We start from the raw sequence: 68,821 nt of genomic DNA on the forward strand, positions 1-68,821 counted from the left end.
TAAAGTGTTGTGTTGCTCGTCCTCACAGCTAAGCAGGAGGATAAAGTGTTGTGTTGCTCGTCCTCACAGCTAAGCAGGAGGATAAAGTGTTGTGTTGCTCGTCCTCACAGCTAAGCAGGAGGATAAAGTGTTGTGTTGCTCGTCCTCACAGCTAAGCAGGAGGATAAAGTGTTGTGTTGCTCGTCCTCAGCTAAGCAGGAGGATAAAGTGTTGTGTTGCCCGTCCTCACAGCTAAGCAGGAGGATAAAGTGTTGTGTTGCTCGTCCTCACAGCTAAGCAGGAGGATAAAGTGTTGCTTGTCCTCAGCTAAGCAGGAGGATAAAGTGTTGTGTTGCTCGTCCTCACAGCTAAGCAGGAGGATAAAGTGTTGTGTTGCTTGTCCTCACAGCTAAGCAGGAGGATAAAGTGTTGTGTTGCTCGTCCTCACAGCTAAGCAGGAGGATAAAGTGTTGTGTTGCTCGTCCTCACAGCTAAGCAGGAGGATAAAGTGTTGTGTTGCTCGTCCTCAGCTAAGCAGGAGGATAAAGTGTTGTGTTGCTCGTCCTCAGCTAAGCAGGAGGATAAAGTGTTGTGTTGCTTGTCCTCACAGCTAAGCAGGAGGATAAAGTGTTGTGTTGCTCGTCCTCACAGCTAAGCAGGAGGATAAAGTGTTGTGTTGCTCGTCCTCACAGCTAAGCAGGAGGATAAAGTGTTGTGTTGCTCGTCCTCAGCTAAGCAGGAGGATAAAGTGTTGTGTTGCTCGTCCTCACAGCTAAGCAGGAGGATAAAGTGTTGTGTTGCTCGTCCTCACAGCTAAGCAGGAGGATAAAGTGTTGTGTTGCTCGTCCTCAGCTAAGCAGGAGGATAAAGTGTTGTGTTGCCCGTCCTCACAGCTAAGCAGGAGGATAAAGTGTTGTGTTGCTCGTCCTCACAGCTAAGCAGGAGGATAAAGTGTTGCTTGTCCTCAGCTAAGCAGGAGGATAAAGTGTTGTGTTGCTCGTCCTCACAGCTAAGCAGGAGGATAAAGTGTTGTGTTGCTCGTCCTCACAGCTAAGCAGGAGGATAAAGTGTTGTGTTGCTCGTCCTCACAGCTAAGCAGGAGGATAAAGTGTTGTGTTGCTCGTCCTCAGCTAAGCAGGAGGATAAAGTGTTGTGTTGCTCGTCCTCACAGCTAAGCAGGAGGATAAAGTGTTGTGTTGCTCGTCCTCACAGCTAAACAGGAGGATAAAGTGTTGTGTTGCTCGTCCTCACAGCTAAGCAGGAGGATAAAGTGTTGTGTTGCTCGTCCTCACAGCTAAGCAGGAGGATAAAGTGTTGTGTTGCTCGTCCTCACAGCTAAGGAGGAGGATAAAGTGTTGTGTTGCTCGTCCTCACAGCTAAGCAGGAGGATAAAGTGTTGTGTTGCTCGTCCTCACAGCTAAGCAGGAGGATAAAGTGTTGTGTTGCTCGTCCTCACAGCTAAGCAGGAGGATAAAGTGTTGTGTTGCTCGTCCTCACAGCTAAGCAGGAGGATAAAGTGTTGTGTTGCTCGTCCTCACAGCTAAGCAGGAGGATAAAGTGTTGTGTTGCTCGTCCTCAGCTAAGCAGGAGGATAAAGTGTTGTGTTGCCCGTCCTCACAGCTAAGCAGGAGGATAAAGTGTTGTGTTGCTCGTCCTCACAGCTAAGCAGGAGGATAAAGTGTTGCTTGTCCTCAGCTAAGCAGGAGGATAAAGTGTTGTGTTGCTCGTCCTCACAGCTAAGCAGGAGGATAAAGTGTTGTGTTGCTTGTCCTCACAGCTAAGCAGGAGGATAAAGTGTTGTGTTGCTCGTCCTCACAGCTAAGCAGGAGGATAAAGTGTTGTGTTGCTCGTCCTCACAGCTAAGCAGGAGGATAAAGTGTTGTGTTGCTCGTCCTCAGCTAAGCAGGAGGATAAAGTGTTGTGTTGCTCGTCCTCAGCTAAGCAGGAGGATAAAGTGTTGTGTTGTTTGTCCTCACAGCTAAGCAGGAGGATAAAGTGTTGTGTTGCTCGTCCTCACAGCTAAGCAGGAGGATAAAGTGTTGTGTTGCTCGTCCTCACAGCTAAGCAGGAGGATAAAGTGTTGTGTTGCTCGTCCTCAGCTAAGCAGGAGGATAAAGTGTTGTGTTGCTCGTCCTCAGCTAAGCAGGAGGATAAAGTGTTGTGTTGCTCGTCCTCAGCTAAGCAGGAGGATAAAGTGTTGTGTTGCTCGTCCTCAGCTAAGCAGGAGGATAAAGTGTTGTGTTGCTCGTCCTCAGCTAAGCAGGAGGATAAAGTGTTGTGTTGCTCGTCCTCAGCTAAGCAGGAGGATAAAGTGTTGTGTTGCTCGTCCTCACAGCTAAGCAGGAGGATAAAGTGTTGTGTTGCTCGTCCTCAGCTAAGCAGGAGGATAAAGTGTTGTGTTGCTCGTCCTCACAGCTAAGCAGGAGGATAAAGTGTTGTGTTGCTCGTCCTCAGCTAAGCAGGAGGATAAAGTGTTGTGTTGCTTGTCCTCACAGCTAAGCAGGAGGATAAAGTGTTGTGTTGCTCGTCCTCAGCTAAGCAGGAGGATAAAGTGTTGTGTTGCTCGTCCTCACAGCTAAGCAGGAGGATAAAGTGTTGTGTTGCTCGTCCTCAGCTAAGCAGGAGGATAAAGTGTTGTGTTGCTCGTCCTCACAGCTAAGCAGGAGGATAAAGTGTTGTGTTGCTCGTCCTCACAGCTAAGCAGGAGGATAAAGTGTTGTGTTGCTCGTCCTCAGCTAAGCAGGAGGATAAAGTGTTGTGTTGCCCGTCCTCACAGCTAAGCAGGAGGATAAAGTGTTGTGTTGCTCGTCCTCACAGCTAAGCAGGAGGATAAAGTGTTGCTTGTCCTCAGCTAAGCAGGAGGATAAAGTGTTGTGTTGCTCGTCCTCACAGCTAAGCAGGAGGATAAAGTGTTGTGTTGCTCGTCCTCAGCTAAGCAGGAGGATAAAGTGTTGTGTTGCTCGTCCTCACAGCTAAGCAGGAGGATAAAGTGTTGTGTTGCTCGTCCTCAGCTAAGCAGGAGGATAAAGTGTTGTGTTGCTTGTCCTCACAGCTAAGCAGGAGGATAAAGTGTTGTGTTGCTCGTCCTCAGCTAAGCAGGAGGATAAAGTGTTGTGTTGCTCGTCCTCACAGCTAAGCAGGAGGATAAAGTGTTGTGTTGCTCGTCCTCAGCTAAGCAGGAGGATAAAGTGTTGTGTTGCTCGTCCTCACAGCTAAGCAGGAGGATAAAGTGTTGTGTTGCTCGTCCTCACAGCTAAGCAGGAGGATAAAGTGTTGTGTTGCTCGTCCTCAGCTAAGCAGGAGGATAAAGTGTTGTGTTGCCCGTCCTCACAGCTAAGCAGGAGGATAAAGTGTTGTGTTGCTCGTCCTCAGCTAAGCAGGAGGATAAAGTGTTGTGTTGCTCGTCCTCACAGCTAAGGAGGAGGAGAAGCAGAAGCTGCTGAAGTGGAGTGCAGAGCTGAAGCTGGAGAGAGAGCAGCTGGAACTGAGAGTCAAGACACTCAGCAGCTCCATCACGGTGAGACACCTCGTCACGTAGTAACCCCTGACAACACTAGTAACCCCTGACAACACTAGTAACCCCTGACAACTCCTGGACAGTGAGTCATCTCTCTAACCCTAAACACACAGGTTACGTCTACTAGGGCTGGGCGACATATCAAATATTAGCGATAATATCGCAATAATTTTGACGACGATGTAAAATTTGAAAATATCGTGAATATCGAATATTTCAAATTCAGCATACTTTTCCAAAGAATGTGCCGAACGTCCAATATTATGTCCCCTTTTCGTCTTGTCGCATATTCCCGTGCAAGAGACGTGAGGTGGGGGAGGGTCTTTTTTTTTGTGCTTAAATTTGCATCACACATTTTGTACTTTTTAACAATAGCTGTTCTATCTAAATAGTTTTTGTTTTTTTAATGGGAACAAAAGAAAATCATGTTTTTTTATTATTTAAAAGCAAATGCAAACATAGAGATATATCATAAATATTTTGACAATATCGAGATTTCAATTATTTATATATCGCCTAGGGCTGTCCCCGACTAACATTTTATTTGGTCGACCAAGACTCGACTGAACAGTTCTGAAAAATCGACTAATCTAAAAAAAAAAATCTCTATAAATGTCTCAATGTTTTTCATCAAACCATTTTGTGTGATGTTTTACCTCACTTTTTTAAAGAGATAATCTGAAAGAAATACATACGTAAGAAGGGAGACAACTAGACAAACAAATGTACAAGCATTTTCCCGATCTAACTCAATGTAGCTGCTGGACATTCCAGATTCATCTGCTATAAAATTAGCCATTACGAATAATAAGCCTCGTCTCACCAGTCCTGTTGTTACCGAATGCCGATATAATACAAAATAACTGATGCTGGGTTATTATTTATTATCTCTTACAATGTACTACAAATTAAATATATTGTTTGTTTAACATGCAAATCATCAGAGTGCGCTGATCACTGTCTGGAAGTGCAGCATGCGAACTTACGTAGAAGACAAGTGGGGAACGGTGCAACAGAAATCGAAAACTAAGCTGTTGTCCAAAATAAAATGCAGATTGTTAGACCTACAGTAGCACAGCATAAGCAGACATAGCCTAACACTTTCTGAAACATAAAAATCCTAGTCTATATGCTACACACTGTAAAATAATGATCCGATGGCCAACTTACGGTTTACAAGTGGTCGGCTACATCATAGTTGACGTTGAACTATGGAATATAAACCGTTGTTGGCAGAGTGTGCATTCAACATGTTTTGAGTCACCCGGTACTTTGATAAAATGCTTCCATACCACAGATTTCTTTGCCATTTTGCCTAAAGGATTAATAACACCAACTGTAGACAAAGTATAGTAGAGTTTAGGCTAACAGCTACAATTTTGTGCTTATGTGCCGTGTGCAAAAAACTAAACAAACAAAACGCAGATTAACGAAAGGGGAAACGGTAACACCTTTTTTTTTATTATATATTTTTAGAGTTGCTTTATTTGTCTTAAATAATATAATCTACAATTTCTGTAGAACATTTCTTTAATTCAGCAATGGTGACACAAGCGGGAATCAGATCTCACACTGCCATACGGCAGCTCGACTAAAATCTTAGTCGACCAAGAGCATATCGACCAAACAATCGACTAGTCGACTGAGTGGGGACAGCCCTAATATCGCCCAGCCCTAACGTCTACTGGTGTGCTTGTGGAATACGTAATAAGTATGTTTCTCAATAGACAACCTTCACAAGATACTCGGTCGATCTTGTGTTCTATTTCTCAATAGACAGCCTTCACAAGGTACTTGGTAGAACATGTGTTCTCTGCTCTGGTAAAACATTCTCATCAACCCTGTTCTTTTATTCCTAACAGAAATGCATGGAGACCAAAAACACCATCCTGGCTCGGCAGAAGGACATGCACGGCTCGCTGGAGAAAGTCAGACACCTGCTCCGACTCATCCAGGCCTTCAGCTTCTCTCAAACCCTGGAGGAAGAAAGCAGCCATGCCAGCACAGAAGGCCTGGCCAGGGCCAAACTGCTGCCCTCCCAACAAACTTCAGAAGGGATCCCCTCTGGGGCTCTGGTAGAGGCCACCAGCAGCTCTGTGGACGAGCCACAGGATGACATCAAAGAGGCATCCCCACAGAACGGCTGTGAGGTTGAAGCGACAGTGAGGGAGGATACGGAACCAGTGGAGGTGGAACAAGTGGAGGTGGAACCAGAGCAGGCAGAACCAGGAAAGATGGAACCAGGGAAGGCAGAACCAGGGAAGGCAGAACCAGGGAAGGCAGAACCAGGGAAGGCAGAACCAGGGGAGGCAGAACCAGGGGAGGCAGAATCAGGGAAGGCAGAACCAGGGGAGGCAGAGACTGTAGCCGCAGCAGGTAGCACCCAGGCTGGTGTTCACACCAGTGCCCAGCAGGGGGCGCCCCCAGCAGGGGGCAGCGTTCCACCAGACTCTGCAGCAGCAGACGGAGGTGGTGTTGAGCCAGACGCGCGGGTCGCCACCACAGAGGAGGTCCTGGAGGCCCTGTCTGACGCTCCGGGCCTGGCCAGTCTCCAGGACCCCTCCCTGGCTACCACCAATGGCCACGCCAGCACCACCCCTCACCTGGCCAGCACCACCCCTCACCTGGCCAGCACCACCCCTCACCTGGCCAGCACCACCCCTCACCTGGCCAACACCACCCCTCACCTGGCCAACACCACCCCTCACCTGGCCAACACCACCCCTCACCTGGCCAGCACCACCCCTCACCTGGCCAGCACCACCCCTCACCTGGCCAGCACCACCCCTCACCTGGCCAGCACCACCCCTCACCTGGCCAACACCACCCCTCACCTGGCCAACACCACCCCTCACCTGGCCAGCACCACCCCTCACCTGGCCAGCACCACCCCTCACCTGGCCAACACCACCCCTCACCTGGCCAGCACCACCCCTCACCTGGCCAGCACCACCCTTCACCTGGCCAGCACCCACGCCAGCAACAGGGACCACGGTCTGAACACCACCGACACCACCTCAGAGAACAACAGTCCCGACAGCATGGAGCAGAACACTGCAGAGGACAGCACGGAGCAGGCCACTGCAGAGGACAGCACGGAGCAGGCCACTGTAGAGGACAGCACAGAGCAGGCCACTGCAGAGGACAGCACAGAGCAGGCCACTGCAGAGGACAGCATAGAGCAGGCCACTGCAGAGGACAGCATGGAGCAGAACACTGCAGAGGACAGCACAGAGCAGGCCACTGCAGAGGACAGCATGGAGCAGAACACTGCAGAGGACAGCACAGAGCAGGCCACTGCAGAGGACAGCATAGAGCAGGCCACTGCAGAGGACAGCATGGAGCAGAACACTGCAGAGGACAGCACAGAGCAGGCCACTGCAGAGGACAGCATGGAGCAGGCCACTGCAGAGGACAGCATAGAGCAGGCCACTGCAGAGGACAGCACGGAGCAGAACACTGCAGAGGACAGCACGAAGCAGAACACTGCAGAGGACAGCATGGAGCAGAACACTGCAGAGGACAGCACGAAGCAGAACACTGCAGAGGACAGCACAGAGCAAAACATTAACCACAGCCTCAGCAACAACAACACCACCAAACCCTCAGAACCATCCCAGCGTTCGTTGCCAGCGATTCTCAACAGTTTGGACCATAAAGAGTGATGCTCAGAGTCTCCTGAACAGAACATGACTCTGCTTGCACCGTGAACAGGTGTCGCTGAAGTTGCCAACATATATACATGTTAATTGTTTGCGATGTATTGTCAGACTCTGGCCAGCCCTGTCGGATGTTTCTGGATGTTGTGAGATGTTTCTCCGTCACCGTGGTGATGGGACGGCGTGTGCACCGGTGTCATGCCACTTTAGAAAAGTTTAGTTTAAATATATAACATCACACCAGTGTGTGCCTGCATCAGTTCCCCTCAACTCTCCAGGGTCACTTGGGTTATCTCCTGTTCCCGGGGAAGCAGGGCAGAGATTTCCAAAGATCACACGCTGAACCCATGACGCTTTTCTCCAGCATTCCACGGGAGGAAACTGAAACCAAAAGCTTAGCAGAATTGCAGGAGACAGATGTTGACCTCTAACAGCATCAGTATTTGTCCAGTGGGAAACATCCAAGGTGTTCAACTGTCTCCGAGCTGGGAAACGAAGGAGCCTTCAATCCCGTTCCACCTTCCTCCCCACCAACCGGCTCATCCAGTAAATATGACATAACTATCGGACCCACTAACACAACACCTCAGGCAAACAGGGAAAGCAGAGTGGCTGTGTGACATGATAGGTGAACCTCTGACAGTGCTGACTGATGGGGGGGGGGGCTAAGATAAACAAAGGGTTTGGAGACGATCGTCATCATCCAAGAGAGGAGAGGAGGTGAATCAGGCCTCCCCTGGCAGCCTAAACATGTTCAGGTGCTGTTGGTCCAGTGAAGTGATCCAGTTTCATTTGTCAGTCAGTGTGTCAACTGTGAGCACTAAATGTGAAATTGCAATATTGCAATGTCAAAACACACAAAAAGATGTATATATGAGTGTGTGTTTCTTTTTTATAGGAAAAGATATTCAGGTCTTCCTAGTCTTCAAAATAAGTGCTTTCTGTTTCATAAAACAGTTGTTTGTTACATGTGTTGAACTGGCATTGTTTGTGCAAGTGATCCTTTAATTAAGGTGACCTTCGTCTGGGAAATGTACATTTGTGTTGAATTCTGAACTGCCAAATGCTATTGTATCCAAATACAGCAGGAACATGCCCACTTACTGTATGGAAAGATCAATTAAATAACAGAATATATCTATGTATATATATAAACCAGTTTAAAATTGGAAATACCCAGAAAGTAAGAATGTAGGCTTATTAAACAATAAAATATTTTATTTTCTAGAAGCTAGAGGTTTTTCTGTCAGCCCATTGTGCAGGATGTTGAGAAGGCTGGATAGATGCTTCTGTATGAGGCATGTGGGATGCATCTCTTTACCTTGTTTATCCTCAACTTGCCAATATTTTTGTATGACTCAACTTGTCTCTTGTGTTCGGGCCGCAGTCTTGAAATGCGTACTTCAGGAGAAATGCCCCAACTCAGATTCTTCCCCTCAGAGCCTGTTTAACCTGGTCAACGAACCTTTTCCAACCCAGCCAATAGATATTTGTCTCCCCTGGAAATAATTATTTGACTGATTAACATCCGCTTCTCTTATTACAACGTTGTATTGAATTATCTATGAGTTATTGGTACGTTTGGGAGCCTGTCAGACAGTGTTGTTTTTTAACTAAGTAGATCATGAAATCCCAAGGCAGTTTCTACACCCTTGTGTTCAGGACTATTTACAAGGCAGTTTCTAAACCCTTGGTCTTCAAACTGTCCAACTTTATTGCCATGTTGCATTTTACACTGTATACAGCTGACTGCACACATCATGTTTACTTCAAACCATGACCAATTCACTACATATCTGTGGAGACTGTTGGCTGGTGACACCCGATACATAGATCTGTGGAGACGGTGCTTAGCAGACAACAGGAACTTCTAATTCCAAATAATATATATATTCATAACATTTAACATTTTCACAACATTCCCTTTTTTTACTATTCACCTATGACAAAGAAAATCATATCAACATGCTGAGCAGTTATGTTTGTGTTGTGGGAAACGAGCCGTTTGACCAAGAATTGCAGTCCACACAAATGGCAAATTATTTAGGTGTCAACTTTAACCAATTAATTTATGCTGGACATTATCTTATAGAAGAGTCAATAACGCTCGTTCTGCTGTAGGTGTAGCACTCAGTCATATATGACCTTCATCTGATGTCTTTACAAACGCCTGATATTTTGTTACAGAGAAACTGGATCTTTCCCCTTTTTTAGGTACCTAGAGTGCCTGTCTTCCAAACAGCATGTTGTGTCTCGTGACTTGCACTGTGACTTGTCTCTTGACTTGCACCGTGACTTGTCTCTTGATTTGACACTTGACTCTTGACTTGACTCGCACTGTGACTTGTCTCTTGACTTGACACTTGACTCTTGACTTGCACTGTGACTTGTATTACCAACCCTGCTGAAGCCCTCGGCTGCTCATGCTGTTCTGTGGTTTCCCACAAACTATCTGCACAGCACAGAAAACATCCAATCAAAACATTTGGTCTAAAAGATTATTCATTTGACCTGACTGTGTAATCTGATCATTTTAGTATTTTTGTTATCCGCCTTAATTATATTTAGTCTTCAGTAGATTTCAGTGTAACTTTAAGTAGTCTGAGACGTCTAAAGATGTGGACATATCACAGGCTTGTTCATAGAAATATGATCCTGTTGTGGGAGTGTTGTTGGGATTGGTCAATGTGAAGTTAAGGATTGTTCACAGGAAGTGGACAAGGAAATGGAACAGATGTGACCAATGTTTTTGTGATGCACTTTTGGTTGGATTCACCATAGTATTTATTTTTTATACTGCCCGAACCCCCACCAATATGATCTTTAGTTTAGATTCTACAGAGGCATCATGTCTTACACCTGGTGTTACACCAGTCACCTGTCTGTATTGTAACTCAGTATCTTTTTCTTTTGTTGTGCACCTTTAAAAAAAAAAAAGAAAAAAAACATTTTCTGCCTTTCATTTTTGTCCATCTTTGTGTAGGAATAAGTTACAGAACATCAGGTCATGTGACTTCTGCCTGAGCTTGAGTCTGTTTGGAAGAACAAACCAATCCTGCACCCTGATTGGACAGACTTCTTAAACCTTTGGCACCATCTGTCCAATCAGTACAATAGAAAGCATGCCTTCTTATGCAAGTTTTTATACAATGTTTGTCAAACCTTTTTTAATATGCATTTATTTAAGATTTATTTCCAAATTTTTGTACGTGAAATCAGTCACTTTGCTTTTTACATTCTGGCAACAATGCCGAAACTCTAGTTACGCTACATACAATAGATACAAATCTATATATACAATAGAAAATTCAAGATTTTGTTACCAACTCCATTTTGATGTGGCATTTTGGCAATAGTGTGTAATTCTCTTATGGCAGTGAGTTGTAATGCCATGAACTGTGAAGTTTGTGTAACTGAGAAAAAAAACGATACAAGGTATAAGTGTGTCTTGGCTCATTCTACTCAAGGACCATTCTTTATATTCAAATTTGCCTTTGCTAGCACCATGCTGAATGTTACTGTAGGACATGGGAGGGGTTGTGGAAAGTGATCTATAAAGGGTCTTGTGTCTACAATTGTTGAGTGCATTGTCCTGTTTAAAAAAGAAAAAAGTTTTACAAAAAATATAATGAAAAACATATTCCATTTCTATACTCAAACCAGTATACCCAAAGAATATCGCAAATGTGCATTTCTATGTATCTGGAAGCCTTTATGCATTTATACATATCAGTTCAGTATTATTATTATTTTGGGCTGTTCATTCTTGCTTCAGCATAGTGTACGTTCTCAAGCATACTGTACTTTATCAAGCATAGTGTACGTTCTCAAGAGTAGTGTACGTTCTCAAGCCTAAAGGATTTGGTCTGGCAGCTGAGACGGCCTCAGATTGTATGTTATTGGGCAGATGGGTACTGTGGGTGGAAATAATTTCTTTTTATGCATAAAACTTGTTTCCAGTTCATTCCAATGAATCCTCATCCTGTTCACTTCCCTACCCTCTTTTCATTGGCATCTCTATATAGTTCAGGTTTTTTGTTCTGATGATATACCCAAGTCATGATTGTGGCCTTCTAGTATTGTTAATACATTTCAATATCCCAAAATACTCATTCACATGTTGTAACTACCCTGATGCAGATCTGTGGGTTCTTACCTCTAGACAGTTCATTCAGTTGGAGGAGTTCTGAGTGCAAAAAGTCCTTTTTAAAAATAATCTTCCATTTGATGAAAGATGCATTGTAGCGATATTAATAAAGAAAAGTTCACCTGGTGTGCTGAATAATGTGTAAATTGTTAATTACACGATCTGAATATTTGTACAATTGTTTGTATTTTTCATAATAATTTTAAAAAGGAGTGTGTATTTTTTTGACTTCTCTTCTGTTACAGATCTCTCGTTTGTTGGCCTGACATTGTGACTGGTCTCTTACCGCTCTCCTGTATTGAGCCTCTTCTGTGATTTAATTATTTGTATGCAGTGTTTAGAAAATACTGTAGGGAACATGGGAAGAAGTTGATATTAGGAGCATTTTGATCAATTTGTATTTATTTATTTTATCATTTTGTTAATAAATTGTGAAAAGCAAATTCGCGTCATGGTCTCAATTCAGTATCATGTTAGTATTTAACTTACTGATAACATCTGTATACCATATTGCAGTTTAACCAGATACTAAACTGATATTAACGGTGTGTGTTTTATCACCTTACAATTCATCATTAGTTTACTTTGTAGAGGTGTGGAAGATTGATAAATGCTAATAATGCGAAGGATATGTATGCGCTTTTCTATTATGATTGCTCATTACAATAGTCCTAAAAGCTTTGAGAAAAGATAACAGCTTTTAACTCTCTTTTCAGGATACAAACAAGTAAACATAACGTTCCCGCAGCCGGTAAACATCTACGTCTTCTGTGTTGATTACTGAATGGTGTTTCTCGCGCGTTCACGGCGGTACGGGCCACGCGCATCACGCTTAAACGTACGTGCATTTAAACAGAATTTGGACCTGGGATTTTAATATTTTTGTACTGCGTCTCTCATCTCTGCAGTCAGTTTGCTTTCTTCCGTTTTCCATGTCATTTCCTGTAATAAAAAGATGGTGGTCAAAGCCTGCAGAAGCGGCTGACTCGCAGCAATAATTTTCATCAGAAAAAACTTTGCATCGCCCTGGACTAGTGAAACTGCTGAGTGGTGGTGAGTAATCAGTTGAGATCACCGCGGCTCAAGAGGGGGTCGGGAGATTACGAGGTCGGTGCAGACCCTCCAGTACACTCTGTGGAAGGTGAATCTTTCTTACTAGCCAATGTGGCCAATGAAAATGGCTTCCGAAAGCGTTAGGCAAATTGCCAACTGCCTGCAGAGGAAAGTCGAGGAAATATTTGACTATACTGCACCCTGCGACATACATTATGTCACTCCAATCCAATTGCGGTGGCTTCGTGCTTTTCTTCTTATAAGCGGAACGTCAAACTTTGGCTAGGAACGCAAGTTTGCGTTTCAGTATGATTGTAGCCAACCGTGAGTCCTGTTGTTCCGTCTCCTCGCAAAGCTGTTAGACCCCCTTTGAGAGGCACACTCGCGGACCAATCAGCACGCTACATTTCATCCCAAATAATATCGGATGAACGTTTTTTTTCTGAAGCGTCTGCGTATGACATGTTTGCAGTTATCTTTGAGATTCACCTGTTATGTTGGAGTTAATGATCCGCAGAGTTCAGGTCACTCATTTTAATGCATATAGGCTACTATATGTCGGACTCAAACATAAAGCCTGTTGTAATACACTCAACATTTGAATTTGTATGATCATTTTTCTCTGCGCAAAACGAACGTAAACCATTGTGTATTCTCCTGGAATGTGTAGATTTGAAAGATGCAGTACTGAAGTCAGTGATCCCTGTCTCCTGCTCTACAATGGCAGAACTGACAGCCTTTCAAACTGAGCCATCGTCAGACCCTGAGCACAACAGCAGCACTAGGTAGGCTAGTACTCTTCAACCAGATGTTGTGGATTAGGCATCGCACAACAGACAGCAACAGGCAATGTGTCGATCAGCCTTTGGTGTTTATGTCAAATGTGTGCTTTCCGGCACAGTCTCAAAGATGAGCAGACAGAGCAGAACAAGAGACAGCAGGTGAAGCGAGACCTCGAGCGCGACTTCGAGCGCAACCTCGAGCCCTCTGACAGCACCAAACACAGAGACCTCTGGTGTGAGTAGCTTCAGCATTTCAGTTGTTATGGATGAGTTGGAACTAGTGCAACAACAAAGTTGTTGAAACAGTAACTACGTTGTATTTACGGTATCTCAAGACGGTTCTTGTGTTGTTTTTTTGTTTGTCCTCTAACACAGTCTGTGAGGAGTGCAAAGAGTACTTTTTGCAAGAATGTCCCACGTGTCACGAGCCGCCGGTGTTTGTGCCAGACACCCCGGTTGCTCTGGGCGCGTCCAGCAGGGCGGCGCTGACTGCTCCGTCAGGGCTGGAGGTAGTGTTGGAGGGGGATGAGGTGGATGTGCGCTGTGTGGATGTAAACATCCGGAACGGATCCATCTTTGGTCCATTTCAAGGGGAGCTAGTGGCCAAGGACCCGTCTTCTGGGCAGTTCTCCTGGATAGTGAGTTGAGCTTCGTGTGCTTTTCCCAGACAGGTTCAGTGTGGCACAAGCCAACACGTTAAGTAGAGGGACCTGTGTTTTACTGACCTCAAAGGTTAAGAACCTATATGTCTCAAATGTCATCTATTATAATTTTTTTCTTCTTTAAACCATAACACCATTCTGCTACAGCTGGTGTTTTCTTCCTAAACTCTTGGTTTTCTTAGATCGTTGATGAGAACAACACGTACAAATCCATTGATGGCAGTGATGCGACTAAAGCCAACTGGATGAGGTCTGTATCTTTAACAGGAAGTTGCCTCTCAGTTTTAACAATTGAGCCGATAAGCGCACCTTTGTCTTGATGAGCTTTAACTTCATTCATTTAACTTAATGCTTGGGCAGCATGAAGAACACATCTGAAAGACATACAACTGATATGTTTTGTATGTGCACTGACTTAAATAAAATAAAAAAAATCTTATGGTAAAAAAAATCTTAAAAATCGTACTCTCAAGAAACGTTTTGAACTTGTTGCCTCCAGATATGTGAGGACCTCCGCAGACGAGGACGAGAGGAACCTGACTGCTTTCCAACACGGAGAAGAGATATATTTCCGTGTGTGCCGACAGTTCTTGGTGGGAGAGAAGCTCAGAGTGTGGTACGGCACTGACTACATCAGTCGTCTGCACAGTGTCTCACAGGACAGCATCGCCCGCAGTCTGGACACAGGTGAGACGCCTCTGTTTTCTCTACCAAATTTAAAATGTTTTACTTTGACCTTGCGAGAGAAATGTCAAGTACTTCTCAGTTTTTTAATGGGATTTTTTTAGGGATATTTCTATTTTTAAATCTATTGTGAGGATTAATACTTTCAATGATTTTTGTTGGCACATCTGATACAAATGTCTCTGAAACTCTGTGACATAATCAAAGGGACACACAGTTGTCCATGTGAGGGTGCTGTTGTGTCAGTTGTCCATGTGAGGGTGCTGTTGTGTCAGTTGTCCACGTGAGGGTGCTGTTGTGTCAGTTGTCCACGTGAGGGTGCTGTTGTGTCAGTTGTCCATGTGGGGGTGCTGTTGTGTCAGTTGTCCATGTGAGGGTGTTGTTGTGTCAGTTGTCCATGTGAGGGTGATGTTGTGTCAGTTGTCCATGTGAGGGTGTTGTTGTGTCAGTTGTCCATTTGAGGGTGCTGTTGTGCCAGTTGTCCATGTGAGGGTGCTGTTGTGTCAGTTGTCCACGTGAGGTGCTGTTGTGTCAGTTGTCCATGTGAGGGTGCTGTTGTGTCAGTTGTCCATGTGGAGGTGCTGTTGTGTCAGTTGTCCATGTGGAGGTGCTGTTGTGTCAGTTGTCCACGTGGGGGTGCTGTTGTGTCAGTTGGAGGTGTTTAGGTCACTGTGTCGTTCAGCGGCGGTTCAGTGCTGAGCGGTCAGTCTTGGTCATTATTTGAGTTATTTGTGTCTCCATGAATTAAAACAGTTTCATATGAAGCACAGTATTTATTTTAATGAACTTTAGCTTATTCTAAAGATATATATTCATAGATTTGGTTGGATATCATAAATAAAATGTCCATGACTGTATAAGTGGTATTTGATGGTGATTTCAAATGCACACTGTGATATATGACATATAAAATAAAAATATATATAAATGTCATAGTGCAGCAGGCACAGATTCCATTATCTCTGGAACTTTTTAGAGGAACACTACCACTGTAGACCTACATTTATTAGTCAGACAACAGACATTGTTGTCAGCTGAAATTAACAAGAACAAATCCAGAAGAAACAAAACATTCCGGATCATTGACCTGTTCTGGTTCTGCAGGTAAGAAAACCAGGTCTATTGTTCTGCTTTCTGTTGTATATTCCTTTGCTATCTACTTGAATGTTAGGATGGAAGACTACATTCATCAATACTGGACACTTCCTTCCTTCTGCTGTCACAGTTGCAACAAAACAAACTGTTTTAGTCTCTGTTGTCTTACAGGTTCTCCTTCTGCTGTGAAGTCGGATGCCTTGTCCAGTCCCCAGGAGGACAGCAAAGGTCCGGTGCTCAGGTCGTCTCTGCAGGGCAGGAAGGGCTTAGGGAAGCTCAGCGGTGAGGAGGGGGAGGGCCAACCCCAAGCTAAGAAGAAGAAGATCGACCTCATCTTCAAGGATGTTGTAGAAGCTTCTCTGGAGGCCTGTAAAGGTGCGAACACCCCCATGAACAGCTCGCTGTCTCTGAAGAGGACCAGGTCCCTGCACACCCCGCACTACTACAGCCTTGCCGGCACGCTCGCAGCCCCCAGCGGGAAGTCGTGCCTTGCCCAGGAGGACTGTAAAGCGCAGTGTCTGGGCGGGAGCCTCAACATTGACTTTAATCTGCACACGCTGAAGGCAGAAGAGAACCACAGCCAGGTCTACGAGGGGCCCTCCACTTCGTTCTGTCCCAACTGTGTGAGGCTGAAGAGGAGGATCCGGGAGCTGGAGGCGGAGGTGTTGCGCCTGCGGGGCGGCGAGCACATGGACGACCTGGCCCCTCCCCTTCCGGAGCATGCGCCACTGGAAGATTTTCAAGGTAGGACCGGGGAACGACCACCATCTGGCCTGAAACGTTTTCTGTCTTGTGTTGTAAAAAGGAATTTGCTCTGTTGCTGTGTTATGATTTACAAGTCTAATATTGTTCTTCTTTTTTTTCTTTTGGGGTATAACACATTTTTGGGTGTTGTTTCAGAAACATGTATTTAAAACATAAAAGGTTCATGATGCAGCCTGATCTCAGTGCCTATGAATGTGTATTTCTGTTGTTCTGTTTGCTGAGAGGTAGTAGAAGCATTGGCACATTGCTATTTATCTTTGTACCATGTGACCTTACGTGACATCATTACTTTATTAAAACAATTTTAAACTGACCCGTCCCTTTCAGTGAATTATTATAATTAACAGCCAAGATCATGGTGTACAGAATTTGTGTACAATAGTGTACAAAATTAGTTTTTTTATAGCTTGTAGCTACGCAGATTTAGCATACCCTACTTATGCACAAACGCATTCAGTTGGCTCCTGGTTCTATGGAATTCAGCTGAATTTGATTAAACGATGATGCCAAAATGCCTTAAATCCTCCAGGTTTAGCACTGCAGTTCGTCAACACAATTCACAAGTTCTTTCTCATGCTCTGTCCTTGCAGAGATGGAGGCCATGACCCCGATACCGGTGGCGCTGGATGAAGATGATCAGGACGCAGACTCGGCGGATGAGTCTATCTCCGCTGACCTCATGGTCTCCGTGGACGACCCCTCCAAGATGTCTGCTGGGCCCGGCCGACGGATACGCCGTTTCAAGCAGGAGTGGCTGAAGAAGTTCTGGTTCCTGCGCTACTCTCCCACGCTGAACGAGATGTGGTGCCACGTGTGTCGCCAGTACACCGTCCAGTCCTCACGCACCTCCGCATTCATCATCGGGTCCAAGCAGTTCAAGATCCACACCATCAAGCTGCACAGCCAAAGCAATCTGCACAAGAAGTGCCTGCAGCTCTACAAGCTACGCATGCACCCGGAGAAGACCGAGGAGATGTGTAAGAACATGGTTCTGCTGTTCAACGCAGCCTACCACCTGGCCCTGGAGGGCCGGCCCTCCTCGGAGCTCAGGGCTCTGGCTGAGCTTCTCAAGAGGTGCGATCTGAAGGTGGTGGACCAGTACATGAACGAGGGAGACTGCCAGATCCTCATACACCACATTGCCAGGGCGCTGAAGGAAGACCTGGCTGAGAAGATCCGCTTGTCTCCCTTCCTCAGCGTTATCATGGACGGGCAGAACGACGACCTGCTCTCGGACACGGTTGGTGTCTACGTGCAGTTCCTCACCAACGAAGGCCCGCCTGCCACTGAGTTCCTCTCCCTTCAAAGGCTGAGTGTGGGCAGCGTGGATGGCTACCTCCAGGCCATAGAGCGGGCCTTTGGCGTCCTGGGCCTGAGGTTCCAAGACATGCTGGTGGTTGGTTTGGGAGTAGACGGAGCCAACATCTCCTCTGGCCTGAGAGCGAGCCTGTACATCGCTCTTCAGAAGATCCTGCCCTGGATCCTCTGCCTCCCTGTGATGATCCACCGGCCTCACCTAGAGGTGCTGGACGCCATCAGTGGGAAAGAGCTGTCCTGTCTGGAAGACCTGGAGAACAACCTGAAACAGCTGCTCAGCTTCTACCGGTACTCTCCTCGCATGATGGCCGAGCTGCGGTCCACAGCGCCCACCCTCTCTGAGGAGACTGAGTTCCTGGGAGACATCAGAGCCGTTCGCTGGATCATAGGCGAGCCAAACGTCCTGAACGCGCTGATCAAGGATTATCTGGAGGTGGTGACGCACCTCAAGGACATCAGCAGCCAAACGCAGAGGGCGGACGCGGCGGCCATTGCTCTGACCCTGCTACAGTTCCTCATGGACTACCAGTCGGTGAAGCTCATCTATTTTCTTCTGGACATCATTGCTGTTCTTTCACGCCTGGCCTACATATTTCAGGGTGACTACCTGTTGGTGTCTCAGGTAGATTCCAAGATCGAGGAGGCCATCTTTGAGATCGGTCAGTTAGTGGACTGCCCTGGGGAGTACCTGCAAGAGTTCGAAGAGAACTTCCGTGAAAGCTTCAATGGTGTTGACCTGAAGAACTTGCGTGTTGCGGAATCCAAATTTCAATCCATCCGGGAGAAGATTTGCCAGAGGAGCCAGAGCATCCTGTCTCAGCGGCTGGACATGCACAGCCGAGCCGTGGCCAGAGCGTGTCGGGTTCTGGACCTCAACACCTGGCCTCACAACAGGGACGACCTCAGAGCCTACGGAGAGGAGGAGATCCTTCTCATGTTTGACCACCTGGACACGATCCCTGCAGCTGGACGGGAGACACCTCAGGACAAGACCAAGGCCAGGAGCAACCTGATGGTAGAGTGGAGGGATCTCAAAGCAGACTACTACAGCATGAACGGCTTTAAGGAGGTGGTCGGTCACATCTGCAGGTACAGACAGAGATTCCCTGTTCTTAATCGTGTCTTGCAGCTTGTCCGGGTCCTTCCGACCTCCACTGCCTGCTGCGACAAGGGCAGAGTGTCTTTGCAGAAAGTACGCAAGAACAACCGCTCCCGTCTCACCATGGACCACACCAACGACCTACTGACTCTCGCGGTGAACGGGCCACCCATCGCTCACTTCGACGGCAAGCGACCATTGGACAGCTGGTTTGAAGAGAAGTCCGGGAACAGTTACTCTCTCTCTGCAGAAATGTTGAACCGAATGTCCACCGCTGATCAGAAGTCTGTGCTGCACAGTGTGGACGTGAACACCAACTTTTACCCTGACATCTGACGGACGCGCCCCAAGTGGCACATACCTCCTCGTCTCTCTACGTCAGAAAGCCGTAAAGTTGTTGGGAGCGACGATCTCGGCTGTGACCAACCTCAGAGATGTGCCATGTTCATGCTGCCCAGATGGTTCAGTCTGTGATCTTCAAATAACAGCACTGTGTGAGAGGGTACATGCGATAGCGTCAAGCTCTCAGGTGCCAGGTTGGTCTTTAAAGGGAAGACCGGGAACACAGCAAATCAAGGAGACATACAGAACAGGTCAAAACTGCTATCTTTGCTTGAGTATGTTAAATATAGAATCAAAGCACAGTATGACATGTTACCACTTAGCACTTAAGACGTGCAGAAAACAGATGGTTTCAACAGCCTAGTTCTCACCTGGACGTGTCGTCCTGCAGTGGTGACCAGCAGGCAGGAACTGACACGTGCCAAACACGTCATGGCACTAAAGCACGTTTCACTGAAATATGAAACCACTTAATAATTAACAGTTAAATGACAACAGCATTTACTACACTATAAATCTAGGTGTATACTATTTTAAAAGTATTGTAATTCTCTATGTCATTAGAGATTGTGCCATTGTTCACAATGCAAGTCATAAGAGAGAAAGTCAAAGGTGCTATTGTGCTAGGCCATGCAAAGAAGTGAATTGTTTTGCACATTGTGGTGATTGATATTGTTATTGTGAGTTTTATGTCTTAATATTACAGAGGGGATGTGGTCAATATTTGGTTTTGCACCCAACAATGTATATTATTAGTATTGATGATACCATTTACTATTTACAGATTACTGAAGGTGTTCCCTATAACCACACCTGGTTTGATTATAATTATCTTCAATAGTTGCTTCATTGCCTGCCTATTATATTTGGTTATCATCATTTATATTTGCTGCCTTTAGAATTGGTCATTTTTTACGTGTGTTCTGTTTTTCAAACAATACAAGATGGCTTTAGGTTTAGGTTTCTGTAAAAAAATATGCTTTAGGTTTGGAGGTATACATGTTTCAATTTTGTAACATAGCAAGTTTTCTTTCTTTGAAATATTTCAACCTCACAAGAAGAACAAGGTTCAGTTTAGTCAAATGTGAAAATAAAACAACCAAGGTTTTGCACTAGCAGGTTAAACTGTGTGAAATGTAACTGCTATGTTTGAATAGATGACTGGGATCTTAATGGCTGAGACTGTTTCACTATATTTTTAGATGTATGTTTTAGTTTTATCAGAGCCTGGTATCACCGTAGTAGTGTCAGTTAGGTTCAGTAGCCTGTATTGGCATACGCACATACGATCTAGGTTAAATTACCTTGAGATGGTGCATTGTTTTATTCCCGTTTAGGATAGATTATTTTCTGAATTTCAGTCACAGACTTCAGAGTTCATAAGTGTTCATGCTAAACTGTCATAACTGATATAGTTTCACGTTAGTTTTGTTGGCATGTGGTTGGTTGGCATGTGGTTTGTATCGATGCATGTGATTGGATGTGAATACGTACACAGTTTGTGTTTTTTTGATACTGTAGATTTATAACCTCAGTGAGGTATATTAAGAGATTAGAAAAACGCTTTTTACAGTGCAAACTGTCCTTGTGAATTGTGAGCAGCTGTATGGCTCGTGTTAATGCTATTTGGTCAGGGATTTAGGAGGAAACATTGTTTTCTATCGCTTTACTATTTGACATCAGAATGCCAATATTCAGCAGAATGCTTTTCTTTGCAGGTTATCTTTTGACATTCAAGAATCGTAACCAAATGTTGGATCTGGATTTAAAGTACAATTTGGTTGAGTTTTGTGGGCTAAATGTTACCATGAAGAAATTTTGTTTTTATTTCTGTATTGTTTGTTTTGTGAACTTTGTTTGAAAAAAGAAATTGTGAGCACAGTTATTTTGCTTGTTATTTCCAGTTATATGAGCCAAAACTAGCAAAAACAGCATATCGCATATGTATCACACCAAAGTTGAATCTCAAAATCTCCATTTATTGTTTTGTATGCATATATTTTACTATATGTTGATATATTATTCATGATCATTTTTACTACAATGTATATGTGATATGTATAAATAATTCTGCTGAATTTGAAATTAATATGTACTATGTTCTTGTAACCAAAACCTGTTTTGTTTATTGGGATGTACAGTCATTATCATGTATGTGTATCTTTAAGTGATGCCTTTGAATGGCTGTTATACATAAACACAATTTTTGTTTGCACTCAAAAGGTATAAAAAATATATACAATTCTTCAGTGCTACTTGTTTTGAGGCATTTAACACTGGCAATATACCTGTAAATTACCATGAGTTTGAAATGTGTATATATTCATATATATTCATAAGATATGTATCACCCAATGTATTTTACATTGTAAAAAATATCTACATAGATCATATAACTGTTTAATAAAATATTTTCAATTACCAAATTTTACTGCATCAGTTATTTGAGCAATTTACAGTAAAAAAAAGTAAGCCTATTCTAATAATATACTTAATTTCTTGTTAAGTGCTGTAACCATCCCATTGGTACTACAATTACCCACCAAATAGAACATCCACACTGGTCTGAGTGGAATCAAATGGTCTTTGTTGAAGCCTGAATCTGTTCAGTCATCGTAAAACAGATCAACTCCTCCTGGCTCACAGGCATCACATGGCCCAAGGCCAGCTCATCTGTCATCATGACGTCCCTGCCTGGCTCAAAGGTTCGCAGGTGGCCAAGTCACTCATCCCAATGAAGAAACTTTGTACAAAGAAAATTCCATGAAGTGACTGTTGTCATTCAAGTTCCCCAGAACGAATAACAGAACTTCAAGTGCCAAACTGTCACATATTAAAATGATAGCTATGAGGATAACCATTCCAAGCAAACGTTTGCACAAGAGCCCAATAGAGGTTATTTACTGGATTCTTAGATATCAGTGTACGCAGACAGATACAGACACACAGTACGCCTTTTGTCCCCCTCAGCTGGTGCCGCTGAAAAGATGTCTGAATGATCAGTGTGTCATCCTTGGTGCCTGGTACACCCCCAGAAACTGCAACACTGAGACAGTATTAAAAAGGATGTGATTTGAATTGTATTACATTACTTTCTGTGAATTAGATGTAAACGTATTGCCATCCAGACCATTATGTAATATGTATAAATGTACATTTTCAGGATTCGATTAGCGTTTTAATCATTTTTTTTCTCTGACCAACAGAACCAAAGGTCTAACATGGTTCTATTGATGATGCATTTGAGAATTACCACATGAAGAAAAGAGACATTTGGCCCCCAAATATCCCAACATCCCATCCTATACCAACAAGCTTCAATACCATGCACAGCCAGGACCACATGATGTTGGTGTGCTATGCATGTTAAACTATGTCGACATGTTTCTAGAATACAAGTCATATGCAAAAGGAATGCCTCTGAAAGTGGAGGCCAACAATTGTTCTAAACTGACAAGAGGCCAGAGGGGGGTGGAGTTCGGTTCGACAGGGAATCATTGTAGACCAACTACAAAGAGGTTTTTACATCTGAAAGTTCAGTCAGGCTGATGTCTGTCCCTGCATGTTGGGCTGACAGAAGGCAAAACGCTTGTTAATAGAAAAGGTGAGAGGACGTCCTGGGGTGTTTGTGTTGGTTTGTGTGATTGTTTTGTTCCTCGGGAACATTTGCTGGTTGTTCGTATCTCCTGCTTGACATTTCCATCAAATCTTTCAGAAGAAAAAGGAAAATGACGATCTTTCGACAGCTGTGTCTGGTGATCTTGCTTGGGATATTCAGTTTGGGTGAGTGACCTTGCAGGACAACACCCTTTTATAATGTGTTGTTTGAAACTAATACTTGTATGCAACATGATTTCTGGATTTACATAATTTAAAATGTTACATTGTATAAAGATAGTGACAACCGTCTTGATTATGAATACATCACTAAATAAATTAGTAATCTTCCAATAATTAATGGGTCCTGTTGAAATTACGACATTGTACAAATTACATTATTTGTGAGATGTTTTATTTATTTGATCTACGTTCAACAGATGCCATATAAACATCTTTAATTTAGGAAATGGTATTAATCCCAAATATAAGTGTGACTGCTGGAGGTGCTGCATGTTGTGTTCCAGGCTCTTCCCTACGGTGTTTCAAGTGTTCCGACTACACTGGCCAGTGTGAAAATGTGAAAGAATGCACTTATGAAGACTCATGTATATCTCTAAGTGAAAGAGGTGTGTTATTTTATCGCATACAGACCAAAATAAAAATATATTGATGATATTGATATAAAAAAAAGCAGATTTTTTATTCACATAACCCAGTACCGTGGCATTTGATTGCTAATGACAGTATTCTGGACTCTGGTCTACACAGGTGGGAAAACTATTCGCCAGTGCATCCGATACACAGATTGCGACAATTCTCGGCTCATGCAAATGTTCCCTGCCATCTCGGAGTTCACCTACAGGTGCTGCAGCAGCGACATGTGTAACAGTGGCACCCCTCTCATGGCACGAGGGTCTGCTTCAGCTCTGATGGGCTCTCTGCTGGCGCTATGGTGGTGCCTACTCTAGGACTCACACAACAGACAGTAGGGGCACTGACAGTCGGCATGCTACAGGAGCTGTGGATATGGTTGGAGTCCGTTTTCATTGTGTTATTAACTATGACAGAATTGTTATTTTGTGAAACGTGTACGTAATTGATGTAGTCTATAACCTGATGTTTAAATGTGCCTTCCGAGTATAATTGTGCAGATGCTGTAATATAATTGCTCCTTGTTTATTGGTTCATTTATTAGTTAGGGTTAGTATTGGTTTGTATTTTACTAACATGAACCAGACTCATAAACAGCCTTGTTATCTAATTGCGATATCATTGGTGCATGTTTCATTAAAGTCATACATGTCTGGTTTTTGAAGAATACTTTTTCCTTTCTCACGCATTGTGAAGACTTTAAACATCGCTACACTGTGTCTCACTCCAATTCCTAATATGTACGATCATAAATCAATAATGTGCATAAAATAACAACAATCCCAACAATGATCATCAGGGCTGCTGGTGCCTTGTTCCTCCTCACTGCCCTCTTCAGATACGACAAACTAAACCAAAACAAAGATTTATTCAACGATCATTTCACACATTTGATGTTAATATATACATACAGTACACAGAAAAATCAGAATCAATAATCAAAAATGTCTGTTTTCCTCTGAGTAGCTTCACATACCTGATAGGCTTGAAATGAACGAGCAGTACAGCATCAGAAACAGACTGCACAGCGTCAGGTTTACAGTACCTGCAGGAATAACAGGGACTGTCTTCTCTTCGAGGTTACTACTTTGCAGTGCTTTCAGTATAACGCAATACTGTATGAATATAGAGGGTTACATAGTGGATAGTTCTGCTCTTTGAAAGACAAAACACACAGTGTGCTTGTTCTAAACCAATTAACCAAAATTGAAATGTCAACAAAAGTCGAATTACATTTGCAAGGAACTGTTTAAATTAATTAAACTTGAATAAGTTAATAAACTCCACATCAAAAGATGATATCAACCTTAACAGTTCAAGATAGTTTTTATGGATCACTTAATCCCTCGACTCCCTCCCCCTCCTCCTCCGTCGCCCAGCCAATCACTTCATCACTCCTCCCCCTCCTCCTCCGTCGCCCGGCCAATCACTTCATCACTCCTCCCCCTCCTCCTCTGTCGCCCGGCCAATCACTGCATCACTTCTCCCCCTCCTCCTCTGTCGCCCGGCCAATCACTGCATCACTCTTCACTCTTCCCCCTCCTCCTCTGTCGCCCGGCCAATCACTGCATCAATCACTGCATCACTCCTCCCCCTCCTCCTCTGTCGCCCGGCCGATCACTTCATCACTCCTCCCCCTCCTCCTCCGTCGCCCGGCCGATCACTTCCAGCTGCACCCTTTTCTTCTGACCGTTTCTCTCTTTCGGCTTCTCCTCCTCCTTCTCCTGCTCTCTTTCTGCCTGCGTGTACCAGGGCTGTGCTGTGGAGCTCTCCCCCACCCTGCCCCCTCTCCGGAAGCCTCCCCTGCCAGCTCTCACCAGCCCCCAGCCTTGTAGCTTCCCGTCGGAGGCCCCCCCGTCCTGGCCCCCCCGGATCTGGTCCAGCTCTTTGGCGCTGAGGGCCGGCATGCGCACCGAGACCGTGTTTCCAAACTTGGAATAGTCGACCGAGTAGCGTCCGTCCTCCTCCGTCATGATGGAGACGAAACGCCGGCCCCAGAGGATCTCGTCTGGTGTGTATGAGGTACGTGCCTGCATGGTGATGCCTGTGGTCTCCACAACACCTGGCAATCCACAGGACAAATCCGGTGTAGGTTTCACAGACACAAAAAACATCCCTAGTTACTTTTGACAAACAACAAACACTCTGTGGCTACTTTTGAGACCACAGCATTATGACACGGGGGCTGCGTGAGAACAGTTTGGAAGCAGTGTCATAACCATAACTAGTCTAAACATCTGTTCAGTTGACGACATGCCAACAACCTGTACCTTCCAGGATAACGATGATCTCCAGGTCCTCTGTGTTGAGGGAGTTAGCAGAGAGCTCGTACAGGGGGCTGCCCCTCTCAATGGTGTGGCTGATGATGAGAGGTGACACCAGGAAGATGCCGTTGCTGCGGAGAGGGTTCTCCACCTGGATGTCCAGCTGGCACACAGGGACCACCTCTCCTTCAGCCGTGACCGTCCTGCGGATCACCTGCAGGAGACACACACACCATCTCTCTGCTTCAAGCCTCTCAGAGTTCTTCATCCTGCACACCACGTCCCAGGTCTACATTACAACACTCTCAATTACTGGTTCTATAACTGGGAAATAACTCCTAAGCCTTACTCTTAGTGTAGCACATTATGGTAGCAACTTCTAGCATAAGGGCTAAGTACTTGTTACCTAACCCAGGCCCGTAGACAGGGGGGGGGTTCGGGTAGTTAGAACGACGATTTAATTTTTTAAATCTCATAATTAAATACAAAATGGGGGAAAAACTGCAAAAAAAAGTCCACTAAAAGAACCGCCCCTTCCTCTAGGCTGGCTACGGGCCTGTGACCTTCCTCTAGGCTGGCTACGTGCCTGTCACCTTCCTCTAGGCTAGCTACGGGCCTGTCACCTTCCTCTAGGCTGGCTACGGGCCTGTCACCTTCCTCTAGGCTAGCTACGGGCCTGTGACCTTCCTCTAGGCTGGCTACGGGCCTGTGACCTTCCTCTAGGCTAGCTACAGGCCTGTCAGCTTCCTCTAGGCTGGCTACGGGCCTGTCACCTTCCTCTAGGCTGGCTACGGGCCTGTGACCTTCCTCTAGGCTAGCTACAGGCCTGTGACCTTCCTCTAGGCTGGCTACGGGCCTGTGACCTTCCTCTAGGCTGGCTACGGGCCTGTCACCTTCCTCTAGGCTGGCTACGGGCCTGTCACCTTCCTCTAGGCTAGCTACGTGCCTGTCACCTTCCACTAAGCTGGCTACAGGCCTGTAACCAGACTTTTTGAAGTGATAGAACGTGTCTTTGACACATCTCCACTGTAAACGTCTTACCTGCAGCTGGATGGTGGCTGATATGATCATGCTCTTCCTCAGGTCTCCCACGCGGAACATGAAGGTGGGCCGGCCGTTGCGCGGAGCGATAACGGCGTTCTTGGAGAAGATGAGGGTCTCTGCTCGCCGGTTGGCCTGCGCCGTCTTCATGAAGACGCACCCCAGCATCACCGCGTTGATGATCAGCCCCAGAATGTTCTGGATGATGAGGACGGTGATCGCTAGCGGGCACTCCTCTGTCACCATGCGCCCTCCAAAACCAATGGTCACCTGGGGGAGTATGTCAAAACGTTGACTTAGTGTACGCTAGGTGTCTGAGTACCTAACAGGATTCAAAGTGATGTGAGGAGCAAAGTAAATATGATTAAAGATGGTGTTGAGAAGCACTTTTTGTCATATTTGCCCAAATAAACTTGACATCTTGATATCAACCAATTCATCTAAAGGTTTGAGATGGGGAGTAACGAATTACTAATATTCCGTTAAGTACTTAACCCTCGTGCTGCCTTCGGGTCACATGACCCAAAGGTTCATAACGAACCATCGTTGTGTTTACCCAATTTTACCCAATACAAAAACAAATAAAAATAATTTTCTTTTAACCTTCGCAATGTGGGGGGTCTGAGACAGCCCAACGGTTAAAAGAAAATGCTTCACTTTGTTTTTGTATGCGGTAAAGTTGTCGCAATACGACGGTGGGTCACAATGACTGATGGGTCAGAATGACCCGAAGATAACACAAGGGTTAAGTAAATTTGTTTGGTATCAGTACTTTACTTCACCATTTATTTTTCGGACAACTTTTTACTTTCACTCCTTACATTTTTTACAGAAATATCTATACTTTTCTTACATTTTCAAGCCAGGCTTCTTAAGTTTTAATCAGGTTGTGTAGGAGGTAAGTGGGCCTCACCTGCACTTCAATGGAGAAGAGAAACGCGGAGGTGAACGACTGGATGGCAGTGACACAGGGCACTGGCCCGGGCTCACCGCTGGGGTCGCGGGGCTCCAGGTCTCCGTGCGCGAAGGCGATGAGCCACCACGCCATGGCGAAGAGCATCCACGAGCAGAGAAAAGCTGAGGTGAAGATCAGGAGAGAATGCTGCCACTTCAGATCCACCATGGTGGTGAAAACATCCTGCAGGAATCTGCCCTGCGAGAGACGAGATACGCATTTAATATTTAATTAATTTAGTAGACGCTTCTATCCAAAGCGACATCGGCCTAGGCCTACATAGGCTACAATTTGACCGGGTAAAGTTTCACATAATGTAGCTGATTACTACTAACCTGCTTTAACTTCCAAAGTCACACTACCGTGATTTATCTGACTTGAAGATGAAAGATAAACAAAGATACCTGTTCCCGGATATTCTTGTGGGCGACATTGCAAGATCCACTCTTGGTGATAAAACGAGCACGCTGGGACTTCGCCCTGAACCTATTGGGCTGGTTCGCATTCTCTGCTAGTCGGGTCAGTAGGAACCCGTCCGGTAGTAATCCCTTTCGGGCCAGCATTTTGCTGTTGAGACATAATCCGGTATTAAAACAATGTCATACAACAAATCTGGCGGTGTTCCAGAGTGGACAATGGATGGCATGAGATGCCAGATTGATGTTACACAATACACTGCATTTTATGTGGGCATTCAAGATTTTAAATAATAGTTAAATACATTCAACAAAGAAAAATGGTGTCATGTTAAATGTCGGCCTAGATGTTGAAAGAAAATTAAATCTAACAATATGTTTACAGTTTAGCATTATCACACCATCCCACAATAATATTAGTTTACTCAGTTGGCTCAGATGGGATTTTATATTTTTATTTTTGGAAATAAAACAAAACTAACATAAAGCAACTGTTTAAGCCTGCAGTCTACATCTCACAGGTGCTCAAGGAAATTATTTTAAAAGGCGCTCGCGGATGTAAACATTTCGACAGCTGGCAAAAGATGAGCAAGGTTATCTGCTTTCTAAAACCATAAACCTGTATGAAATGTATCACCTGCATCGTCATACGTGCATTACTTACCTTCAGTAAATTGGTTGTTATTTGGTGAGCAATAACACATATGTCGAAATCACTCAAAATCCATATTTAGCTTTTTCTATCCTGCTCTTTTCCTCGACACGATAATTTAGCGTTAGAATTTAGCTGTTGTATCGCTTTGGTCTGGACGACTTTCCGTAGTTTTGCAAACGTCATCAATATCAACAACCAAGATGGCCGATTGGAATCGAGGTAAGAAAGTGACACGTATTCAAGTATGTTTATTTTGATGGTTGCCTACTACAAACCATATTTCACATAGAAAATATATATCACAATGAGTAACATATCAGTAGACACGTTTTGGGAACAATATGACCGACGTGAAGCTGGTAGTCGAGTACTATTCCAACAGGCTCTGGTTAGGTAGCAAGTAGCAAGATAACCAATTAACTAGCTAGTGTAGTTAACTAAGTGATAAGCCCATAGCTTCTGAGTTAATTGTGGAGCTTGGCGACACTTTTATCTCAAATATTTATTTACAGGACATGGGGCTGTCGACGATATGCTGGACGCTGAAAACAAACTTCTTGCGGACAATTTGGCGAGCAAGGTCTCAAGATTGAAATCGGTATGTGATCGTTACTACAACCCCCTCGTTAAATTACAATTTAAGATGTTTTCTACAAAAGCATGTTGTGAATAATCTTCTCAAATCGGTGCGGTTTCTTGTCCTCTCTGACAGCTTGCCTATGACATCGACAAAGAAGCAGAGGATCAAAATTCATATTTGGATGGCATGGTACGTTTTAAATAACACTGCTAGACAAATCTAATTTGAAGGGAGCGTAAAGTTGATGCCAAATAGATGATTTTTCTTTGCACTGGATCATTCACGTTATTTATCGTTTATCCCGTCTGAAGGATTCCAATTTTCTAAGCGCAACAGGGCTGTTGACTGGCAGTGTGAAGCGGTTCTCTACCATGGTCCGGTCTGGCAGAGACAACCGCAAGATCCTGTGCTACGTGTCAGTGGGGCTGGTGGTGGTGTTCTTTCTTCTGTACTACCTTGTCTCCAGGATCCAGTCCTGAGGAGATCCAGGAAGAAGGAAGTGACACTACTTAACATGCAGCAACGTGACTTTACATTTGTCGTCCATCCTTCATCATGAAGACTGAATAGGGAGATGACTCAGCTGTCAAAATTTTGACAGCTATGACCCTCTCAATTTCTCTCATCCCCTGCCCATCGAGAAGTATAAATGGTTTATAAGCATTTATTTATTTTTACTCTCAGTTGTATGAGAATTATAGCCCTTGTACATACCTTATTTGAGATATTACAGATAATTTATAATGGTGAACATGTGGATGGTGTCAGTGTCGACTTGTAGGCACTTTGGAAGGGTTAAGTCTGTGGGATGACGTCCCAGTAATTAGAGAAGAATTACAGTACTTCATGGGGAAATTCTGGATAATGATGGGACATATTTGGAAGTAATTCATCTTTTGATAGTCTTATTTACTGAAATATTGGAGTTATTTGTTTTAGTCCATGATTGATTAAAACCAGCAGTTGTATAATTGGGATAAGTGGGATCCAGTGTTTGGACAGGATGTTACTTTTTAATTTTAAGCTAAGGGAAGGAAAAAAAACAGTTTCACTTCATAGGTAGGACCTGCTGTTATGTAGTTATCTGTTTAGGGATTATACCTACTACTTTCCAGCTTTGGCACACAACAGACATATTTTGTAATAACGGATACCATACTTGTATTTTTTTTGTTCATGTTTTCTTGTTCATGTTCATTTTTTGATCTTTAAAATTAATTAATTAAAGTTGAATTTGTCTTTTCATACCAGGAGGTTGGGAGTTCTAATGGGCCACATTCCAAAAATATGATGGCCTGCATAGCAGTAATTTATTAATGTTTCTCAAAACAGTTAATTTTGTTTATATTGTTGAAATGGATACGATTGTTTCTACTAGATTTCCATTCCTGGGGATCATGCAGTGGAAAATGGCTTCGAAGGAAATAAAACTAACTCCTGAATGAATCAACTTGTATCCTAGCATTGGTAGCCTCCATTGCTGGTTTCGTATTGCGTCGTGTTTTTTCGGTCATTTCCGCCGCATCTCCTTCCTGTGAGTTGATAGAAGCAAAAGCGAACGTTGGACGCCATTTCTTGTCGGTTTCTTATCTTTTGTTTGAAATAACAATTTTGGTTCACTCCTCAGATTTGCATATTGAATTATCAAATTATTTGATCCTGTGCACTGTACGCTACAATAGGGAGGGCGCCATCCAGTCCGATTGGCCCTCGGTCAGATTCGGCTCACATCGTTCGTTCTAGGAAAAATGGACGAGACGGACTCGGCAACGAAAGGACTGGCACTGGATGAAGGGTCCATAAGCGCCGCTGTTGAAACTGTGGAGGAGGGGGTGGATTCGGATACAGAATCGGAGGCCGAAGTCACAACGATGACGGTAATAGGAGAACCGGGGAACATCGACATTGGAGCCGAGTCCTTACCGAACCCTGACGATGCTGAAGCAACGTTTGCGGGCAAGTTTTTGTAGCTAGCTTAATGTAAACGCTGCACAATATTGCTGTACTACTACCAGCTATAAACCGTTGACATCAGGGCCAGTTTAGCTAGATTGGTAACAGCTAGATAATCTGGCTAACTTGCTAACGTTAGCTATATTATCCATTTATTTAGCAATAGCAGCCGGTAAAGGACATTTACTAAGAAGTTTCAGCTCTCTAGCTATTTAACTATAACTAAACGTTTACGCTAGATGTAATATCGCTAGACTGCAAAACGTTTCAATAACATGTAGCCTACAATTACAGCAACAGCTACATTTTATTTAATCACATGCCAATTCATTAAAAAGCTTTTCAAGTGTATGCTAATATGTAGTTTTGATTCATGTAGTCAGACTCAAAGTAAAATACATTGTTGTCATAAAATAAAACCACATAATTCTTCAATCTGTCTCATCTTCAGAAGTGACCACAGTCACTGTGGCAGGTGTTCAGGCTACCGAGGACAATGTCTTCACCGCTACCATGGCAACCTCAGCTTCTATACCAGAACACGTTCTTGTAAGTTTACCAACCTTGAAGTTTTATTTAAAAAGTCTGCAGTATCTAATTCTAGTCCTACTGTCCTACTCTCAAAATCCACTTCACCATATCATCCAGTGATCAAATTCTAACCAATACAGTGTTCATGTTTAACGTAAGCAAACCATGAGCAGAAATGCCTAGCTGGCTCTGCCAGCACGATAACCCTCCTCCCCATGCTAGACTGACAGGACCATCCTGCCAGCATGATAACCCTCCTCCCCATGCTAGACTGACAGGACCATCCTGCCAGCATGTTAACCCTCCTCCCCATGCTAGACTGACAGGACCATCCTGCCAGCATGTTAACCCTCCTCCCCATGCTAGACTGACAGGACCATCCTGCCAGCATGTTAACCCTCCTCCCCATGCTAGACTGGCAGGACCATCCTGCCAGCATGTTAACCCTCCTCCCCATGCTAGACTGGCAGGACCACCCTGCCAGCATGTTAACCCTCCTCCCCATGCTAGACTGGCAGGACCACCCTGCCAGCATGATAACCCTCCTCCCCATGCTAGACTGGCAGGACCATCCTGCCAGCATGATAACCCTCCTCCCCATGCTAGACTGGCAGGACCATCCTGCCAGCATGTTAACCCTCCTCCCCATGCTAGACTGGCAGGACCACCCTGCCAGCATGTTAACCCTCCTCCCCATGCTAGACTGGCAGGACCACCCTGCCAGCATGATACCCTCCTCCCCATGCTAGACTGGCAGGACCATCCTGCCAGCATGTTAACCCTCCTCCCCATGCTAGACTGGCAGGACCACCCTGCCAGCATGATACCCTCCTCCCCATGCTAGACTGGCAGGACCATCCTGCCAGCATGTTAACCCTCCTCCCCATGCTAGACTGGCAGGACCACCCTGCCAGCATGATAACCCTCCTCCCCATGCTAGACTGGCAGGACCATCCTGCCAGCATGATAACCCTCCTCCCCATGCTAGACTGGCAGGACCATCCTGCCAGCATGTTAACCCTCCTCCCCATGCTAGACTGGCAGGACCACCCTGCCAGCATGTTAACCCTCCTCCCCATGCTAGACTGGCAGGACCACCCTGCCAGCATGATACCCTCCTCCCCATGCTAGACTGGCAGGACCATCCTGCCAGCATGTTAACCCTCCTCCCCATGCTAGACTGGCAGGACCACCCTGCCAGCATGATACCCTCCTCCCCATGCTAGACTGGCAGGACCATCCTGCCAGCATGTTAACCCTCCTCCCCATGCTAGACTGGCAGGACCACCCTGCCAGCATGATAACCCTCCTCCCCATGCTAGACTGGCAGGACCATCCTGCCAGCATGTTAACCCTCCTCCCCATGCTAGACTGGCAGGACCATCCTGCCAGCATGATAACCCTCCTCTCCATGCTAGACTGGCAGGACCACCCTGCAGATCAGTGACAGCATGCACCCCCAGAAAGCCACCCTGATAGTGGTGCACACGGACGGAAGCATTGTGGAAGCAACAGGACTGAAAGGCTCTGCCGCGGTCATGACCTCTGGTGAGTCTCACCCCAGAACATCTCTCTTCATCTTCCTTTCCGACGAACACAGAGCGAACGTTTAGTTATCTGTGTTTCACTCTGGGTTCCTGGCAGGCCCCCGGACTCCCTCCACGCCGATGACCCCCGGTCAGGACAAAGATGGCTGCTCCAAATACAACTGGGACCCGTCTGTGTACAACAACGAGCTGCCTGTTCGCTGCAGGAACAGCAGTGGGATCCTGTGCAAGAACAGGCTGGGCTCAGGTACGAGGGTCCACTAGAGGGAGCCCTTGGACTGTGAATATGGAAGTTGTTTCTGCTCTCGTGGTCAGCGCTGTAGCAGCTAGACTGGTTTATTTGAGTTGTTTTATCTAAGCAACTGTGTGTGCATGTACGTATGCACCTGTCAGGTATTATATTCTGAAATATGGATGAACCAGCGGTGGAGGTTTCACTATACATGGGTAGGGCATGTCCCACCCACATCTGAAAACAAACCTACGTCCCTGGAGTGAACCTGTTTGTCTTGATGTGTCATCCATATTTGAATCTGGCCATCTGATCCTGGAATGCGATTGAGGCTGAGCAGTCATAGAGTAGAGGTCCTCCAGCTCCTGGTCTCGGCTGTACTGACCCTGGTCCTGTGTGGCAGGAGGGAAGGGCCGCTGCATCAAACACAACAACAAGTGGTACACTCCCACGGAGTTTGAGGGTATGGCGGGCCGGGCCAGCAGCAAGGACTGGAAGAGGAGCATCCGCTATGCTGGCCGCCCGCTGCAGTGCCTCATCCAGGTGAGCTGGGATACCAGGCCTGGGGGGGGGGGGGGGGGGGGAGTTAGCCTGTGGTGGGTGAGAGAGTTAGCCTGTGGTGTGTGAGAGAGTTAGCCTGTGGTGTGTGAGAGAGTTAGCCTGTGGTGTGTGAGAGAGTTAGCCTGTGGTGTGTGAGAGAGTTAGCCTGTGGTGTGTGGAAGGGACTGACTCAGACCTGTGTGACTGACAGGAGCGGATCCTGAACCCTCACGCTGCGTCCTGCACATGTGCGGCCTGCTGTGATGACCTGGCCCTGGTGAGTCACGGGAGCCATGACCTCCATAGCAACATGACCTCCATAGCAACATGTCCTGCTAGCCTGCCGATATACACAGCTGTAAACAGCCCACCGGTCTCCACAAGTCTGGAGGACTCTGTAATAAGGGAACCTTACAAAGTTTCCGTGTCATCCCAACCCACCGGACCTGTCATATGTGTGGAAGAGATACGACGACTCTGTGTATAACACAAGTACACGTGCACGTGGAGAGTATGCACAGACACAGTCTGCTGTTATTTAATCCTACAGAAACTCAGACCTGTCTCTTTTCATTGTTTCCAGTGCACAAAAGATGGCGAGTCTTTCGGAGCAGAAAACATAAATATGGTAATAAGAATAGATGATTTACTTTCACTTGTGGAGAAGACGACAAGCAGCGATTGATGTTTCTTATGCTTTTTTATCATTCTGCTGATTCACAGATTGATTTCCAGAACAGGGCCCAGTGTGGCCAGACAATAGTAAGCCTACAATGCTTGGTTTTCAGTTTCAAGAAGATTTTATTAACAAAAAGCATTTTGTTTTGCTTTTCTCAGCAGGTAGCAAATACACATTTAGGGAAGGCTAGTTTCACCAGCTCCAGAAAGTATGAAGCTAAACGTTAAAATATGTCACCTAGCTATGAAAGAAAAGGAGGAATAAAATGTATGTTTTTTATGTCTCTGCTGTCCAGACTGGTCCCGTGAGGTTGTTTGTCCCGTACAAGAGGCGTAAGAAGGACAACGACCAGCCCTCCACCCCTGAGAAGAAGGAGCTCCCCCCAGCCAAGAACATCACGCTGGAGCCGGGAGCCACGTGTGAGTCCCTTAAACCCTCTCCTGTCCTCTCTTCTGCTCTCCTGTCCTACTCTCCTTCCTGCTTCCCTCCAATCGTTCTCCCCTCCCTCCTCCTCTCCCTTCCTCTGCTCTCCTCTCCTGTCCTACTCTCCTCCCTGCTCCTCTCCTCCCTTCCTCTCCTCTTCTCTCTTCCTCTCCTCATCGCCCTCCTCTCCCTTCCCCTCACCGGTTGTCCCAGACCCGGTTGGCTGATCTCTTCACGATGTTCAGTTTGAGAAGGGCGTCTGGTCTTTCAACCTCCTGTACAGCCTGCGGTCGAGTGTCTGCGGTCCCCACAGCAGCGTGGTTGCAGACGTGTGTTTAGAGGCATGGCAGGCGTGTGTTTAGAGGCAGGGCAGAGGACAAAGTGGAGGCGCGTCACCGGCCTTGTCAGACTGACACGGCGGGTAGCGTCTCCCTGCAGTTCAGGCCGATATATGCTTCTGCGTTTTTCGAAAAACGGACACATGGGAACGCCCTCGTCTCCGTGGAACGCCCTCTACGAGCTCTCCGTCAGCCCTCGGAGAGCCCCGGAGAGCTCGACGTGCACCTCCTGAATTTTCTAACTATCCGTCGTAATTTCGGAGAGCGACGGAGAGCTACGGAGACCCCCTTGGCTGTGATTGGTCAGTATTAAGAACCGCTTGCGTCAGGGGCGGGGGCGCCGTGATAAACAGGACGAACAGAATCCTTTGACCGCCATTGCTGTAAGTTTTTACAATTCATATTTCAGCTAAACAGTACATGTAAATCAGCATCTGAATTAAAATGTGACGGGAAATGGGCAGTGTAGTTCCTGAAAATGTGCATATTTTATTGATGAAACGGCTAATTTGTAAATTTGCTCCGACTTCTCGATAACCTAGGTAAATAAACACTCCACGACGACGTACAAAAAACCGTTGCGCCACCTACTCTTCTGGCGGTGAATTGTTTTCAGCACCCACAGCCTACGGAGAACCATAAACGAAGTCTATCCGTCCGTATCCGTGCGCCCGCCCATCCGTAAACGGAGACGCAGAAGCATATTTCGGCCTTTAGCCCTCGGCTCCCTGGCGTAGCGGCGGTTAGCCCTCGGCTCCCTGGCGTAGCGGCGGTTAGCCCTCAGCTCCCTGGCGTAGCGGCGGTTAGCCCTCGGCTCCCTGGCGTAGCGGCGATTAGCCCTCAGCTCCCTGGCGTAGCGGCGGTTAGCCCTCGGCTCCCTGGCGTAGCGGCGGTTAGCCCTCGGCTCCCTGGCGTAGCGGCGGTTAGCCCTCGGCTCCCTGGCGTAGCGGCGGTTAGCCCTCGGCTCCCTGGCGTAGCGGCGGTTAGCCCTCGGCTCCCTGGCGTAGCGGCGGTTAGCCCTCGGCTCCCTGGCGTAGCGGCGGTTAGCTCTCGGCTCCCTGGCGTAACTTACCTCAAACGCTTGTCTGTCATCCAACAGTTTGTAAACACCCTCAACTGTAGGACAGTATGTAATGTGAATGTTTCCGCTGAAGAATGGGGTATGGGGGGAATGTCACTCTTGCCTGTCTTCAAAACTTGAGAGCCCTGCCAGACAGAATCACAAGTCTCAGGGCTTAGCGAGCTGCCGCAGCGTCTCAGATCCTGAGGTCTCTTTAGAATTTACTGCATATTGAAATTTAATCTTTCTGACATCTGTCACGGGACAGTTCTTTTAAAAATACTACTTTGAAAGATGCATTTCTGGAATGGTCCAGATGCCATTTTGAAAGATTAATCTTTGTGGTGGTCCATTCAAGGAAGTACGTCTTGTGATCTGAGGTAAATTGAGCCAAAAACGCTTAACCACATATGATTATTGAAACACAATAGATTTATTAGAGTAGAGATGACATGTTCGTCAGTTGAGGTTTGGTTTGACACTCAACCAGACAGTATTTAATCTGTCAGGTTTATTTTAATTAGGTTTTTTTGGGTCATTTTTCATGCTTTAAACAGCAAATAGCCCAGGCTGGATTTGACCCCAGGTTGCTGCGGTAAGGCCTCAGCCTACATACTACGACCCAGTCAGCCAGGTGTGAAGGTGTTTGTCTGTCAGCCAGGTGTGAAGGTGTTTGTCTGTCAGCCAGGTGTGAAGGTGATTGTCTGTCAGCCAGGTGTGAAGGTGTTTGTCTGTCAGCCAGGTGTGAAGGTGTTTGTCTGTCAGCCAGGTGTGAAGGTGTTTGTCTGTCAGCCAGGTGTGAAGGTGTTTGTCTGTCAGCCAGGTGTGAAGGTGTTTGTCTGTCAGCCAGGTGTGAAGGTGTTTGTCTGTCAGCCAGGTGTGAAGGTGTTTGTCTGTCAGCCAGGTGTGAAGGTGTTTGTCTGTCAGCCAGGTGTGAAGGTGTTTGTCTGTCAGCCAGGTGTGAAGGTGTTTGTCTGTCAGCCAGGTGTGAAGGTGTTTGTCTGTCAGCCAGGTGTGAAGGTGTTTGTCTGTCAGCCAGGTGTGAAGGTGTTTGTCTGTCAGCCAGGTGTGAAGGTGTTTGTCTGTCAGCCAGGTGTGAAGGTGTTTGTCTGTCAGCCAGGTGTGAAGGTGTTTGTCTGTCAGCCAGGTGTGAAGGTGTTTGTCTGTCAGCCAGGTGTGAAGGTGTTTGTCTGTCAGCCAGGTGTGAAGGTGTTTGTCTGTCAGCCAGGTGTGAAGGTGCGCCTAACTTTTTTATTTAGGTGCACCAGCACAAAATTTAGGTGCACCCACATTTTTACTTGCGTCGCCACAATTTCAAGGTCACCTTTTTATCACGCTCCATATACATTCATATATATTATGTAAATGATCTTAAACAAGAATAAGGTGTAGGTAAATATTTTTTTTTATTTGAAGCACAATCATACTGTATATATATATAAAAAAATATTTTAAGTGCTTCACTGAGCTACCAAACTAAAACATTTTAAGCAAAATAAAACATTTCAAAATAGAAAGTGCTACAGTTTAAAAGTGCTTCCCTGAACTGAGACCTAACATTTCATGGCTCAAAGTCTTATAGCGGGTCCCACCTTGCTGTCCCATGCCCTTCAGATGGCCAACACCTATAATTTGGCCTTCTTGCCCTATGGCCTTGGCTAAATCATCTTGCCACACTCTCCCTAGCATCAAAATCCTAGCTCCATGGGTTAGCTCCATGGCCCAGCTTCGTAAGGAAGCTAAAGAATTGTAAAGAATTGCGCAATTCATTTTTACAAGGGGCCACATGAGAAACCTGAAATGTGTTGGAGGGCCTCATCAATTTGCTCACTATTCATTTTCTCCCATTGTAAAAAGCAGTAAAGTATATATTTTGATTAGCTGCTACTGGTTATCAGAAGAATAAGGATATTCTGTAAATATTTATATAAATATTTTAGATTTTGGTGTAGGTCAAATAGGAAAGATTATAGAAGTAATAAACAGTATAAACAACAACAACAGTGTTTCATTTTATTTGTAACCAGTTAATCTTCACAACAGTATGTTAAAGATGTGGAATTGATCAACTTTATACAAAAAGCAATACGTTTTTTCAGTTGTCTGTCAGCCAGGTGTGAAGGTGTTTGTCTGTCAGCCAGGTGTGAAGGTGTTTGTCTGTCAGCCAGGTGTGAAGGTGTTTGTCTGTCAGCCAGGTGTGAAGGTGTTTGTCTGTCAGCCAGGTGTGAAGGTGTTTGTCTGTCAGCCAGGTGTGAAGGTGTTTGTCTGTCAGCCAGGTGTGAAGGTGATTGTCTGTCAGCCAGGTGTGAAGGTGTTTGTCTGTCAGCCAGGTGTGAAGGTGTTTGTCTGTCAGCCAGGTGTGAAGGTGTTTGTCTGTCAGCCAGGTGTGAAGGTGTTTGTCTGTCAGCCAGGTGTGAAGGTGTTTGTCTGTCAGCCAGGTGTGAAGGTGTTTGTCTGTCAGCCAGGTGTGAAGGTGATTGTCCGTGTGTCCCTCAGTCACCGTGTCCACGTCCGGACAGATCACCACGGCCGGCACCCTGACCTTCGACCGGACGTCCGCAGACGACGCCAGCGCCATCTTGACTGAGGGCTCAGCTTCCAGCGACGTCTTCTCCAGCAGCTCAGGTACCTGCAGCCTCACACACCTCACCCTGCCTCACACCTTACCCTGCTTCACACACCTCACCCTGCCTCACACACCTCACACACCTCACACACCTCACTCTGCCTCACACTCCTCACACACCTCACCCTGCCTCACACACCTCACCCTGCCTCACACCTTACCCTGCCTCACACCTTACCCTGCTTCACACACCTCACCCTGCCTCACACACCTCACACACCTCACCCTGCCTCACACACCTCACCCTGCCTCACACACCTCACTCTGCCTCACACTCCTCACACACCTCACCCTGCCTCACACACCTCACACACCTCACCCTGCCTCACACACCTCACCCTGCCTCACACACCTCACACACCTCACCCTGCCTCACACACCTCACCCTGCCTCACACACCTCACTCTGCCTCACACTCCTCACACACCTCACCCTGCCTCACACACCTCACACACCTCACCCTGCCTCACACACCTCACCCTGCCTCACACACCTCACTCTGCCTCACACACCTCACACACCTCACCCTGCCTCACATACCTCACACACCTTACCCTGCCTCACACACCTCACCCTGCCTCACACACCTCACCCTGCCTCACACACCTCGAACACCTTACCCTGCCTCACACACCTTACCCTGCCTCACACACCTTACCCTGCCTCACACACCTCACCCTGCCTCACACACTTCACCCTGCCTCACACACTTCACCCTGCCTCACACAGCTCACCCTGCCTCACACACTTCACCCTGCCTCACCTCACCCTGCCTCACACACCTCACCCTGCCTTACACACACCTTACCCTGCCTCACACACCTTACCCTGCCTCACACACCTCACCCTGCCTTACACACCTCACCCTGCCTCACACACCTCACCCTGTCTCACACACCTTACCCTGCCTCAGACAGCTCAGCCTGCTTCACACACCTCACCCTGCCTCACACACCTTACAATGCCTCACACACCTCACCCTGCCTCAGACACCTTACCCTGCCTCACACACACCTTACCCTGCCTCACACACACCTTACCCTGCCTCACATACCTTACCCTGCCTCACACACCTCACCCTGCCTCAGACACCTCACCCTGCCTCACACACCTCACCCTGCCTCACACACCTTACCCTGCCTCACACACCTCACCCTGCCTCACACACCTCACCCTGCCTTACACACCTTACCCTGCCTCACACAGCTCACCCTGCCTCACACACCCTATCCTGCCTCACACACCTCACCCTGCCTCACACACCTCACCCTGCCTCACACACCTCACCCTGTCTCACACGCACCTCACCCTGCCTCACACACCTCACCCTGTCTCACACACACCTTACCCTGCCTCACATACCTTACCCTGCCTCACACACCTTGCCCTGTCTCACACACCTGGTACCTGCAGCCTCACACACACCTCACCCTGTCAGGAGGGGGGTCCATGATCCCTGTGTTGTGGATCAGCTGGGGTCAGTAGCGTTGTTCCTGGAGGACCTAACTTCAGACCAGCACGGCCGCCCTCTCATCTTCTCATTGGCCAGGGAACCCTGGCCCCACAGCAGTGCTGATTGGTTGAAGTGTGTGATGATTGTAGCGTTCCTTTCTTCTTCTGTGGTGTTAACAAGGCCCTGTGGGAGACCCTCTCTTGCTGCTCGCTACACAAACAGCCATTACCACTTCCTCCTCTCTACCGCTGATACTCTCCCTTCAGCAAATAAGACCAGGTTTGAGTCATGTTGAGCTGCAGTTTTCCCTTCAGTTTGTGACTAACACTCACACTGAAGGACTTCCTGTCTTTTGTAGTCTCACTCACTCACTCACGTCTGAGTCCTCCCTCTCACTCCAGCTGGTGGGGGAGGGAGGAGGTACTTGCATGGGGAAAGCAGAGGCCTTGGTAACACTAGACTACCGTTACTTAGGCAACACAGAAATGAGGTCCATTTATGTGTGTCTTACTTCTCATACATGGCTCTCGTCAGTCCTTCTCTCATAAAATACAAATGAAGAAGTCGTGAAACAGTTTTCAGCCTTCTGTCCTCTGTGGAATACTTCCATATCAATGCTATAAAGACAAGGAGGGAGGGAGCAGATGGAGGGAGTAGGAGATATAGAGAGAGGGATAACCCTAACCCCACTCCCTCTCCCTGACCCTCCTACAAATTAACACAACTAACCCTCCAGCAGAGATGGAAGCCTACACACTCTTGGATCCCCCCCCTCATTAGAGGCAGAGGAGAGAAACTGGTGTTAGAGGCAGGGGAGAGATACGGGTCATGTAGGCAGGAGAGATACTGGTCATGGAGGCAGGAGAGATACGGGTCATGGAGGCAGGAGAGATACGGGTCATGGAGGCAGGAGAGATACGTGTCATGGAGGCAGGAGAGATACTGGTCATGGAGGCAGGAGAGATACTGGTCATGGAGGCAGGAGAGATACTGGTCATGGAGGCAGGAGAGATACTGGTCATGGAGGCAGGAGAGATACTGGTCTAAGGTTGAAAAAGGTGTATTTTTTTGTACCATGTTGTAGATGCAGGAGCTGTACTGAAGGTTTGATGTGAAAGAGCAGCTCTGGCTGTAGAGCTGTTGGTACGCCAGTCTGGGAAACGTCTGCACAAGTGTTACTGAATGAAAGCACTAATTATGTCAAACTCAGATTACCTGCAGGAAGTTTAGGAAACACATGAGGACCTCCTGAGAAGGACGTGTTTACATGCTGCCTGGCCTTGCTGGTGGTGCAGTGATCGGATCTGGAGATGTCCTGACCTTCCTCCCTCTGCTCGTGTGTTCTCAAGGGAACAACGAGGGCTCAGCGTCTCCCTCCTTGCCCAGGCACAGTGCTGATGCCTTTTCTCTCCTAGACCCTCCTCCATCCCCCTCCCTCCCTCCATCCCCCTCCCTCCGTCCATCCCCCTCCCTCCCTCCATCCCCCTCCCTCCCTCCATCCCCCTCCCTCCCTCCCTCCCCCTCCCTCCGTCCATCCCCCTCCCTCCCTCCATCCCCCTCCCTCCCTCCATCCCCCTCCCTCCCTCCATCCCCCTCCCTACCTCCATCCCCCTCCCTCCCTCCATCCCCCTCCCTACCTCCATCCCCCTCCCTACCTCCCTCCCCCTCCCTCCGTCCATCCCCCTCCCTCCCTCCATCCCCCTCCCTCCCTCCATCCCCCTCCCTCCCTCCATCCCCCTCCCTACCTCCATCCCCCTCCCTACCTCCATCCCCCTCCCTCCCTCCATCCCCCTCCCTCCCTCCATCCCCCTCCCTCCCTCCCTCCCCCTCCCTCCGTCCATCCCCCTCCCTCCCTCCATCCCCCTCCCTCCCTCCATCCCCCTCCCTCCCTCCATCCCCCTCCCTACCTCCATCCCCCTCCCTCCGTCCATCCCCCTCCCTACCTCCATCCCCCTCCCTCCGTCCATCCCCCTCCCTCCCTCCATCCCCCTCCCTACCTCCATCCCCCTCCCTCCGTCCATCCCCCTCCCTACCTCCATCCCCCTCCCTACCTCCATCCCCCTCCCTACCTCCCTCCCTCCCTATTGTCTGGCTAGAAAGCGGCGCTCCAGGGAGCCTAGCCTCTAATCCTATCACAGCTGTGCTGTGGAGACCAGGGGCTACACTTCCCCTCTGAAGGGCTAATTCTCTCTCTCTCTCTCTCTCTCTCTCTCTCTCTCTCTCTCTCTCTCTCTCCCTCTTCAGCTACACTCCTTTCACTTTCTCTGTCACTCTCTCTCTCTTCAGCTACACTCCTTTCACTTTCTCTGTCACTCTCTCTCTCTTCAGCTACACTCCTTTCACTTTCTCTGTCTCTCTCCCTCTTCAGCTACACTCCTTTCACTTTCTCTGTCTCTCTCTCTCCCTCTTCAGCTACACTCCTTTCTCTTTCTCTGTCTCTCTCCACTCATTCAATGTGTCTTTTTCCTCCCCCTCTCTCTGCCCTCCCTCTCCTCTCTTTAATCTCTCCTGTCAGTACATCTATCCACCTCTCCAGCTCTTGCCTTGGCCTGTCAATTTTCAGGATTTTCTCTCTCCTCTCTTTCTCCTCTTTCTCTCTCCTCTCTCTCTCCTCTCTCTCTCTCTCTCCTCTCTCTCTCCTCCCTCTCTCTCTCCTCTTTCTCTCTCCCTCCTCTCTCTCTCCTCTCTTTTTCTCTGACCTCTGTCCTCTCTCTTTCTTCTCTCTCTCTGTCTGTGTCTGTAATCCCTCACTCCTAATGACTGGTCCTCCCTTCTCCATCCTCTCTCCTGGATGCAGTTCAATTGCCTGTTAGTTTCTGAATGATTTGTGTGAGTAATGTCTCCTCTTACTGACTGTCATCTCAAACGTATTAATCATGTGTGTTTGTGTTTGCGTGACAGTGTGTGTGTGACAGTGTTTGTGTGTGACAGTGTGTGTGACAGTGTGTGTGTGTGTGTGTGACAGTGTGTGTGTGTGTGTGTGTGTGTGACAGTGTGTGTGTGTGACAGTGTGTGTGTGACAGTGTGTGACAGTGTGTGTGACAGTGTGTGTGTGTGTGTGTGTGTGTGTGTGTGTGTGACAGAGGTCGGAGTGGGCTCTGTGTGACTGGAGGTCGGAGTGGGCTCTGTGTGACTGGAGGTCGGAGTGGGCTCTGTGTGTATGGAGGTAGGAGTGGGCTCTGTGTGTCTGGAGGTAGGAGTGGGCTCTGTGTGTCTGGAGGTAGGAGTGGGCTCTGTGTGTCTGGAGGTAGGAGTGGGCTCTGTGTGTCTGGAGGTAGGAGTGGGCTCTGTGTGTCTGGAGGTAGGAGTGGGCTCTGTGTGTCTGGAGGTAGGAGTGGGCTCTGTGTGTATGGAGGTAGGAGTGGGCTCTGTGTGTCTGGAGGTAGGAGTGGGCTCTGTGTGTCTGGAGGTAGGAGTGGGCTCTGTGTGTATGGAGGTAGGAGTGGGCTCTGTGTGTATGGAGGTAGGAGTGGGCTCTGTGTGTCTGGAGGTAGGAGTGGGCTCTGTGTGACTGGAGGTCGGAGTGGGCTCTGTGTGACTGGAGGTCGGAGTGGGCTCTGTGTGTCTGGAGGTCGGAGTGGGCTCTGTGTGTCTGGAGGTCGGAGTGGGCTCTGTGTGTCTGGAGGTCGGAGTGGGCTCTGTGTGTATGGAGGTAGGAGTGGGCTCTGTGTGTATGGAGGTAGGAGTGGGCTCTGTGTGTATGGAGGTCGGAGTGGGCTCTGTGTGACTGGAGGTCGGAGTGGGCTCTGTGTGTATGGAGGTAGGAGTGGGCTCTGTGTGTATGGAGGTAGGAGTGGGCTCTGTGTGTCTGGAGGTAGGAGTGGGCTCTGTGTGACTGGAGGTCGGAGTGGGCTCTGTGTGTATGGAGGTAGGAGTGGGCTCTGTGTGTCTGGAGGTAGGAGTGGGCTCTGTGTGTATGGAGGTAGGAGTGGGCTCTGTGTGTATGGAGGTAGGAGTGGGCTCTGTGTGTATGGAGGTAGGAGTGGGCTCTGTGTGTCTGGAGGTCGGAGTGGGCTCTGTGTGTCTGGAGGTAGGAGTGGGCTCTGTGTGACTGGAGGTAGGAGTGGGCTCTGTGTGTATGGAGGTATGAGTGGGCTCTGTGTGTCTGGAGGTAGGAGTGGGCTCTGTGTGTCTGGAGGTAGGAGTGGGCTCTGTGTGTATGGAGGTAGGAGTGGGCTCTGTGTGTCTGGAGGTAGGAGTGGGCTCTGTGTGTCTGGAGGTAGGAGTGGGCTCTGTGTGTCTGGAGGTAGGAGTGGGCTCTGTGTGTATGGAGGTAGGAGTGGGCTCTGTGTGTCTGGAGGTAGGAGTGGGCTCTGTGTGACTGGAGGTCGGAGTGGGCTCTGTGTGACTGGAGGTCGGAGTGGGCTCTGTGTGTATGGAGGTAGGAGTGGGCTCTGTGTGTCTGGAGGTAGGAGTGGGCTCTGTGTGTCTGGAGGTAGGAGTGGGCTCTGTGTGTCTGGAGGTAGGAGTGGGCTCTGTGTGTCTGGAGGTAGGAGTGGGCTCTGTGTGTATGGAGGTAGGAGTGGGCTCTGTGTGTCTGGAGGTAGGAGTGGGCTCTGTGTGTCTGGAGGTAGGAGTGGGCTCTGTGTGTATGGAGGTAGGAGTGGGCTCTGTGTGTATGGAGGTAGGAGTGGGCTCTGTGTGACTGGAGGTAGGAGTGGGCTCTGTGTGTATGGAGGTATGAGTGGGCTCTGTGTGTCTGGAGGTAGGAGTGGGCTCTGTGTGTCTGGAGGTAGGAGTGGGCTCTGTGTGTATGGAGGTAGGAGTGGGCTCTGTGTGTCTGGAGGTAGGAGTGGGCTCTGTGTGTCTGGAGGTAGGAGTGGGCTCTGTGTGTCTGGAGGTAGGAGTGGGCTCTGTGTGTATGGAGGTAGGAGTGGGCTCTGTGTGTCTGGAGGTAGGAGTGGGCTCTGTGTGACTGGAGGTCGGAGTGGGCTCTGTGTGACTGGAGGTCGGAGTGGGCTCTGTGTGTATGGAGGTAGGAGTGGGCTCTGTGTGTCTGGAGGTAGGAGTGGGCTCTGTGTGTCTGGAGGTAGGAGTGGGCTCTGTGTGTCTGGAGGTAGGAGTGGGCTCTGTGTGTCTGGAGGTAGGAGTGGGCTCTGTGTGTATGGAGGTAGGAGTGGGCTCTGTGTGTCTGGAGGTAGGAGTGGGCTCTGTGTGTCTGGAGGTAGGAGTGGGCTCTGTGTGTATGGAGGTAGGAGTGGGCTCTGTGTGTATGGAGGTAGGAGTGGGCTCTGTGTGTCTGGAGGTAGGAGTGGGCTCTGTGTGACTGGAGGTCGGAGTGGGCTCTGTGTGACTGGAGGTCGGAGTGGGCTCTGTGTGTATGGAGGTAGGAGTGGGCTCTGTGTGTCTGGAGGTAGGAGTGGGCTCTGTGTGTCTGGAGGTAGGAGTGGGCTCTGTGTGTATGGAGGTAGGAGTGGGCTCTGTGTGTCTGGAGGTAGGAGTGGGCTCTGTGTGTATGGAGGTAGGAGTGGGCTCTGTGTGTATGGAGGTAGGAGTGGGCTCTGTGTGACTGGAGGTCGGAGTGGGCTCTGTGTGTATGGAGGTAGGAGTGGGCTCTGTGGCTTCTGTTGTTCCCGGCTGGCCTGCCTGTCTCTCCGATACAGGAAGATTCATCACTGGAGACCCTCAGGTCTACATTGCTGTTTCAGTGTGCTGGACCATCCACACATACCCCACCTCCTTTGTGTGTGTGTGTGTTTTTCACTGGGTGTGTTCGCTGGGTGTATTTGGGGTATGTGTGTGTGTGTGTGGTTTATATGTGCTCATGGTATGTGTGTGTTTGCGGTCTGTATGTGGTTACTGTGTGCGTACGTAAGGGTGTGTGTGTGTTTGTGTAGCGTGTGTGTATAGAGTGTGAGTGTGTGTGTATATATAGTGTGTGTGTATAGTTATTATAACCTTTATTTAACCACGAGAAAAAACCCATTGAGATTAAGAATCTCTTTTTCAAGGGAAACCTGGCCAAGACAGGCAGCAGCATACATACAAATATAGTTACAAAAATACAAAAGGAGACAAAATATAGGAGTTAGCCCTTGTGTTATCTTCGGGTCATTCTGACCCATCAGTCATTGTGACCCACCGTCGTATTGCGACAACTTTACCGCATACCAAAACAAAGTGAATCATTTTCTTTTAACCGTTGGGCTGTCTCAGACCCCCCACATTGCGATGGTTAAAAGAAAATTATTTTTATTTGTTTTTGTATTGGGTAAAATTGGGTAAACACAACGATGGTTCGTTATGAACCTTTGGGTCATGTGACCCGAAGGCAGCACAAGGGTTAGTGTCGTAGCCAGGTACATTAAAAACATTTACATTTTAAGGAATCTGTCTCTAGCTCTTTCATTTTTAATTTAAAAGCATTAAGCAAGATTAATTCCTTTTAGTTTCAAGACATTTTGCAACATATTCCATGCCGAGGCTGCGGAGTACAGAAAAGCCCTCTTTCCAATTTCCGTACGGGCATAAGGTACAGATAGCATGACGCAATCCTGAGAACGCAGAGAGTATTTCCCGGCACTCTTCTGCTTTATAAGGACACACAAATAGTATGGGAGCAGACCAAGAATGGCCTTATATATGAAGGCGTACCAATGACCGAGCCTACGGGTGGTCAGAGCAGGACATCCTACCCGAGAGTATAACTCACAGTGGTGAGTCAGAGCTTTGCAGTTTGTATGAACCTTAAGGAAGCATGGTATGCTGTGTCAACCTTAGGAAGACACTGAGCAGAAGAGTGCATATACAACAGATCTCCATAGTCCAGTACAGATAAAAATGTGGCGGCAACAAGTTGCTTTTTTACATTAAAAGAAAAACACAACTTATTTTGAAAATAAAAACCCAGCTTTAGCCTCAGCTTTTTCACCAGATACAGAATAGTGTGTGTGTGTGTGTGTGTGTGTGTGTGTCAGCTGCACATGTACTCAGGGTATGTGGTCTGTCTAGCCTCATTTCCACTCACATTCCTCCGATGTTCTCTGTTCCTGTATCTGGAACCCTATAAATACACCTCCATATGCAGGTGGAGAGCCGGCTTTCGGGCCAGGCAAGGTCACAGGCAGGAACTAAATCTGGAAGCTTGACACCATTCCATTATTTTTTAATTGTTGTAAAGATGGCCAATAGACAGTCCTAATGATTAACGACTGGTAATTGTAAATCATTGATCTGTACATCACAGTGTAAATGCTTCCATGCAGTCTGGTATCATGTTGGTATTTTCTGTGTGTTGTTCCCTGCATGTGTTTGGCTCCACATAGATGAAGGTCATCAGGCACGTATGGTTCAGTGGTACATTACATCTACATGGCAAACTATAAATGAGGTAAACAGTGTTACTGCTGTTCTTAATAGTTTGGCTCAAGCAATTTTTCCACTTGTCCAGGTGTACAGTCAGGTCCAGGTGTACAAGTTTTGGCAATGACAAATGTTCTGTTTTGCAAAGCTGATTCAGTATTTGGGGAAAATGTTTTCACATGTTTCTATAGAATACTGGAATACAATAAGGCACATTTCCTTTTCTTTTTTAAGCTTTTTTGGGCCGAAAATGTTCAATATATGGAAATAGTCCCCTCTTTTACAGCAGTCAATCTGCTCTTAAAATCCAATCAGAATGATAGTGATTTCACCTGGCTAGAACTAGTTCACACTTTCCCCTGTGCTGGTGATATGACTTACTGAAATTATGTTAGCAGTCATTTTATGCCAAGGCCCAGCAAGCTTTGCAAACACAAAATGTATTTCGCTCCCAATACTTTTGGCCACGGCTGTAGAATAACAGGTTATTTAGTGCCTGTGTGATCTGCAGTATACGTGAAGAAACAAGATTCATAATTTAATAATGACCTCAGTATGGAATGATTTTAGAATATCTTAAATGTTGTTAGGGAACGTTTTTCCTCTTCGACCTGTTTGGCAGAGATAACTAGGTCAGAGCACTTTGTTCTATTATAGATGCTACGGGTTACAACTGGCATGGTCCTTTCAGAAGTCACTGAAAACTTTCCACTAATCCTAAAAACTGAAGAAACTGCTCTCACCTTTCCAAAGCACTCCTGCACCCACTTTAAGAACATGTTGGAGGATATTTGTGTTAGCCAGTGCATGAAGTGGGAAGGTGCCGGTACTCTCTTGCATTGGCAAATCACTACGACATTTGAGATTTCTACAGTGAAAAACATAACTTGGAGATATTAGTCGTACAACAACAATTTATTGTTATTTATTGTTGATGTCGGTGTCATTGACTAAGGTAATGTTTAGGCTGGTAGCTGCAGACTCTTCATTTACGCTAGCTGTTCCGCTCACATCAACGTTAAAGGTGACATGACAGGAAAACTTCACTTTAGGAGGTTATTTAACATTAATATGAGTTCCCCTAGCCTGCCTTTGGTCCCCCAGTGGCTAGAATTTTCGATATGTGTAAACCAAGCCAAGGGTGATCTTCTCCGCCTTTGAGAAAATGAAAGCTCAATTGCTCAGTTTGAAAATCTCCTCTTTGTGACGTCACAATGAGGAAGGTTACCTCCCCTGTCTCTGCTTTGCCCGCCCAGAGAATCTGGCTGCCCATAAGAAACTGAGCTACAACCGTGCAAGTGTTTTTATCCTCGAGAGACATCATGGCTTGCAAACGAACGAAGCATTACATTTGCTCAGTTTGGATGTACAAAGGAAAACAAAAATCTTTTTACAGTTCCTTCATCCGAGCCTCTGAAGACCCAGTGTCTTCATTTTATTTTCTCTCGAAATGCGCCTACACAACTTCTGTTGTAGGCGCATTTGTTTTGTATGTCTGCGCCAAACACGTCAGCCACGACTGTTTCTTCAATTTGAGCTAATACAAAACTGGCCTTGCTGAAATTAAATTCTGGATCAGTACCAACTTTCCTTCGTCCAGCTACTAACCTCAGACAAGTAAGTTAACTAACGCTATATTATTTTGTAGCTTTACTGTATATGGTTACCTAGCTTGCTACCCTTAGAATGTGGCTGTAACATTAGCTCTGTAGCTAACAGCTGAGTTACTGTCGCTAATGTAAAGGTAGATAGCATCAAGTATGTGTGTGAATACACACACTGTAACGCGAGTGTTGTACACTTCTTTGTTATTTGGATAACCGTTCTGCTGTTAGTGTTATGGCGCACGCGATATCTGCCTTTCCCCTCATTGAAATGACTGAGTGTGCACCTCTGCAAACCAGGGTTATCAGATGAGAATGGGCAAATTCGAGGCATCTTACAGCAAAGGAGCTACAGCCATTGCGATACATCCATTGTAAACATTAGCGCATGGTGCCGCCCCTCCGCTCCTCATTAGCATTTAAAGCTACAGACACCAAAACAGCGCGTTCTGAGGAAAGCTCCTTGTGGGACTGCTAGTAGTGGCTGTAATTCTGCACCAAGGCTGAATTTCGGGAAAGAGACTTCTGATACAGTATTAGGGGACCACTAAGGCCTATATAAAAGCATCCGAAAACAGCATGTCATGTCACCTTTAATGTTAGTTTAAAGCTCCTGATTCGTACCCGATGTTTCTGGTTGGACTTGGACCTCTGTTGACGTGTCTGGCTCTGGCACACGCGTTCTTTTAGTACCTTTCTGAAGACAGGCTTACTTAATGACTTACAAACTCCGAAACTGTACACACTTTTTTAGTTTCTAGGTTTTCAGCAATGAAAAATCTGTTACGCACTTACGCAGGCATCGAACTAGCGTCCGTGGAGAAGCGAACCTCTGGGCCGACCATCGACATGTAACTAGGTATATATGTTTATGGGGCCGACTGCTTGTCTTTACGTGATTCGTCAAGATCTGAGGTAAGTCACGTAGTGCTAGTGCGCTCTGGGTAGTGTAGTTTATGTAACGTTAGGGTCATTACCAATCTCTCTGACACGGATGCTTTCTCTGTCAGTGGTAGAGTACCGGGCCGGCTACATGCGAGAAGTAGCGGTACGCAAGAAAAAGTGCAGGTACGCTTAAAGGGGTCATTGATTGCAGAACCGAATTTACCTTGTCACAGTTTAATAACGACAGTTCAGTGGGTAAAATGGACATACAGTCAACCTCAAAGTCCATTGACACCTCTTTCCTATGCAAATCTCACAATTAAAAAATTTAGCTGTAAAACGGTAGGTTTTGAAAAAGCTCCACCTTTTTTGGCTCTGGTCTGTACCTTGGTCACGCCCCAAAATTTGCTGCTCGCAAATTCTGTGTACTTCCACAGAATTACAAAGAAGAACATTTTCTATTTCTAGCATATTGAAAATGGATTACCGTGGTAAATGCAGTGTTCCAGGCTGTACAGGGAATGCTGACACTTTTCAGAGTCTTCCTAAGGAACCAAACACTCGACGGGCTGTGATGTTTGTCTATGAGAAGATCCCTGTGCAGTTCGATCCTCAATTACACATTTGCTCGAAAAAACCTGGGACACATTTGCTTTGAAAACCTGGGACGATGTAAAGCATGATTTGCTATGAAGCTGTTGCTGAAAAGAGGTGCTGTTCCGACCTTATGTTCATAACAGCCGCAAGCTGTAGTATGATGTTGTTGCTAACAGTTATTAGCAATGCTAACGTATCCTGCCTGTATCTAGCATCGGTAGAATGTGTGATGATTTAGTTTATTGGCTAACATTATTTCATGTTCCTGACTGTGTTTCATTCAAATAAATAACCTGTGTTGTCATGCAAATCTACAATTCAAGATGCGTGTTTGTCCAGATCTATTTTTCAACAAGATAGAGCTAACTGAAGCTGAGTTGAATCATGATAGTTTGTTTGCTAAGCTGTAGCTAGTGCTAACGTTACCCACCTAAGTCGATCCTGTTTGCTTCAACAACAAGTGGAAACAACTAACGTTATCATTTCAAATGATATCTAGTCAATCTGTTGAAAACAGTGTTGTGTAGACACAATAGATTTATTTGTACGTTTTTATTTGATGTTTCAGTGAGTGCTTTTGGCCGTGTTGAGTCTTTGCTCCGCAGCTTCACTCGTTGTAAACCAACCAATCAGCGCGCAGCTCATCTATATATTCACGAACATACCATAAAAGGAGAAAACCTAGTGTTTTTTCCCAGGACAAATTCACAGGAAGCGTCAGCGGGCATAGAAAAGCACCCGTGCCATTTTCAGCCCAACCAATGTTACATACCCTATTCGGAGACCCTAAGGAACAGTGTGAAATACCCGCAAAAAACAGTCAATCACCCCTTTAAGAGTAAAATGTAGAAGTGGCGGTACTGCGTACTGGTGACAAGCGGCCCACTTCGAGCACTGGTGTTGGGAGAAAAATCACTCCTACCCTCTATTCCCACAATGTCTGTGACTGTTCTCCCTCCCTCACCTATTTTTCTCTTCTTCGTCCTGTCCCCTCCCTCCTCTCGTTCTCCCCCTCAGTGCTGACTGCTCTCCCAGCCCTGGCTATAGCCCCCCAGCCCGTGCAGACCAAGGTGGCCCCCCCATCCCCAGGCCTGGGAAACGGGCTGGAGGTGGGGGCCGGGGGGGCTGCGGGGCCCCTGGGCGACCCCCAGAGGACCTGGTTCTGCCTGGAGGAGACGGCCAACACGCTGCTGTCCAGCGTTCAGCAACTCAAAACCCTGATCCAGCAGGCCAGGCAGCAGGCTGGCCAGCCCGGCCCGGCCCCCGGCCCCACCCTGGGCCCTGGGCCCCCGGGTCAGGACAAAGCTCTCAGCACCAGGAAGGAGGTGAGCGCAGCTGTTTGGGAGGAGAGGGGGACTGGAGAGGTAGAAACTGTACAAGTAAATGTGTATGTGTATATGTAAATGTGTGTACTGTTTGGGGCATGACCTAGCCTGACCTAGTGTAGCTAGCTAGGTAGTTGTGTATAGTGGTTGTTGTGAGTCCTGAGTGTGGTGTGGTCTGCAGCACACTGCAGCTCAGCCCTTCCAGATCTCCTTCACACACCCAGACGACCCCGACGGCAAGAGAGAGCCGGAGATCACAGAGATCATCATCAACGTACGTGGAGACGCACTCACACATGCACACTCACACCTACACACTCACACATGCACACTCACAACTGCACACTCACACATGCACACATACACACTCACAGAGACACTAACACACGTAGACACACAGTATGGAGAAGGAGGGGGGGGATGGGGGGGGATGGAGGAACATACATCTACACATCACGCTGTCGGCTGTCCAGGGGAGATCACACGTGTTGACACGGCAACACCACAGCCTGTTGATTGGTTGTTTCGATTGTAGTTTTTTGACTGAGGATAATGAGTTCTGATGAGTAGGGCATGACTAATATTTTAGATTTTTTTCATGGCTCTGGGAGGTGTGTGTGTGTGTACGAGCAAAGTCATTAGTCACACTCTTGGCTGAGGCAGTGCAATTAACAGTGGTGTAAGTTAAAGGGACAGTTCACCCCAAAAGAAAAAAACTGTTTGAGATAAGATGACACTTCTGAAATGTTGGACATGTGTGGTTTGTGGATGCTGATTCTCTGGTTCCTCCCCTGAAGCAAGTGTGTGTGAACTGTGGGAGAGAGGCCATGAGCGAGTGTACAGGATGCCACAAGGTCAACTACTGCTCCACCTTCTGCCAGAGGAAGGTAAGACTACCCCAGGCTGGGTGGGGACACGTGGGGAAACCTGGGGACACCCAGGGACACGTGGGGACACCTGGGACACTTGGGTAAACCTGGTACACCTGGGAACGTAAGATGTTATCAGGCCTCTTACATTTAAATGGGAGATGTAAAAAATATATGAAAAATAAAGTATCAAGGAATACACTTTGGTCTTTTCTGTCAGACCTTCTCAAGATGGTGATCAATGTGTCAGTCTGGTCACTCCTGGTCTCTGTTCTGGTCTCCTCTCTCTCCTGGTCTCTCTCCTGGTCTCTGTCCTGGCTGCAGGACTGGAAGGACCACCAGCACAGCTGCTGCCAGACGGGCGGAGTCGGTTTGCAGGAGGAGGTGGCTGCCATGGCAACCATCGACATGGAGAAAGTGAAGGTGTAGCCGAGGTGTCGATGACTCTGACAGCGTCTAGACGGCATCCCCACCTCCCACCAGCACCGAGGGGCTAACTAACCCAGACCAGGGCTAGGACCTGGACTACACACCAGACTAACTAAGCCAGGCCAGGGCTAGGACCTGGACTACACACCAGACTGGTCTTCCTGAGCAGACAGAATCCACGATGACGGAATATATATATTTTTTTCTTTCTGACCAATCCTAATTTGATGGTATGCTATAGAAATGGTATGCTAAAGAAATTCTGAAAATAGTTTTGGAGATCTGTTATTGGTTTTCTAGAGTCATCTGCGGACAGAATTATTTTCTAAAGCAGTGTTTGCTAAACACAAGACTGTACATTGTTTTCCTTCAGCTGTGTGTGTGGGAACACATGTTCCCTAACATTTCTTCCACTGTGACATATTTAATTCAACAATATATTTTGTATTTATTTATTTATGAGTACATGATGTTGACTAAGCATTTAAATGGTTCAGCCTATCATATGTGCTGTAATAAATATGTAAAAAGTGAACGTACCTGCCTCAAGAGTTCATTAAAACCTCCAGTTTGAGTCCACAGTGTGCCTCATGACAGACTGAATTAGGAAAGTCCCTTCTGCAGGCCCTGTCGAGCCTCCCACATGCCCCTTCAGAAGACCCTGTCGAACCTCTCACATGCCCCTTCAGAAGACCCTGTCGAACCTCCCTCATGCCCAGGTAGACAACGCCTCTCTTCCTTCAGGAGCGGAGCTTTCAGAGACGTCCAGGTAAGCAAGGTTTATTGTGTGTGTGCATGAGAGGCCGTCATGACCTCCCCCACCTGGAGCAGAGCTGCGAGCTGGCAGCCTTGTCCTCGCCAGGCAATAATCCCTCAACAGAAGGCTGACTGGTGTTTGTTACAACACAGCGTGGTCAGAGAGAAGCCGGGTCATGTGTGTATGACATCAGCTGCGTGACGTCCAGTGCTGCCCCAGGACCTCGCTGTCAGAGAGCTCACTCGGTGTTCAGGGCATTACTGTACTGGTTATTATTTAATGGACACTCCACATTAGTGAGATTAGCGGAGCTTTTCACAGTGATAGGCGTTAACTGCCTCACAGCTGCACCAGGGCAGATTAATCTGGAGGATTAGAGGTCAGATGACCAGGAGAGGGGGAGGCCTTGGTGAGATCTGCCCCCAGCCTCACCTCTTAAATAATGAAACACTAAATAATGCATTATTAATCAAATTGCATGTGAATTACATATTTTCTTTAAAGTTTAGAGTTTAACGACTTAAACGACAAACCCTCCTGGAAGTCATGAGTTTGACCACGTACCTAGGCTGAATCATGAGTGACCTGGTGCAGGTACATTCAGTAAGCTCATGGAAACAAAAACCTTGAGAAGTGAAATTGAACACCTAGTAAATTGTGTTCACAGTTACATCCGGAACAATGAAATACAGACATAGGAAATTCATCTCCTTCTGACGGTGCCCCGAAGTGCCTTGCAACGACCTTGGCTGATAACCAGCTCTCCTTTTTATGATTATATTTCTAAATAAAAGGAGTAGACCACATAACTTGTCTTCAGGTAACAAAGCAGACTTCAAAATCTTAATTTAAACCCAGGAGTGTTGACATAGGCATGTCTCATGGGAGTGGGCCTATATAAACACTTGACAAGTTAAAGGAACTCTTCAGGTGTCAGATGAACATTTTGAAATGAGCTGTGCAGGTGTACTAAAAGATGCCACAGTCTGACCTCACTACCCAAACAGTGTGAGCTGTTAACCTTGTCCCTGTCTGGGTTCTAATCCCTGCACCCCTGTGACACCTGTCAGTGTTTGTCACACAGCCACCCTGCTGCCCGTGCTGGGCTGAGGCTGGAGGGGCGAGGAGGACGAGCGGAAATGAGGATCTTCAGCAATCACATCCTCAGGTTTGGAGAGGCCTCCTCTCCTGGTTTTGAGGGCTTCATCTGCAGAGCGGAAGGAGGGAAGGTGTGGAGAGATGGAGGGAGTGGAGAGGAGGAGGAGACAGAGTTGCTTGCTGCGGCGGCTGGCTAGCCCTGTGGTGTGCTCACACAGATCCCCCCCCCCCCCAGCTCTGCTAGTGTGGCCTCAGCCAGGGTGAAGTGTTTTCCTGGAAGTCCTTGCCTCCTGGCAGAGCGAGCTCCACACAGAGCACAGTCCAGGCCCCTCTCTCCTCCTAATGATGTTGGGCTGTGAAGGCCACAGTTTCCTAAAGAGACATGCCCATGTGATTGGCACGTACCAGAAGGGAGCATGTGTTGTGTAGCGGGCTGCTTACTTTACATGGTAAATCTAAAGAGCAGACGGACTTACAATAAGTACAGGGACATTCCCCCGAGGCAAGTAGGGTGAAATGCCTTGCCCAGACACACAACGTAATTTGGCACAGCCAGGAATCGAACTGTCAACTTTCTGATTAATAGTCCAATTTCTAAACCTCTCAGCTATCTGATATAGCACGATGTCTACCTTAGCGGCACTCAAAGCACTTTACATTTTGCCTCTCATTCACCCATTCATACTCACACTCACACACACATACCGACAGCAGCGAGCTACCATGCAAGGCGCCGGCCTGCCCATCCGGAGCAACTTGGGGTCAGAGTTTTGCTCAAGGATACTTCGGCACACGGCCTTGGAGGAGTCGGGGATCGGACTCGCCAACCTTGCGATTAACAGACGACCCTCTGTACCCCCTGAGCCACAACCGCCCCCGTCAGACACACGCTACTGTGGGCAATGGGACCCAGTTCATCAGGAATCTCTGGGCTCCAGAGAGAAGGACGCTCATTCAACGTCACTTTGACATGAACGACCCAGAACCAGGGGAAAGGTGCTTCTCTGGAGGAAACAGGGATTTGTTACGATACTGAACAACGCGGTAGGATGTTGTTGAAATGGCATTTGGACCAAACATATTCGACAGTGTAGCCTGTTGTGCTACACTTGCAGCAACATTTACTGACCTGACTGACCGCCCACCTCTATGTGCCAAAATATGCAATATAATGTGCCCCCTCTACGTCACATATTCTCTCCCTGTGTGCGCAGCATTGCTTTGCATTGAGAGGTCGCTGCAATTTTAGCTTTTCTATTTGGGTTGTCAGCAGGGGAGCACCAAACGCAGGCACAGGGGGGGTATCTTTCTCTGCATATATGTCATGAAGATGGGTCACTGTCAGAGTGGCTTCTGGTGAAACCTGGAGAGACACATTTCATACTGCAGTGTTCGAGTCCCTGTGCTACTGAGAAGCCTGACACTCTGAAATGACAGTTTTGTGGTCCTTTCAGACCTGGAGGGGCACCCGGGGCAAGTCTTAGACACAGGAGAGAAGGGTTGATCCTTCCTTACCAGACAGGGGCTAATTGTGGATGACACCTCTGTTAGTCTTCTCATTCTCGGCTGACCATTTGAGCTGTAAGCAATTCTGTGTGAGGTAGGTTGTGTTTTGCTACCTTGTTTTGTTTAGCTGACAAATGCTACTCTTCAAATCTTCTAGTGACCTGTTATGAAACAGGCAATATGTCCTGGCCTTATCTGCACTTAAGGCTGCATTAGCTACCTCAGGTGTCTTCTGCATAGGTACACAGGACCTGAGCTGTCATCTGCTGTTACTGTGCTGGGGCGGAGCGCTGCCCCCGCATTCACCGTCATGCTGACTGGGACAAGACCTCTGGTCAGGACCGCAGGGAGGACGTCTGATGAGCTGAGCAGGCCCGGCTTCTGGCACTCAGTCCAAGCTCCGGGGTTTTGATTCTGACAAGAGATGACACTCCCGGCTCTACTTAAAAGCCTGGAGAGAAACGCATCTGTCCTTGTCTTCTCACCATCTCCTGATCATATTTTACAGGCCGAGTCGACTTGGACCCAGAGTTTTCTACACTGACTCCTCTGTCCTTCAAGAAACTTCTGGGGGCCGGGGGTGCAATCTTCCTCAAGCAATTCATCAATCATCATCAGCATTTCAGAATACTGTTGATGTGTGTCTCAGAGGATAACACGGAAGGCACAGACAGCCCACTGTGCTGTGTCACTGTGCACACAGGTGAGAGCTGAGTGTCACTGTGCACTGAGCTGACATCAAACCCCTCATCGGACCCAGGAAACATCCCCTATTATCTGGACTGTCACTACCACAATTTCCTAATGGAAATAGGAATAGCAGTAATTGTACTGTGATTACACTGACCTGATGGGAAATAGGTACTTGTTGTGTCTGATATGCTAATCCATTGCTGCCACTGCTTGATACCCACTTGGGAGAAGTGAGTATCAAGACATGAATTAAACTCCCAATAGCTGTCACAGTGCATCCAGATGGTGTCTGAAATTGTTCCATCATCATTGATCCTCCTGTCGCTGTCGATCAGGCGCGTCTCCTCTGTTGTCCTCACCTCTGGTACATCTGTGCTACTTGGCAACAAAAAGAGCAGAAACGGGAACTTGTACTTGCCCGAAGCCCTCATGTCATGTGAGGGCAAGGTAGGGACCTGGGTCCTGTACGCCGGTGTTTGTAATGTGAACACGTCTGTCTGGCTCTGAGACACAGGGTTTGCAGCGGGAGGTTGGGATAGTTATTGTGTGTTCCTAAAACATGTCTTGAACCACAGTGCTGTGTGCATACACTTTAAAGCAGGCCTCATTACTATGGAACCTGTTTATTATGAAATCGTTTTTTCTTTTAGCGCAACAATGTACAAAAAAGAATCTTGTATTGTCAGAAATAAATGCCCTGCCAGTATTTCTGAGCGTCTTTTGGAGTGAGATGGAAATGAGTGAAATTCCTCAACATAAAGCTGTTCCACATAAAACATGGAAACTGCCAGCTTGACAAACACACATTGCTGTCACAATGGAAAAATCAATCAAGTAAATCAATAGAAAGAAGAAAAAAAAAATAATACAAAATACAAAAAATACATAAAAATAGAGGAAACCAAAATGCAATGGCAAAAGTACAGCATCACGTAATAATAACTGCACAAACGTAGCGTCCTTAAAATGGGGTTGTTGTGCTTGTTTGTCTGTTGCAGGAAGGCTCCTAGCTTCTGTTACAGCAGCTGTGAAGGAACTTTTTGAAGAAGTTCCTGAACTCTGTGTTGAAGACGGTGTAGATGACAGGGTTGAGGGCACTGTTGACGTAGCCCAGCCAGGTGACGATGCTCATCAGGCTGGGGGGGATGAAGCAGGTGGAGCACCTGGCTCTCATGGTGTGTACCACAAAGAAGGGCGTCCAGCAGAACAGGAACACACCTGCCGTTAGGAGGAACAGGAAGGAACTTTAACCCTCGTGCTGCCTTCGGGTCACATGACCCAAAGGTTCATAACGAACCATCGTTGTGTTTACCCAATTTTACCCAATACAAAAACAAATAAAAATAATTTTCTTTTAACCTTTGCAATGTGGGGGGTCTGAGACAGCCCAACGGTTAAAAGAAAATGCTTCACTTTGTTTTTGTATGCGGTAAAGTTGTCACAATACGACGGTGGGTCACAATGACTGATGGGTCAGAATGACCCGAAGATAACACAAGGGTTAAAAACAAACAACAACAAAAAAATCTTCTTTTTTTTGTATGAAGGGGGAAATAAGTGTTGAGTCCCAGAGGCAGCAGACAGGTTCTGCCCCCCTGGAGGTCTATGATCCTCATTCACAAAAGGCTGTAGAGATTTGAGACAACCTTGAATATTTGGAATCTGAATGCATATCCTAATCATGTTTGATAACCCTGTGATTGCTTATCAGGTCTCCATAATAACTGCAGTTTTCAGTGGAGTGTTCCATGAGGAGAAACTAAAACATGAACTTAATACGTGCATCACCTACAGAGTCCTTCTCTCTCCGAGTCAAACCAAACGAGGGTGTGATTGAAATAGTCCAGGGTGACCTTGGAGTCTGATTGAAACCATCTCATCATCCAGTTCAATTACATCTGCATTAAAGAGCAAGATAACCCTCTAAACATGGTAAGGGATGTGTTTACAGCGATGGCATGTTGTGTCATTTATGATTAATGATGTGGACAGTGACAAACGCTTGGAGGTTGGCTCCAATCACTATCTTAAACAGACAAATGCCTTTTCAAGTCAAATCATACAACAAGCAGTTCCTCCCATACTTATCTTCAGAAAGATGTATAGGGCATACAAACATGTAGGCTAGTCATTCACTAAGCTGATGGAACTGTGCCCGGTCTCATTAAGTATGTGAAGATGCATGCAGGTCTGATGAGAAGGTGTGTCGGGATGGGTGAGACAGACTGAGTTACAGACTCACATCCACACTGGAAACACACCTGCTAGCACCATGCCCCCGCTTGGCTGAATAATTCAAAAATGCTGATGGGTTTTCTATTAATATCCTGCATGGAGGAATGAGAAGAGGATTAGACTCTTCTCTGTCGGAGGGAGGTCTCAACTCCCACTGGACATTCAGAGATCTTTCTGTTTCCTGGGATGTTCTTGGGAGTCCCGAAGACAAATCTTAGGCAGGAGTCATCAATTCAACAAATCTCAAATCACATGCTCTAAATGGAATACTGAGACCATGTGTCCCTTCCCAGCTTAGCAGATCGGTTTGAATACCAGAGAGGTGCTTCATCATTCTGACTGTCTGCAGTTGGTTAAGATCCATCAGTCTTCAGATCTAATAGCATGGGTGAGGGGAGGAGGTGAAATAATGTGCTGGCCCTTTTGATGCAAACAGCCTTCACCCTCATAATTCTGCAGGTTTCTATAGGGCACCATACAGCACCACCAGTAGCAGCATCGCATAATAACTCATAGAACAGGAGAGGACGTCCTCTGAAAGACGACCCTGGAGCTACTGTGAAGACCCCCTTTTCAAAGCCCTTCAATCGCATCGACCGATTTACTTTTACCACCCAAGATTTTTTAAATTAGATGTTTAAAACGATTTAATTTAGTCCGTGTAAGGATGCGAGCAAATATGAAGACATACCGTATATAAATGGTTGAATTGATCTGTATCTAAAAGCCATATCCGCAGTCTGTTTATGGGACATAGATCGATGGGAAAAAGTGTTGAAGCTATCTTGTGGTTGAGTTGGCTGAACCAGCAGAGCTGAGTATGCTGTCTTCATCCATAAGAAGAGATAGGCTGCTTATCTTCCAGACAATCTTTTATCAGACAGCCTGTGGCTCGGCTTGTGAGGCACATCACACATGCATGCCATGACGGACAGAAATCGTTTTTTTTTCCCCCGTTTGTTTTTGCTTTCAAGCAACCTTTATATTAACTATGACCTACTACTAATCTGCTGACTGATTCAGAACTGGTTGTTGTTTACACTTGTAATATCTTCTAAAAATAGGTTGTGGTTCAAAACAAATGGACACGTACATATAGATCCTGTCAAATGAGTATATTGAATTCAGTTCTATGTCAAAGCTTTTTAAGTGAATTTGACCTTTGAAGCAGTGGTAATGAATGCCTGTCTTATGTTCAGTAGCCCTGGCCAGCTGCAGTGACCAAGTACTGCCGGACTAATCCTGGTTTACCGCCTGGATCAGTCAGGCAAAAGGTTTGCAGGACCTGACTGGTTCAGAGAACTCTTTCAGTATTGACCTGTCTCTCCAGACCTGTGGGATGGTGGACAGAAATCTCATGAAAGATGACAGTTTATTTTCCCTCACCCTGTTTCTTCTCCTCCCATCCCCCTCTCTTTATCTCTCTTGTTTGCCCTCTCAATCTCAGCTGTGTTTGTGTGTGAGTGTGTGAGTGAGTGTGAGTGTGTGTGTGTGTGAGTGTGTGTGTGTATTGTACTGTGAAAATGATTGAGGCCTGGGGCTTCCAGGGATCCGCTAGCACAGAGTCCTTCCACGCCCCCTTGTGCCCTTGTCTCTGACATCCAGACAAGGTGTGTGTGTGACTGTCAGGAGGTGTGTGTGACTGTCAGGAGGTGTGTGTGACTGTCAGGAGGTGTGTGTGACTGTCAGGAGGTGTGTGTGACTGTCAGGAGGTGTGTGTGTGACTGTCAGGAGGTGTGTGTGACTGTCAGGAGGTGTGTGTGTTTGACTGTCAGGAGGTGTGTGTGTTTGACTGTCAGGAGGTGTGTGTGTGTGTGTGTGTGACTGTAGGCCTCCTGGGACAGACAGTAGGGCAGTCTCTCTTTCTAAAGACAGTTGGTTCAGTTTTATGGACATCAACAAATAATAGACTTTTCCCATTGTGCAAGAATGAAACTCCCATTTCAGTTCTAAAACGTGACAGGGTTAGATGCCTGTCTCCCCAATATATACATCAGCATGCAAAACTGACATAGCCATAGCTAGTGTTGTTTCCACATAGCTTACTACCTGTCAGCCCTGCCATTATCAACTCTTTCAATGTGATTTTAAACGGTTAATTCCTCAACATTTTAACATTGAACATAAATGATTTAAGTGAGTTTGGTCAATCCTGAAGACCATGCACCCAAACAGGGCAGAACTCCTCCCAGCATGCAGCTAGTCACTCTCCTGTTACTGACGAGCGCCAGGCCAAGGCTTTACAGCCAGTCAGGCAAACCCTTACATAATAATTGGATGTAGGATTATGGGCTGAATGATTAGCTGGCTGTATCATGTCTACCTATTAAAGCTTTCCCTTTTCAGGCCTGGCTGTGTGGATTAAACAGTGTGGATGATGTTGATGGGACAGCTAGTATGAGAAGATGTGTCTGTTACTGAGTTATGAGCAGGAATGTTCAAGGCCCTTGACGTGTGCTATTAACTGGGGGTCGCATACCAATTTACAGTATACACAAACTTATACTCCAAACACGGATTGAATGCGTCTGTGCAAATACATTCTTTGTTGATTCATTGTTATTATAAGGCTTGTTTTCCACAGTTTCCACTGAAGAACCTCTGAAGAAACTGATTGAGGTCAGAGCAATGCTGGGTAGTTTGTTTGACCCTAAAGAAGATTACATTTTACACTTAAATCAAATTTTCCTGTCAGCATGATTATGATGATTATGCTAGTCTGACAGTGATCCTGGTTTAGGGACTAGTATATTCACGTTTGTCAGCTTGTGAGAGTGCGTCTTGCAAACTGGCATGCATATCAAACGTGAATTTGTATTCAGTCAGAGTGGATTATCTGATTCAATCTGTACCAAAGCCAAATCCTTGCTGTGGGGCTGATACTGAAGAGTTCTGATACTGAAGAGTTCTGTCTTTAACCACTGATCAATTAACAGTAACTAATGATTACGTTATTACTTTTATACTGTTTGGAATGCTCTGAATATAATAAACAATGTTTGATCTACACCCTGCTATATTAGCTCATGAGAACATGGAACGTCAGGGCCATTTCTAGGAGCCCTATCTAAAGCCTAAACAAAAGCTATCCAGCTCCATGAATGCAGCGTCTTCTTTCTGTGCTTGCGGAGGCTGTGTTGATGTCACCCCCTGACATTACTTAAGGGAGTAAAACCTCCCATATTGTGATACTATTTAACTGCCCTTCATTTCTGTATTCTTTGTTCAGCCTTCTGAGATACTCAACTTGATTTTGTCTCTACTTAGCAATTAACTTCATTGACTTGGTACTTTCACAGTAATTGGGAACAAACAAATACATCTTCAACCAACCAAGATCCTGTAGCTTCTCATCTGCCCCCCATCGACTGAGAGGCAACGTCAGGAGAGTGACTCACCCACGACGACAGGAAGCACCTTCATGGCCTTCCTCTCCCGGCCGTTGATCTTGGCTCTCTTCCTCTTCGGGGGTTCAGGGATGAACCTGTAGGAGGAGAAGGCCACCGTGGGCACGGGCCCGTCCTTGGGCCCCAGGGGGCTGAAGGAGCAGGGCCGCTCCGTGTCCTGGTCTGTGAGGTCCCGCTCGATGATGGGAGGCAGGGGCGGGGGCAGGGAGGCCAGCGGGGGCAGGGAGGCCGCGGCCTCCTGAAGCTTCCTACAGGCCTGGAGGCTGCACCTCAGCTTGGCCTTGCGCGCCTCCTCCCAGCGCCGCAGCCCCCGGAACATCCCGCAGTACAGCAGCAGCATGATGGGGCAGGGGATGAAGAAGGAGCACACGGACGAGTACACCACATAGTCGTCGTCCTCCAGCTTGCACTTGCTGGTGTCCCGTCTGGGGACGTCGTTGATGCCGAACATGATGGGGGAGGCCACGGCCAGGGCCAGGATCCAGGTGCCAGACAGCAGGAACATCTGTCTCTGGTCCACGTGTTTACGGTTGTAGTTCAGTGGGATGACCACCGCGATGAACCTGGCAGAGCAAACAGAGGCTTGGCAAGACTGCACCCCTCACATGCTGTCGTCGTTACTGGAGAAGATGGTAAGCTCTCTACACATGCACCTCTACATGCTGCACGTCACACTACTTTGTGACGTTGAACAATGAGGCCAGGAATGATTGGTATCATAAGCAGTTTTCTGTAATGCTAATTAGGGAATTAGCTCTAGTTGTCCACAACTATAGAGGTTTTCTAAAGACACGATCATAAATCCTGAGACACAACCATGTCACCGTGTCAGCCTGGGCAACACTTTGCAAAGAGAAAGATTAGATAAACCACTAACCGCTTCACAAATACATAATATTTCATTCTTAGAAGCAGACCCTCTTCTGGGATTTGTGTTTGTCTTGCCTCGTTTGTCTTCTCAAAGACATGAGACGTATTTTCAGTATGGGGAAAGGAGATGTGAGGTCGTTCGTGAGAACAAGGACTGTGTTTGTAATCAGGGCCAGCCGCGGAGGCCCCGAGGCCTGCTGGTGAAGCGTCCAGGGTCTGCTCCCTGGGGTCGCTGGTGCACCTCCACAGCACTGACACGCAGCCTGCTAGGAGCTCCTGGGAGCAACACGGCTCGGCCAGACGTCAGTGTTGGTGCGTGTGTGTGTCAGACAGTCTGGATGGAGAGGTTAATTAGCTTCCACGCATTCTCTACTGTTATCCTGACCTGGATAACATTTTATATCTAAGCATGACCTTGCCTGGCACCTACAGACTGGGAGAAATGTTAATTGTGTTGTTGTCTAAACCAGGGCTCTCAACACTGGGCATGGAGGGAGTGATTTGGGTTGTTGTGGACCAGGACAGACAGTTGCTCGAAGAGTTAAAACAAGCAATTAAAACTGACATTTTATTTTGAAAAAACATTGAAAAACAAATATTTTGAGGGAACCTTCCTCATATATTTCCAACTTGTGACACACTGCTGATTCTTTTACAGTTCCACCAAGACTGAACCTTAACCACCTCCTCAGAGCAGGACCCAGACCAGACCAGACCCAGACAGAACGTACCTATCGATGCTGATAGCACACAGGTTGAAGATGGAGGCTGTACAGAGCATTACATCCATGGTCATCAGGCTGTCGCAGATGGTCATGTTCAGGGACCATACTCCCCCCTGGAACTGGAGCACAAACACACCACACACCAGCCGTCAGCAACATGTTTAGGGAGAAAGGCTGGTTCCTTCCTGCTCCTCTTCCTTCCTGCCCCTCTTCCTTCCTGCTCCTCTTCCTTCCTGCCCCTCTTCCTTCCTGCCCCTCTTCCTTCCTGCCCCTCTTCCTTCCTGCCCCTCTTCCTTCCTGCCCCTCTTCCTTCCTGCCCCTCTTCCTTCCTGCCCCTCTTCCTTCCTGCTCCTCTTCCTTCCTGCCCCTCTTCCTTCCTGCCCCTCTTCCTTCCTGCCCCTCTTCCTTCCTGCCCCTCTTCCTTCCTGCCCCTCTTCCTTCCTGCCCCTCTTCCTTCCTGCCCCTCTTCCTTCCTGCCCCTCTTCCTTCCTGCCCCTCTTCCTTCCTGCCCCTCTTCCTTCCTGCCCCTCTTCCTTCCTGCCCCTCTTCCTTCCTGCCCCTCTTCCTTCCTGCCCCTCTTCCTTCCTGCCCCTCTTCCTTCCTGCCCCTCTTCCTTCCTGCCCCTCTTCCTTCCTGCCCCTCTTCCTTCCTGCCCCTCTTCCTTCCTGCCCCTCTTCCTTCCTGCTCCAAAGCTCTGCATCGCACCGTCTGCGTTTCCATCTGAGCTTCCTCATGAGAGGAGCAGTGCCAGAGAGAAGGAGGCTGGTTCCCTTCCTCCCTCCCTCTCAGCCGTACTCCTTAGAGCCTCTGGGTGATTGAGACTGCAGGTCTGATGCACAATGACACGGTTGTTTTTTTGGGGGGGGGGTTGCAATGTCACCCACACACCCCTCCCCAAAATAGCCATTTTAATTTGCCTTCTCACTGGTCTGCATGACCTGTATTTGTGTGTTGACCGTGTGACGAGTTTGTGAGGTAAAGAAATAGATATCAGAGGGAGAAGGAACTGGTAGGTTCTCTGCCCTCATGGCCTTGGTGTAGCCCATCACAGCCCAGTGAAGAGAACACTGATAGCCCGTCATAGTGTCCAGACAAGGGTCGATGACGGTGACCCAGGCTTGGGAATGGAATGTTTGGTGAGTGGGACTAGCCAACCCTTGTTAGTGTGTCTCTACTAGCAAACGCCATGTGCTGGGAGGGGAGGGAGGGGGAGAGGGAGAGGGAGGGAGGGCTCAGGGCTCTAGCTGGTGGTGACTGACTATCGGGGACAAGTGTGTTTTGTGTGTGGGTGTGTAGGGGAGCGAGCCACAGGAGCACTGACCCACTCTCCCATCGCAGGGGTTGGACAGAGTTCATGCCACAACAGTAAATTTGATTGAATTTTGGACACAATTGTGAGAGGATCCCAAGGCCCAGTACATTTGACTATGCATCACAGGTTCAGAGAGGCAGATATCATCAATCCCAGAGGATTTTATTTTGTCATATGGGAAGCAAGAATGGTTGCAGATTGACAGAGGCAATGAAGCACTAATGAATATGGGCCAGTTCTTATACAATCAAACTGCTGTCCGGAGAGATTAGTTCTTGCTTATGTAGTTGCTCACCTCGGGATTAATTAAGGCAACAAAGGCACGTTGTGAAGTAGAATATATACCAGGTCTCACTTGTAAATAACTTGAACGTAGACTGTATGTAGTTTATAATGAATTCAAAAATATATGATTACATTATCCAATAGGATATTGCCTATAGCCTCATGAATATTCATGACTCATTTTTCACAGCAGTTTTTCTTCACGTATGTTTGCCATTCACCGACTCATAAAAACTCTTCAGGCTACTGCGATGACAATGGAAGTGACATGTAGCATACATTGACAGATGAAATGGAGAATAATTACATTTATCATTATGATTATGCAGATGTCACATTATAATCATTAAAGTGACATTTAACCACACCCGAATGTTTAACATGTTACTCACCTCCGCATACACAAACAGTGGCAGAACCAAAACGGCCAACATCAAATCAGCAACAGCCAAACTGACAATGAAGTAGTTCGTTGTAGTTTTCAAAGCTTTTTCTGTGTGTACGCTGAGACAGACTAGTAAATTCCCACAAATGATGACCACGATTAGCAAAATTCCGAATATAAGAGCTGGAAAGTTATATTCACTGTCCGGGACTGGCACAGTGTTGTTTGAGACGGCGAGATTGTCTTGCATTTCTGCGAACACCCGCTTTCGCCCCGAAAAGGTTCCACTCTCCCTCTCTAACCGTGGTCAGAGCGAAAGCGGCGGTCTTGGGAATACTTTTCATGTGGGTATCGGCTCAAACCTGCATTCAAGATGTTTTTCATTTCGAAGTTTCATTTCATAAGCTTGTCCTTCGTCCGTCAGTCGTCTTCGCGCCGAGGATATGAGGAGGGCGCGCAGCGTCGTGCTACTCGCCATCAAACTTTTGCGCGCGTTCTTTACGCAGGGCTTTCGAGCCAGTCAGGCAGGAACAATACATCACCAGCATGAATCAAACTTCAGACGCATGCACTGTCCCATACATATTTTAATGTACCGGTTCATTCTAATCAATGATTTAAACTAGTCTTACAATTTGGCACGGTTCATCACTTCCTCGGCAGCCCCGTTATTCTCAGCAAAGTGAGGAGGCTTATCAAGAACACTGTTCCAAATCCACAGCTTAAAGCCGCTTACACCTTTGTTTCCGTTCTGTCCTTGAGCTCCGGTCGAGTACAGTCTGGAGCTGCGCGGTGCATTTATGTGCCAGTCACAAGGCCGGAGTTTTAACGGCAATAATGACAAATTCTACGTAGTCATCGACTTGTCTTAAATTAACGAGTAGCAGGCATATATGTCAATTACCTCAGCAACAATTAAGTAGGCCTAGTTTGCCGGTATGGGTTAAAAATGATAATAGCAAACGTAGTTTATTTCATTATAGTACTGTAGCATAATCCCTTTGTTGAATATCAGACTGAATATGTGCGCTTGTAGACCCAGCTGCGTTTTTCCACTTGGTTTGTCAAAATAACCACAGAATCCGGCTGGCCCCCAAGTGGGAGCCAGCGGATCCCAATCGCCTCAGGTCATGCTGAACAAAAGCACAAGTGCACTCGCTTAAGTCTTGCCACTTCCGAATTGTGATTCAAGTGCCAACCTCTGTCTGTCTGGGAAGGGAATTGGTAGCAACTGGCAGCGATGTGACTGATACGCGCTGTTCTTTTCTCCTTTGACTCTGCACTCGATCTCCTAACCCATCCTCTGGATAAACAGAACGAGACTAAGAAGGAATTCCAAGTGCGTCTAACGCTGAATCACCAGATGCAAAAAAATCGTTGAACAAACCTGAATTATGAAATGTCTATAGTTAGCCTATGTTATCTTCACCCATCAGGTGTAACCTAAGGGTGGTATTTCATGAGTCTGTTTGACAGTGGCAAATGACAAAGTAATCAGACTTAATCTTTTTCTGTAGACTATTGTTGAGAACTGCAGCAAGACCAGCAATACTCATGAAACAGTAACCGCGTTATTCCTCCCCATATTATGGATCAGAAGTGAGTGTTCTGACCTGTTGCAAGCCAACACAGACTTGTTCTCGACCAGCATTTCTTTTTTTCTTTTTCAAACCCACAGAGGCCTATAGCTTACTTCGATTCAGTGTTATGTTATCGGCTCTGTCTGTAATGTACGTGGGTCCGTGCGTGTGTCTGTGCGGGCTCATTTCCATGGAGACTTGATGAGGTCATGATGATACTGTTGATGGAGTCCTCAGGCACCCGACCCTCTGGCCGTCTCCCGCGTAGTGTCCTGGTGGGCCGGTTGATAGGATGAGTCACAAATGTTCTCA

General features: G+C 47.0%; 6 protein-coding genes and 1 long non-coding RNA gene across 16 annotated transcripts in view; 4 read left to right on the forward strand and 3 right to left on the reverse strand.

Annotated features, from left to right (window-relative positions):
* The window catches only part of phf21ab (PHD finger protein 21Ab), a 31,842-nt gene extending 21,061 nt beyond the window's left edge, over positions 1–10,781 (forward strand). For all 4 annotated transcript variants that reach the window (XM_062460924.1, XM_062460922.1, XM_062460926.1 and 1 more), the window contains exons 18-19: positions 3,393–3,496; positions 5,359–10,781. In XM_062460924.1, coding sequence (XP_062316908.1) covers positions 3,393–3,496; positions 5,359–7,161 — 1,907 coding nt within the window. In that variant the 3' untranslated portion in view covers positions 7,162–10,781. The remainder of the gene's footprint in view (positions 1–3,392; positions 3,497–5,358) is intronic.
* Positions 10,782–12,208: 1,427 nt separating this feature from the next.
* Positions 12,209–21,515, forward strand: prdm11 (PR domain containing 11). 4 transcript variants are annotated; one of them, XM_062460927.1, is made up of 8 exons: positions 12,209–12,443; positions 13,026–13,140; positions 13,257–13,372; positions 13,513–13,775; positions 13,982–14,049; positions 14,299–14,486; positions 15,750–16,322; positions 16,934–21,515. In XM_062460927.1, exons 2-8 carry the CDS (start codon positions 13,076–13,078, stop codon positions 19,093–19,095), a joined length of 3,435 nt encoding a protein of 1,144 aa, XP_062316911.1. In that variant the 5' UTR covers positions 12,209–12,443; positions 13,026–13,075; the 3' UTR covers positions 19,096–21,515. The 4 variants fall into 4 exon arrangements, with proteins under 4 accessions (XP_062316911.1, XP_062316912.1, XP_062316913.1 ...); XM_062460928.1 differs by having other exon boundaries at positions 12,209–12,355; XM_062460929.1 differs by lacking the exons at positions 13,026–13,140; positions 13,257–13,372; positions 13,513–13,775 and having other exon boundaries at positions 12,215–12,443; positions 16,934–21,514.
* Positions 21,516–23,388: 1,873 nt separating this feature from the next.
* Positions 23,389–24,365, reverse strand: LOC134020725 (uncharacterized). The gene is made up of 2 exons (XR_009930439.1): positions 24,329–24,365; positions 23,389–24,200 (listed from the first exon to the last, which is right to left on the reverse strand). It is a non-coding gene; the product is annotated as an uncharacterized LOC134020725 (long non-coding RNA).
* Positions 24,366–24,929: 564 nt separating this feature from the next.
* kcnj11l (potassium inwardly rectifying channel subfamily J member 11, like) lies at positions 24,930–28,831 on the reverse strand. The gene is made up of 6 exons (XM_062460934.1): positions 28,693–28,831; positions 28,017–28,179; positions 27,571–27,810; positions 26,658–26,927; positions 25,623–25,830; positions 24,930–25,414 (listed from the first exon to the last, which is right to left on the reverse strand). Exons 2-6 carry the CDS (start codon positions 28,173–28,175, stop codon positions 24,978–24,980), a joined length of 1,314 nt encoding a protein of 437 aa, XP_062316918.1. The 5' UTR covers positions 28,176–28,179; positions 28,693–28,831; the 3' UTR covers positions 24,930–24,977.
* bet1l (Bet1 golgi vesicular membrane trafficking protein-like) lies at positions 28,794–30,709 on the forward strand. The gene is made up of 4 exons (XM_062460935.1): positions 28,794–28,902; positions 29,196–29,281; positions 29,396–29,452; positions 29,575–30,709. Exons 1-4 carry the CDS (start codon positions 28,884–28,886, stop codon positions 29,740–29,742), a joined length of 330 nt encoding a protein of 109 aa, XP_062316919.1. The 5' UTR covers positions 28,794–28,883; the 3' UTR covers positions 29,743–30,709.
* A 104-nt stretch (positions 30,710–30,813) lies between these two features.
* deaf1 (DEAF1 transcription factor) lies at positions 30,814–54,228 on the forward strand. 3 transcript variants are annotated; one of them, XM_062460931.1, is made up of 14 exons: positions 30,814–31,219; positions 31,668–31,765; positions 33,166–33,295; positions 33,392–33,541; positions 33,930–34,069; positions 34,278–34,343; positions 34,650–34,694; positions 34,790–34,828; positions 35,041–35,164; positions 39,063–39,191; positions 52,051–52,358; positions 52,540–52,632; positions 53,156–53,245; positions 53,552–54,228. In XM_062460931.1, exons 1-14 carry the CDS (start codon positions 31,012–31,014, stop codon positions 53,654–53,656), a joined length of 1,725 nt encoding a protein of 574 aa, XP_062316915.1. In that variant the 5' UTR covers positions 30,814–31,011; the 3' UTR covers positions 53,657–54,228. The 3 variants fall into 3 exon arrangements, with proteins under 3 accessions (XP_062316915.1, XP_062316916.1, XP_062316917.1); XM_062460933.1 differs by lacking the exon at positions 30,814–31,219 and adding an exon at positions 31,264–31,388; XM_062460932.1 differs by lacking the exon at positions 34,790–34,828 and having other exon boundaries at positions 30,815–31,219.
* A 4,072-nt stretch (positions 54,229–58,300) lies between these two features.
* Positions 58,301–67,896, reverse strand: drd4a (dopamine receptor D4a). 2 transcript variants are annotated; one of them, XM_062460938.1, is made up of 4 exons: positions 67,292–67,896; positions 64,954–65,066; positions 63,344–63,915; positions 58,301–58,928 (listed from the first exon to the last, which is right to left on the reverse strand). In XM_062460938.1, exons 1-4 carry the CDS (start codon positions 67,295–67,297, stop codon positions 58,717–58,719), a joined length of 903 nt encoding a protein of 300 aa, XP_062316922.1. In that variant the 5' UTR covers positions 67,298–67,896; the 3' UTR covers positions 58,301–58,716. The 2 variants fall into 2 exon arrangements, with proteins under 2 accessions (XP_062316922.1, XP_062316920.1); XM_062460936.1 differs by having other exon boundaries at positions 58,302–58,928; positions 66,937–67,886.
* Positions 67,897–68,821: the final 925 nt, after the last annotated feature.

The sequence above is a fragment of the Osmerus eperlanus genome, chromosome 5, assembly GCF_963692335.1.
Source record: "Osmerus eperlanus chromosome 5, fOsmEpe2.1, whole genome shotgun sequence".
NCBI lineage: Eukaryota > Metazoa > Chordata > Actinopteri > Osmeriformes > Osmeridae > Osmerus > Osmerus eperlanus.

Coding starts and splice junctions, on each gene's coding strand:
- prdm11 (XM_062460927.1), top strand. CDS start 13,076: ATGGCAGAACTGACAGCCTTTCAAACTGAGCCATCGTCAGACCCTGAG. Junction 13,141..13,256: donor GAGCACAACAGCAGCACTAG/GTAGGCTAGTAC, acceptor TTTCCGGCACAG/TCTCAAAGATGAGCAGACAG. Junction 13,776..13,981: donor CTGGGCAGTTCTCCTGGATA/GTGAGTTGAGCT, acceptor TGGTTTTCTTAG/ATCGTTGATGAGAACAACAC.
- kcnj11l (XM_062460934.1), bottom strand. CDS start 28,175: ATGCTGGCCCGAAAGGGATTACTACCGGACGGGTTCCTACTGACCCGA. Junction 27,811..28,016: donor ACAAGAATATCCGGGAACAG/GTATCTTTGTTT, acceptor CGTCTCTCGCAG/GGCAGATTCCTGCAGGATGT. Junction 26,928..27,570: donor TCTTCTCCATTGAAGTGCAG/GTGAGGCCCACT, acceptor ATACTCCCCCAG/GTGACCATTGGTTTTGGAGG.
- bet1l (XM_062460935.1), top strand. Junction 29,282..29,395: donor AGGTCTCAAGATTGAAATCG/GTATGTGATCGT, acceptor CCTCTCTGACAG/CTTGCCTATGACATCGACAA. Junction 29,453..29,574: donor ATTCATATTTGGATGGCATG/GTACGTTTTAAA, acceptor TCCCGTCTGAAG/GATTCCAATTTTCTAAGCGC.
- deaf1 (XM_062460931.1), top strand. CDS start 31,012: ATGGACGAGACGGACTCGGCAACGAAAGGACTGGCACTGGATGAAGGG. Junction 31,220..31,667: donor TGCTGAAGCAACGTTTGCGG/GCAAGTTTTTGT, acceptor TCTCATCTTCAG/AAGTGACCACAGTCACTGTG. Junction 34,695..34,789: donor GAGCAGAAAACATAAATATG/GTAATAAGAATA, acceptor GCTGATTCACAG/ATTGATTTCCAGAACAGGGC.
- drd4a (XM_062460936.1), bottom strand. CDS start 67,179: ATGCAAGACAATCTCGCCGTCTCAAACAACACTGTGCCAGTCCCGGAC. Junction 63,916..64,953: donor TGTGCTATCAGCATCGATAG/GTACGTTCTGTC, acceptor TTGCTCTGCCAG/GTTCATCGCGGTGGTCATCC. Junction 58,929..63,343: donor GGTGCTTCCTGTCGTCGTGG/GTGAGTCACTCT, acceptor TCCTAACGGCAG/GTGTGTTCCTGTTCTGCTGG.